The sequence below is a fragment of the Grampus griseus genome (assembly GCF_964374135.1).
Source record: "Grampus griseus genome assembly, chromosome: 9".
Taxonomy (NCBI): domain Eukaryota; kingdom Metazoa; phylum Chordata; class Mammalia; order Artiodactyla; family Delphinidae; genus Grampus; species Grampus griseus.
In genome coordinates this window covers 7,135,998-7,207,233 of record NC_139003.1, presented here as the reverse complement: position 1 = coordinate 7,207,233, position 71,236 = coordinate 7,135,998, and the positions used below count along the sequence as shown (strand labels likewise).

Genomic DNA, 71,236 nt, shown 5'->3' with positions numbered 1-71,236 from the left:
ACCCTTTCTATTATATTTGCTTTAGTTCAAAATAGTAATGATCATTTTTTTAAAATAATAAAACCAGCATAATCTGTCCTTTCTAGAGAATGAGACTGGGCATCAGAGCAAAGCGAAGAAAATAAGGGTGATATCATTCCCCAAAGCTCCTGATTATGGAGGAAACAGTACATATATCTTTTCCTTTTTTCTGCAGTGGGGACGAAGGGCAATGGTTGGCGGTTGAGTCACTGAAACAGAAATAGCCTGAGTCTCCAGGAACACCCCCTTAGATGATCTCTAGTCCAAATCCCATCATGATTTCAACTGACAGACAAAGTTACAGGGAACAAAGAATTAAAGCAAATACGGATAATGGAGGCAGCTTTCCCATTGCTCCCCCAACCCTTTGCCCCTTGTATCCGACTAGTGTTTTCTCAGTTGCCTGGATCATGGCCTCTGCTCCTGGGTGTGTGGGTGTGGGTGTGGGATGAGCATCCCAGAGACCAGCGCAGCAAGAGCAGTGTGCATGCCTCAGGGACCTGGGGTGAAGTGTGACTGTAGCAGCCATGCTACTTCTCCTCTGCCTGGTCCATTGAGGACTAATAATTGTGTTGAACTGGATATCAAATGCCTTGCTCTCCAGGGGCAGAATGGAAATTGATCCCTTGGAGAGACTATGCCTCTAGGGCCCACCTCTCTGATTCCCCTGCCCCATCTCTAAGCCCCTACCCACTGCCTTTGGCAAAAAACACCCTACCTTCCCCTCCAGGCATAGTTCCCCATGCTGCCTTCATGCAGCTACCTATTGCCTCCTATTCTCATTTTCCATCCCCTTTTCTGGCTCCCCAACTAGAGAGGGAGAGTGTCCTGGGTTCTTTCATCCGTGCCTTCCTTCTGCCTAGCACACAAACCCCCTCTTCACAGGTACACAATGAGTGTTTTGGGAATGCCTGAAAAATTGAGCGACTAAGCATTTATTTAAAGTTACTGACTGTAATATAAAAAATTTTCCAGGCCTTGGTCTAGAAGTCGATTTATTCCTAATGGGTGGGCGAAGTAAGTGGAAGGGCCCCTCTGGGAGCTGGAGCAGGTGGTAGAAGGTGTTGGTGAATAATGAGATTTAGGGGCCGCCAAGGAAAGGACAGAATGGAAACCGACGCTGCTGAAGACAACGCACTGGGGATGCCTGGCGCTCTGTCCCCAGGCTTTGGGGCTGTAGCGGTCAGAGGTGTGTTCACAAAGCCCTCCTCCTGACCCCACGCTAATCAGCAGCAGTGCAGAAGCACCTTCACCGGTTCTTCCCACCTTCTGGAAGCGGGGGGCAGGCCCCGACACTGTTTCCTATCAGCCCAGAGCCTCAGTCCGGGGCCATTTCCAGAAAGACGCCCCTGTTCACGTTGTGGGCTGCACCTGTCCACAGAGGGGTTCATTCAACAGCCCTGTGTCCGCCGCTCTCACATCTACTCATTATATGCATTGCACTTTATCTTCAGAATAAAAGTCACTCAGAAAGTTTGTGTGTGCTTTAATTTTCAGCTCTGCTGTTCCATGGCGGCTCTGCAGGACACTTCTCAGTTAAGTTCTCAACAGCCTTCTTTCAGAATCAGTTCTTTTCCGTTTCCTTCTTTGCTTCTGTCTCTACAGACAGAATCGTTTGCTTCCCAGCGCACCAAGGAGTTAACAACAGAGGTTGCACTGGAGAGAGATAACGGTGGCTCCAGAAAGCTGGATTCTTCCACCCCGGCCCCAGGGGACAGAGGACACCTCCCCAGGAGCCGGGAGCAGGCCCAATCATGGTCACCACTAAAAAAGATCCTGAGACAGTAGCCTGGAGAACATTTGATTGACTCTGTGTAGCAGCGACCAGCCCCTAGCCCCGCCCCACAGCAGACCAATCCTGTTCCATCCGTTCATCCGTCCCAGGATTTCATCCATTCCTGTTTCATCCATTCCCTCCTCAGATCATTTTGAAGCAAATCCCAGACATCATATTTTCTTCAACTGCAAATATTTCAACATAAAATTACAAAGGAAAATAACTCCTTTGAAAACTCTTTTTAAAAACATAACCACCGGGCTTCCCTGGTGGCGCAGTGGTTGAGAGTCCTCCTGCCGATGCAGGGGATACGGGTTCGTGCCCCGGTCCGGGAAGATCCCACATGCCGCGAAGCGGCTGGGCCCGTGAGCCATGGCCGCTGAGCTTGCGCGTTCGGAGCCTGTGTTCCGCAACGGGACAGGCCACAGCAGTGAGAGGCCCGCCTACCGCAAAAACAAAACAAAACAAAACACCATAACCACAATACTATCACTTACCTAAAAATTTAACAATAATTCCTTAATGTCATCAAATATGCAGCCTTGGTATTTTCCTGTCTCATAATTTTTTCCAGCTTGTATTTTGAATTTGGATCCAAATAAGATCCATACACCATAATGGGTTTGCATGTCTCTTAATTCTCTGTAAAAAAAATTTTTAATTAAGATATAATTCACATAAGATTCAACTTTCTAAAGTACACAATTGAGTCCTTTTCAGCATATTCACAAGGTTATGCAACCATCGCTGCTATCAAATACCAGAACATTTTCTTCACCCCATATCCATCAACAAACACTCCCATTTTTCCCCTCCCACCTCGGTCCCCGGCAACCACTAATCTACCTTCTGTCTCTTAATTCTCCTTCTTTTTTTAAAAAAATAAATTTATTTATTTATTTATGTCTGCGTTTGGTCTTCGTTGCTGCGCGCAGGCTTTCTCTAGTTGCGGCGAGCGGGGGCTACTCTTCGTTGTGGTGCGTGGGCTTCTCGTTGTAGTGGCTTCTCTTGTTGTGGGGTACGGGCTCTAGGCATGCGAGCTTCAGTAGTTGTGGCACATGGGCTCAGTAGTTGTGGCACGTGGGCTCAGTAGTTGTGGCTCGCGGGCTCTAGAGCGCAGGCTCAGTAGTTGCAGCACACGAGCTTAGTTGCTCCGCAGCATGTGGGATCTTCCCGGACCAGGGCTCAAACCCGTGTGCCCTGCATTGACAGGCGGATTCTTAACCACTGCGCCACCAGGGAAGTCCCTCTTAATTCTCTTTTAATCTGTAGGCTTCTCCTCTTTCCGTCTTATGCAATTTACTTGTCGAGGAAACTGGGTCATTCGACTTCAGAGTTTGCACAGGTTGGATTTCCCAGATTGCCTCCCTGGGATGTAGTTTACAGAGTTCCTTTGTTCTGTATCTCCTGTAAATGGATAGGGAAGTCTGGAGTCTTGATCAGATTCAAGTTGGATTGGGGAGGCATTCCTGGTGTCGTGAACATCTGTAAAGAAGCACATGATGTAGGATTCTCTCTTTTCGCGGCGTTAACAGCTGTTGGTAACTGTTGCCCGGATCTATTGATTCATCCAAGGTCGCACAACGGTGCGGTTTTAACTCAATCTTCCCTTCTCTTCTGTGAGTTGGCATGACTCTACGAAGAGAAACTTTCCTTCAGCAACTATGAGTTACTCTGAGGTGCAGCGTATTGTGTAAGAGCAGGATAAATGTTTGAGTCTTTTCCTCTGTCTACAGTTTTGAAAATAATGAGTTTGTTCGCAAGCATTCTCCAAAGCTGATCAGTGAGAGTTGGTTGGTTGGGTTGTTGGTTTGTTGGTTTTGGGGTTTTTTTTGTAGCATAATTATAAACCATGCATTTAAAAATCTACTATAAATGTGGGAAAGGTAGAATGGGTCCAGATTCTGGAGGACCTTAAAATGTGGCAGAAGGGCATAAATTATGGCATTCAGAGAGCATTGTTAATTTCTGATTGAGGTGTTATTTGGTGAAATGGTGTTGAAGGAATAATATTAGAAACGGCAACAGAGGAGAGGATGTGGAGAAAACCGAACCCTCCTACACTGTGGGTGGGAATGTAAGCTGGTGCAGCCACTATGGAGAACAGTATGGAAGTTCCTCAGAAAACTAAAAATAGAATTATCATATGATCCAGTAATCCCACTCCTGGGCAAATAGCCAGACAAAACTCTAATCTAAAAAGATACACGCACCCCTGCGTTCATAGCAGCACTATTCACAATAGTGAAGTCATGGAAACAACCTAAAAGTCCATCAACAGATGAATGGATAAAGAAGATGTGATACATATATACAGTGGAATACTACTCGGCCCTAAAAAAGAACAAACTAATGCCATTTGCAGCAACATGGATGCAACTAGAGATTATCATACTAAGTGAAGTAAGTCAGAAAGAGGACAAATACCATATGATATCACTTATATGTGGAATCTAAAATATGACACAAATAAACCTATCTACGAAACAGAAACAGACTCACAGGCATAGAGAACAGACTTGTGGCTGCCAAGGGGGAGGGGGTCAGGGGAGGGATGGAGTGGGAGGTCAGGGTTAGCAGATGTCAGCTTTTGTATATAGGATGGATAAACAACAAGGTGCTACTGTACAGCACAGTGAACTATATTCAATACCTATGATAAACCACAATGGAAAAGAGTATGAAAAAGAATATATATATGTATAACTGAATCACTTTGCTGTACGACAGAAGGCAACACAACATGGTAAGTCAACCATACTTCAACTAAAAAAAAAATATTGAAAAGGCAGATGTCAGGACAGACTCAAGGTGAGGGCAGGGGATAAATAAACAAGAGTCACAAAGATCAGAAAGGATCTGTTGCTACAATTTAATGAGAGAGAGAGAATCAGCTGAACATGATTAGAAATGAGGAATAAAGGACACACGTTTTGAAGAACAATTCAGACACTGCAAGTGACTGGCAGGGTGTGGGAAACATGAACTCTACAGGTTCAAACCAGGGGCAGAGAGAATGGTCATTCCTTGGCTAAAAACAGGGCAGCTGGATGAGGGAGACAGTCCTGAAGAGAGAAGATCAGGATGATGGGGTGGGTGCCCGGAAGGTTGTTTGAGGTCAGAGTGAGACGTCTGTGTGTGAATATCCAGGCATCGCAGGCGGGCATAGCTGAAGCCGGGAATATGAAGAGAAGGACGTGAAGAGATTTGTCAAGGGAGAGACAGATACTCAAAGGGCTGGAGGAGGGAATAGGAAAGGATAGAGGGGGAGTTAAGGCAGGCAGCCCAGAGCCAGGGAGAGTGAGGAGGGAGTCCCGGCTAAAGGTGCCACACAATTGGGTTGGGTTACGGAGAGTAAGAATTGAGACAGCCATTGGATTTGTCAAGACAAGGAACTGGAGACCCTGGAGAGAGGAGAGAGGAGGGAGGTTTGGAGGAAGTTAAGGAGGGAATCTGTCCTGGATTTTATCTAGTGATGGACAGTGAGTGCACATTTCCATCCCTCTTCTATCTCACTCCAGTACCACCGAGGCTGGACACCTGGAAAACGCACTTCCCAGCCTCCTGTGCCAGCAGTGGTCCACGTATAGTTTGTTTTCTGCCTGAGATGGACTGGAATGGGATCTGGAAATTATACAGGAGGTAGAAGCTCTTTTCCTCCTGCAATGGGGGGAGCAAACACCAAGTTGGACAGCTGTGCTTTGAGCAGCCATGCCCTGACCTCTAGGCAGCTTGGCATCCCTGGCTTTCTGGATCACGACTATGGCCGTGAACCTGAGGGCAGCAGTGGTCCCACTCCCTTCCTGTGCTGTCCAGACCTTCCCAGCTCCCTCGGCTAAAGTCCTTCTGCTTGAAATTCCTAGTGTGGCTTGTCTCCAAGTGTCAGAGGTTAGGCAGTGAGTGGAGGGATTTAGGAATCAGCCTGCGGAGTTGGGAGGACCCAAGGCGATCGTCATTTTTCGAGGTGGGGAAGACCATGCGTGTCTGCCGGTGGCAGGGGTGGGGGGAGGTTGAGGACGCACACAGGTGGAGGGTAAGTGGGGGACCCGTGGAGTCAGGGACCACCTCACTACAAATGCAAGGGAAATACACTTGAAACATACCTCCCACCAAGAAATAAGAGATTTGTGGGAGTTTTCTGATTACAAAAACAATACACATACACTATAGAAAAAAAAAAAAACCTGGAAAGGTGTTTGTTTGTTTTGAGTAAAAACAAACAAAACAATCATGCCCAGCCAAGCTCAAAGCCTTTGGCATCTTTCTTGCTGGTGTCTTTTCTTGGCACGTTACTCCTGGTTGGGGCTGAGTGAAAGCACTGGTGAGGTCGCCGTGTTGGCAGAAAAGCTCAGGTTTCCCTCTGGACTTAACCACAGCCCGGTACTCTATTTCATCCTCATAGGTTCAGGAACATTTTTGTCAGTCCCCGGAGAGGAAAGCAATAACGGTGCTCCCTGAGACGGGCATGTGAGCCAGAGTGCCAAGAGTTCCATCAACCATGGGAGCTCCAGAGGTCACTCGGACCAGAACGCCATTAACTATCACAGCAACAGCAAAATGATGCACTCATGGTGAGTGTGCTAGTCTCCTAGGGCTGCCATCAAAGTGCCACACACGGGGTGGACTGAAACAACAGAAATTTACTGTCTCAAAGTTCTGGAGACTGGAAGTCCAGCAGATGTCAGCAGGGCTGGGCTCTCGATAAGTCCCATAGAGGAGGGTCCTTCCTCGCCTCTTCCTGGCTTCTGGTGCTGGTTGGTCAGTTGACACTGGCCTTCCCTGCCTGCAGCTGCCCCTCTCCATTCTCTGCCTGTCATTGCATGGTGGTTGCCCCGTGTGTGTCTGGTCTTCATATGGTGTTGTCCCCACTTCTTATCAGGACACCAGTCATATTGGATTAGGGGGCAACCCAACTCCAGTTCGACCTCATCTTAACTAGACTAATTACATCTGCAATGACCCTGTTTGCAAATAAGGTCACATTCACAGGTACTGGAGTTAGGACTTCAACATATTATTTGGGGTTGGGGGACACATTTCAACCCATAACGGGGAGCCAGGAGCCCCAAGCAAGGTGAAGTTGCTGAATGACAAGTACAGAGGTCTGGTGGCCAGGCATCCTCTGCTGGTCAGCTCTTGGAGATTCACTGCCCACTCTGGGCTCCTCTGTTAGGCTCCAATCCAATCACAGTCTTTCCCCAAACAAGGAAGAGGACAGAGGCACACAAGATTCCACTCAGCTCATAACAACAGCCTGGTTCTGCTGCCCTAAGTTGACACTCGAATTTTTCCATCATACTATAAGATAGTTCCTTAGTTTATGCTAATTGATGGGTTAATTTCTAATTGGGTGATTTTCTCTGACTTCCCTCCTTCCAAGAGTTTAGAAGACACCTCACTGTTACCCCTAGGTACCACTGACATCCATAACTCTAGAATACAGTTGACAGACGGAAGATCAGTGTCAATGTCACATGCATGGCGAACGGCTGGCTTTTTCAAGGAAACCAGCTTTGCAGCCAAGACCCCGCGGACAGCGAGCTTTATCGTCTTTGCTCCGGTTGAAACTCTGAGCAAATCCGTTACTCAGAATGCCTTGGTTTCTTAACTGCAAGAGGATAACTTGTGTGATATGCACTCACAAGTCATTTTATACCGAAAGTGGTCAACTTTGAGTGGACCTGTTTTTTTGTTTGTTTGTTTGTTTTAAATAAAGAGACGAACTTTTTAGAACAGTTTGAGATTTACAGACCTATTGTGAATATAGTACAGAGAGTTTCCAGATACCCTGCACCCAGGGTCCCCTATTATTAACATCTTACATTGGTAGGGTACAGGTGTCACAATTAGTGAACCAATATTGATACAGTCTTATTGACTAAAGCTCTTACATTACTCAGTTTTCCCCTAACACCCTTCTTCTGGTCCGGGGTTCCATCCAGGACACCCCATTACATGTAGTCGTCATGTCTCCTTAGGCTCCCCTTGTCTGTAACAGTTTCTCAGTATCCCTGTTTTTGATGATCTCAACAGATTGGAGGATTGCTGAGCAGGTGTTTTGTAGAATGTCCCTTCATTGGGATTTGTCTGATGTTTTCCTCATAATTAGATCAGGGTTACGAGTTTTTGGAGAAAGACCTCCGAAGTGGCGTGCCATCATTATATTGTATCACGGTCACGTACTGTCACTATGACTTATCACTGTTGATTTAACCTTGATCACCTGACGGAGGTCGGGTTTGCCAGGTTTCTCCATGGAAAAGTTACTCTTTCTTCCTCTCCCTTTCCATACTGTCCTCTCCGGTGGAAAATCGAGTGGGCACATTTCTGAATGCTGTTTATATTTCAAACCTTGCATCGCTCTGGCGGCCTGACTTCCCTTGGTGATAACAACCCACGTCTGCGCACACACAGCACCTCCCACCCACACCCTCTCTGTTCGATGCTGCAGACACCTCTTCCATGCTCTTTCTCCTTTCCTGTGCACAGCTTGCTCTTGCATCTTGCCAGTAAGTCTGTATTGCACTTTGAATAAATACCCTCGTGACGCAAGATCATGGCAAGTTTCCGTGACCTGGGGTGATGAGGCTGTGAGTTGCTGAGGAAGGTTTGCTTGGTTTGTTTAGTGCTATCAGATGTGACACAGGTAGCAGCTAATTAGCACATCAATCGTCTGTAGCGTAATTATCACCTCAGTTAAAACATCAGAGCCTGCTAGCAAGTATCATTAAGTTTAAATTGGATCCCTGGGCAATGTTCTAATTACAATATTTGAATTTTTTAAATGAACTTGTAGAAAGATTAGTTTCATGCTGTACTTAGTGATTTCTTCCTATCGGACAGGAATATGTACAATGTACCCTTGAAGTAAATGATCATTCTTTCCTTGTAGCACTAAGGTGAGCTTATGAGTACGATTAATTAAGGTAATTACATCTTGCTTCTTACTAGAATATATTAGATTCTAATTATTATGTAGTATAGTATATATAATATCTAATATATAATAATATATTCATAAATATATTTAAATATTTATACATTTATAGGTAAGTATAATATATTACATAGAATTATTTTGTTATATGTTTCATATTATATCTTATATTCTATATAATTTATTATAACATTCTATATTATATTATACATTCTTATTGGAAAATATATATACATGTATATACATATATACAATATCGTCTTGGTTGAAAATCTGAAAGTGAGGAATGGAAGATGTCATTTCAGAGCAAGGTTAGATTACACTATGCAAAATAGCAAAGGTACATAGGATATGAAAGAAATCAGCCTACAGGGAAGTCATATTTTAATTAAAATATAAAACGTAATCCTTGGTATTGGCCCTATGCTTTTTAGGTTCTTGCTGTGCAGGCGTGGCAAACAGGGAGAGCCTGTTGAGAATGCGAGCCTTTCCAGGATGACCTTCCCCATGGCCACAGTGTATGGCTGGGCAGGCTGTGCACTGCACAACTCCAGGGGGTGCCATTCATACAGAGACTATAGTATAGACTATACTGAGATGCTCCAGGAGTTATACTATGAGGCTCTGGATCTCCCATAAATTGTGCATGCAACAGGGAGTTTTTCTGAACACTTTCCTCATTCTCTCTTCCTTTTTTCCATTCATGGTACTCATGGGTTATTAAGATTTAATGATTTACCCATCTGGTATGGAATCTATTTGGATCATCCACACCTGAGGAGGGCAGTCTGACCATCTACCATCATTTGATTCTTTTGCACTACATCTTTGTTTTCAATCACTCAACAAATAGGTATCAGTATTTCAGTCTATGCCTCCCCGTGGGCTATCCTTCTCTTATTTTGAAGAGCAGACGTGGAGAATCTTTTATCTCCTGCAATCTACTGACCCACAAAGCATATCAAGGTCTGCCAAAATAAAGAACCACTTAAATTCACACTGGAAACTTCTACATAGGTGTTCACAGCAGTATTAGTATAAGAGTAAAACCCAAATGTCCACCAACTGCTGAATACAGAAACGAAATGCGGTATGTCCATACAGTGGAATATCATTCTGCCATAGAAAGGAATGGATTGCCGATGCCTGACACAGCATGGCAGAACCTTGAAAACAGTGAAAGAAGCCAGACACAAAGCCTATATATTGCATGATTACGTTTATATGAATGTTCAGAATAGGCAAATCTATAGAGACAGTAGATTCATGGTTGCCAAGGAGTAGGGGGAGTGACCACTAGTAAATATGGGGGGTTTGGGGGGAAGGGTGGAAAATGATGATGTTCTAAAATTAGATAGTGGTGATGTTGCGTAACTCCATGAATACACTACAATGGCCTGAATTGTACACGTTAAAAGGATGAATTTTATGGTGTGTGAATATGTCAATAAAGCCATAATGAAGACTTTTAAATCATATCGGAATCACATAACTTTAGAGATGCATTTTAGAGGGCTCTAGACCAATTCCTCCTTTTACATTTGAGGAAAATAAGGTTCTAAAGCAGTTGATTGCCAACAGTCACAATATGTTGATTGCTGCCTTGTGATTAAATTGTTAGGGAGAAGGTGTTTTTGTGAGGGTCCCAATTACATATAAGTGGCTACCGGTGTATCCAGGAGATGGTCCTCACAGCAAATTACATTTCACAATTGAAAGCGCGGGTTTGGACTTCCCTGATGGCGCAGTGGTTGAGAGTCCGCCTGCTGATGCAGGGCATATGGGTTCGTGCCCCGGTCCGGGAAGATCCCACATGCCGCGGAGCGGCTGGGCCCTTGAGCCATGGCCGCGGAGCCTGCACGTCCAGAGCCTGTGCTCCGCAACGGGAGAGGCCACAACAGTGAGAGGCCCGCGTACCGGGGAAAAAAAAAAAAAAAAAGGATCCTAGATGGACCTAGAGATGATCATACTAAGTGAAATAAGACAGAGAAAGACAAATATCATATGATATCACTTATATGTGGAGCCTAAAAATACTGATACAGATGAACTATTTACAAAACAGAAACAGACTCACAAACATAGAAAACAAACTTACGGTTACCAAAGGGGAAAGTGGGGTGAGGGATAAATAAGGAGTTTGGGATTAGCAGATACAGACTACTATATATAAAATAGATAGACGACAAGGTCCTACTGTATAGCACAGGGAACTATATTCAGTACCTTGTAATAAATAATAATGGAAAAGAATCTAACATATATATGAATCACTTTGCTGTATACCAGAAACTAACACAACATTGTAAATCAACTACACTTCAATTTTTTAAAGAAAGGATCATAGACCTAAATGCAAAACTATAAAAGTCCTAGAGGATAACACAGGGAAAAAATCTAGGTGACCTTAAGGATGGTGATGACTTTTTAGACACAACATCAAAGGGCATGATCCATGAAACAAACCATTGATAAGCTGGACTTCATTAAAGTTAATAACTTCTGCTCTGGGAAAGACACTATCAAGAGAATGAGGAGACCAGCCATAGGCTAGGAGAAAATATTTGCAAAAGACATTCATCTGATAAAGGACTCCTATTCAAAGTCCAACTCTTAAAGTCCAGCAATAAGCAAACAATTCAATTTTTAAATGGGCAAAAGACCCAAACAGACACCTCACCAAAGAAGATATACACATGGCAAATAAGCATATATGAAAAGATGCTCAACGTCATACGTCATTAGAGAATTGCAAATTAAAACAGCAAGGCACTACTACACACCTGTTAGAATGGTCCAAATCCAAAACACTGACAACACCAAATGCTGGTGAAGATGTGAAGCAACAGGAATTCTCATTCACTGCTGGTGGGAATGCAAAATGGTACATCAACTTTGGAAGAGTTTGGCAATTACTTTTTTCTTTTTTTGGCAATTTCTTACAAAAATAAACATACTCTAACTATGTGATCCAACATCATGCTCCTTGGTATTTATCCAAAGGAGCTGAAAACTGATGTCCACACAAAAACCTGCACACAGATGTTTATAGCAGCTTTATTCATAATTGTCAAAACTTGGAAAATGTCCCTCTGTAGGTAAATGGATAAACTGTGGCATATTCAAACAATGAAATATTAGTCAGCACTGAAAAGAAATAAGCTATCAAGCCATGAAAAGCCATGGAAGAAACTTAAAGGCATATTACTAAGGGAGAGAAGCCAATGTGAAAGTCTATATGCTGTATAATTCCAACTATACGTCATTCTGGAAAGGCAAGACTATGGAGACAGTAAAAGGATCACTGGTTGCCAGGAGTTAGGCGGGAGGGAGGGATGAATACTGGAGCACAGAGGGTTTTTAGGGCAGTGAAACGACTCTGTATATTATAATGATTGATACATGTCATTAAACATTTATCCCAAACCATGGAACATACAACACCAAGAGTGAACCCTAATGCAAACTATGGACTTTGGGTGATAATGATGTGTAAATTTGTGGGTTGTAACAAATGTACCACTCTGGTTCAGGATGTTGATAGTGTTGGGAGGCTGTACCTATGTGGTCGCAGCCAGTCCATGGGAAATCTCTGTATATACTGCTCAATTTTGCTGTGAACTTAAAACTGCCTTAAAAATAAAGTCTATTTTAAAAAGGGGGAAGAAAACCCAAAACACCAGAGAACAGTGATTCTTCAGGAAAAAGTACGTTACTTGAGTTACTTCATTGTATGTCACCTCTTGGAATTTTCATTTATTTAAAGTTTAATTGAAAATTAAATTAATTTAAATAAAATTTAAAGTTTAATTTCAAATAAATTGATTTAAATTGGTTTTAAATTTGAATTTGTTTAATATAAAATTTTAAACACACTATTTAAAGTAGGGACACAGCGGGAACTGCACCGTATAATATTTGTATTTGGTAAGTGCAAATCTTAATTCATACATGAACTTATCTTACTGAATTTGGCAAAATCTTTAAAATGGACATTTCTTCCTTTTTTCAAATTGTTAATTGCTTGTTTTACAGCTAAAGGACGAATAGAGGAAACAGTGATTATTACATGAGTATTACTGAAAATAATTTTGACGCACAGAGAGAAGTGTTCAATATGACCTGCTCCGGGGGTCCAGTAGTTGGTCCCTGATACTGAACCTGACAGTGGTGACTTGCCCCAAAGCTGCCCTGCGCGCCCAGCTCTCACTGTTCGCTTCTGTACGACAAGACCCCCTCCCGCCCTCCTCAAAGCTACGGGGAAAAGGACTTGCACTTTGAAAAGACCGTGCAGCCAGTGGTGCGGGGCTGGAGGTCCAGGACCCTGGGGCCGCTCTGCGGGAGAAAAGCCAGGCAAGTTCCCAGCCCCGGTCTCCTGCCCCCAGTTACCACGCGCCTTATTTCTCCCAGGCATCATTTTTTAAAACTCACTGCTAATTAAACACATTTTTTGTTTTAGCCGCCAGGGACGAAATTCACTGTTTCCCCTTCTGTGAGGACAGGGACCCCCCCCCCATCTCCCTCCCGGAGAGCAGACGGTCCCCATTTCTCCTAAAAACAAAAGCCCTTGCGGAGAACAGGAGGCAACGACCACGGAGACTGCGGGGCGCAGCGCGCCGGGAGCTCCCCGCCGCCCGGGTAGGAGGTCGGGAGCCCGGGGCGGCTCGGCTTCCTGGCCGAAGACCCCGGCTCGGGAGGGTGAAGCCCCGCAGTGCGTCCCGGGCGATTTCCCTGTATCCCAGCCCGAGACGCGGGGCGTGGGGTCCGGGAAGCGGAACCTACCCGCGCGAGGCCGCCCCACGCAAATGTCCCGGCCCTTTGAGACTTAAGACAAACCAGGGGGCTCCCCACGCTTCACAGACCCGCCAGGACCCACCTTCGCGGTTCGGCGCCTTGGCCGCGGCTCGTTTTGCATGCAAATCACCCACAATGCTCTAGCAGGGCCGCCTGGAGCTGTTTGCATTCCACTGAAGAGGAAAGCCTCCTTTCTTGACGAAGTTCATATGCTTAATGGTTTTATGTTTTAAATATACGGTTGATATATGAGGTGTATGTTTGTGCGTTTAAAAAGAACCCCTCTCCCCCGTGTCTATAGATAATCACCATAACCGTAGAAGGAATAGAATTCTAGAGCTTTATATAAGCAGCGGTGGAAACTCTTGTATCGGCTGGTCCGCGTGCAGTGGTGTTTACAATTAATTGATCACAGCCAGTTACAGATTTCTTTGTTCCTTCTCCACTCCCACTGCTTCACTTGACTAGCCTTTTATACCGCCTGAGGGAAATGGAGAATTAGTCTTAAAAGATTTTCTTTTTCTCTTTGTTTTTTTTTTATCTTACAGGACAGCCAAATACTAAGTCCGTTTCTTAAACACACCATAAAATGCACTGTGCACGCCCGTCTGCCGGCGAGGATGACTAATGGACCGCAACAGATGCCCCGTTCATGAGTCTGCAGGGAGGACGCCGGAAAACAGGTCCCTTGTCTCCGGATTGTTCCTTGAGAAAAAGGAGAGCCAGAGGTTTGGGTGCCTGAGGTGTGAAGGAGAGAGAGCAAGAGGTTCATTGTACTGGCTTAAGCCCGGGGTCCACTAACATTTGCTTTTCTAAGAAAACGTAAAGATTTGGGTATTGGGGTGGGAAATGCGGGCTTTTGCAAAATCAAGGATATTTTGGCTTCAAACTGTGGTGTCTGCAATGATAGCAGGATACCTTGCAATACTGGGGGTATACTTATATACTAAGACTTGTTATCTGAAATTCAAATTCGACTAGGCATCTTGTATTTTATCTGGCAACCCTATCTTAGTCGCACAAGTCTTACAAAAGAACTAACCCCAAACTCTTTCCTTTCTCGAGTTATTGTATGAATCTAGGCTGGCCTCATTGTTTCGTTGGCCATTCATTATTGCTTTGCAGTTACTATCACATGGTTAGGAATCTTCTGGAGACAGGATACATATGTCATCGAGACTGATGGGATTGTGGAGTCCCCTCACCTGTGGAATGAGAGCTTCCTAAGGTCGGAGAAACTGACTCTGCTCTCAAGTTTCTTAGCTTCTTCATGTCCATGTCACACTATTCCATCAAGTACTTACCTCTCTCCCTCTCTCCTTGTCCGTCTGTCTCATTTATTATCTGTCCATGTATCTACCTATCTTTTTTTTTAATTTTTCATTTTTTTGCAGTGCTTCTATTGACCAGGACACCACAGCAATTGGTTTCATGGATTTATTGCCATTGTTTTGTTGTCCATTTTTCATCATGCGGTGGCAGGGAGAACTCTTGAAGAAGAAAGATAGGATTTTTCTGGTCCTGCAAGTCATGAACTATGAACTCTGGCTGACCTTGAGCTGCCCGTGTGACCTCTCAGAAATTCAGTTTCCTCATTTGTAAAATGATAATGTCTGCCATCTCTCCTGACTGGGTTGCAAAGAATATTAAATAAAACAAATAATATTTGAAGATACCTTGCACCTTATAAAATACAAAACAAACGAAAGGGTTTTCTTTGGCACATACAGAACATTGACTGTGGCCATCGGCTGTTATTCTCTTGCAAGATCGCTTATTATCATTATTTCTCAGATACAACAGTCGTGTGTCAACTGCTGGTGTGTGATCATAGCATCATCAATTGGCTTGAACAGTCCACTGTGATTAAGGCGGTTCGCCTTCTAAGGGTATGCCCATTACAGAGGGCTGGGCACAGGATCCAGACTGAGAACCCACACAGGGAACCCTGGCTTCCTGACAGTAGTACTCCTAACACCGCCTTACCTCTCTGTGAGGTCAACTAAACAAGATGGTTCTAGTGGAAGCGCCAGAGAAATCCAACGTGTTCTCAATGCACCTTGGGTCGCCTCCACTTATAAGGACAAACCAAATAGTCTCCTTTATTATACACACATCTGTGACAGTTACACAGTACTATGCCTTGCTTCCGATGCTGTTAGGAAATTACATTTCCATCTAGCAAAGGGCTAGGAAGATCACTGTTATGACCCCCAGTTTCAGATGGAAGAAGAGGGCTGAATGGCTTTCTCAAGGTTACACGAGAGAGTAAAGGCAAAACCAAGATGAGAAACTGGCTCCAAGGCCCCACCCAGGAGTCCCACAATATACTCTGCCCTTCTCCCATTCTCTTCTCTATTTCCAGACTCTTGGACTTGGTTTTTCCTCCTCCAACATGTTTTGAGAATGTTCATATCTCTATCTTCAGAACTTAACAGTATTGTTGACTTTGAAATGTCTCTTAATTTTGTCTATTAAGTGTTGTGACTATTATCAAATATTAATCTCTCATCCTGTTGATATTCAAAACACTTAAAAATCCTTACATATCTTTAAAGATGATTTCCTCTTTTTTGCAAATGATTTAAAGAATGTAAAAATTAAATAAAACCCCACTCCACTAAAAAGTGGGAAAAATAAAATCCTTATTCACCCCCACCCCCACCCCATTACCCCATTTCCTTTCCTTGACCTCTTAGAATATATACTATCTTTACTATATCTATATGTGTGTGTTGGGGCAGAGGAGGATTCTGTGATGGGTTTCCCCAAATTTATTGTTAGCTTCTTCAGAGAAAGGGCTATTCTAAAACTCTTTTCTGTATTTCCACCTCTTATCTCAGTGATAAGATAGTGTTAACTTTCAAATTTTTCACATTAAGATAAAAGCAAGAGCAACATATTTAACACCTAGAAGGGGGGGCAGCTGTACAAAAGACTAGTCAAGTGCAGTAGTGAGAAGGGGGGAAAGAGTAGAACGAGGAGTTCGATCTGTTACTGACTGTGAACAATCAATTGAGATAACTCACTACCTTCGGACCAGCCGATTCTCAAGCTGGCTGCGTACAGAATTTAAAGCCCAGGGAACTGTTCATTTTTACCTTATGGTGATATTCCAGTTGGCGTTTATGAATGACAACATTTACAGTATGTATGACATGCATCCCCTAACGATTTCCCCCAAGCACCTATTTATCAATAAATAGAATAAATGTATTTAACAACAAGAATCAGAAGCACTGCTGAGCACCCTGGGAAAGAGACATGCAAAATTAGCATCTCGTCACTAGGGCGTCTCTCCTCAGTCCGGTTTTTCTGGAGAGACTCCGCAGGTTCCGGGAGAGCTGTCCGTTCAGCGCTGACCTCCTCTGTCTATTTACCACATGTGACCCTCGAGACAGCTCAGTGAGGTCTGGAGAAAACTCTGTGAGTCAGAGCAGATAAAGTCTTGCGCTTCTCCACATCTGTAAACCCCGGCAGAGCCCCGCAACCCCGGAAGCAGCGCTCTCACATGTTGGAGTCGGCTCCCTTCCGAAGGGCGGAGGGGCCTCCTCATTGCTCAAGATCTGCTCCTCTTTAAATCCCAACTGATAAAAAAACAGAAACCACCACAGGAACGGGAAGATGAGTCACCTGAGACACTCAAACATCTTGGATGCTTCTGAGAATTTCAAAATTTAAAGAGACAAAAGACAGAAGCTGAAAGTCAGAAAGGAAGATGACTTTAAGCGAAGGCAAGAGGAACAGATTTCTGTAAAAGCATCAGAGAGACAAAGCTCAGAGAGACCTGAGGTTCACCCCCAATGCAAAGAATAGCAAAAGGACTGCAGGGCTGTGTCTGGGGCAGCCAGGTCAGGAATATTCCCGGGCAGAGGGGCAGCAGAGTTCTCAGCAGGAAGGCCACAGCAGGAGGGCAGGCAGCTGCCCCTTTGGGAGTTCACATCTTCAGGCCCAGACCAAACACACCTGTTACCCCTGATGTGAAAGCAGAATTGCTGGATGCCTGTCTGACTCCCGCTCGTGCCTAGCCCAGTGCCTGGCACATGGCAGGTGCTCAATAAATGTTGAGTGAATGAGTGAGTGAAAGAGATTAAGGAAAATGAACAATGCCAGAAAACCAGACACAAGCAAATGTCCTAATTTTCAAGAGGGGGAAAATGAGAGTAAAATGTTCATACATTACAATCTGTAAATAGATGTTGCTCTCCAGTAAAATTCTAGAATGGATTATTTAGGAGGTGGATGTGTACTGGGAGCCAATTTGAAATTAACAAGAAAAAGTCACACATCAAAATAACTTAATTTCTTTTTGTTTCTAATTGCACGGCTTGACTAAATTGTTTCCATCTCTTCTTATGCCTTTATGTGGGCTGGAAGTCCACTCGACAACAGGCTCAGAGGCTGCTGCTGGGGACTGAGGCCATCCTGGGAGAGGGGTGTCTCTGGTGCTGTCCCATGGGGCTGTTTCTTGGCCAGACCCTGTCTAACCTGTTTTCATCATTCACGTGAATGAAACACCAAAGGCAGCTATTCACCTTTACTGAAGACACATTAGGTGATATGCTGTGAGAATCAGGAAGGCACCAGAGATGGACAGCGTGGACTCATATCACATTATCTGGGCTTGAGTCCTAGTTTTCACCACCTACTAGCCATGTGTCTTTGGGCAAGTTGCTTACCTTGCTTGAGCATCAGTTTCTCCACCTTTAAAATGGGCATAATCAGAGTATCTATCTTGTAGGAGGTTGGGAGAATTAAGTGAGAAGCCGTGGAGAGAGTTCACTCGGGCACATTAAAAAGTCCTGTAAGAAGGTTAGCTCTCAATGTTCAGAAACATTTTCCCAGGCTGAACAGATACAATCTAATGAGAAACTAATAGATACAAACTAACAAGACAACAGATACAAATTAACAGCTGAAGTTTCCCTTCTCAGTTAAAAACAAAAAGAAAATCGGAGCAGGTACCAGATAAGAGAATCTCACAAAGTAAAAATACAAATCCGAGTGTCCCCCTGAGGCATGCTCTGGTCAGGTGGTACCCAGAGCCCAGGGCTCATTTTTTTTAAATTTAATTTTTATTTTTTAAATCGAAGTATATTTGATGTACAATATTATATGTTACAGGTGTACGGTATAGTGATTCACAATTTTTAAAGGTTATACTCCATTGATATTTATTATAAAATATTGGCTATATTCCCCGTGTTGTACAGTATATCCTTGTAGCTTATTTTATACCTAATAATTTGTACCTCTTAATCCCAGGGCTCCGTTTTTAAAAAGACATTGGCAAACTAGAGTGTACCCAGGGGAAAGTGACCGAGGTGGTGACATACATTTCCTCATACTTTCTTGACTTTGCAAAAATGCTTTCAACTAACAGTATCCCATTAGCTTTGGTCTTCGTGACAATCCTGTGAAGGGAGTAGGATTGACAATATTTTTTCTAGTTTTCTAGCTGAGAAAAATGGGGCTGGAAGTGGATGGGGAGTTTGCCCTGTTAGTAAGCTCAGTGGCCCCAGACAAGTCTGGAGGGAGGGAGTCTCCGATTCCAGGTCCAGCTCGATCCCCAATGTCCACCATACTCCCTGCTTCCTGTCACCCCAGTGTCGAGGGGACCCTGGCTCCCCTGGCCCAGCTGGCTCAGAACCCTCCCCTGGGGCTCCCGTAGCCCTGGCGGACAGCCCTGCAGAAGGCGGAGGCGGCTTGGGGGCTGTCTGCCAAGGCTCGTGCCCCCTTAACACTTGGACTTGTGGGCCTGGTCAACCACATGAGGTGCACACAGTGCAGCCTGCAGGCCCTTCCTTCCCAGGAGGCCGTGTCCGCGGGCTGGACCAGGCAGGGCCCATCTGCAGGGGCGCATCTGCGAGGGTGATACAGGGTTGCTTCTTAATGTTAAAGTAGACAATGGAGGTACCTTGTTGAAAACCTTTTTGACTGTGTCTGTCTTGAAGTTCAACTTAATTTAATCAATTAAGTTATGGCAAAGAGAAGACAGTTTGCCCTGATTTTTATCAAAGATGCCTCTCCAGGGCTTCCCTGGTGGCGCAGTGGTTGGGAGTCCGCCTGCTGATGCAGGGGACATGGGTTCGTGCCCTGGTGCGGGAGGATCCCACATGTCGCGGAGTGGCTGGGCCCGTGAGCCATGGCCGCTGGGCCTGCGCGTCCGGAGCCTGTGCTCCGCAACGGGAGAGGCCACAACAGTGAGAGGCCCGCGTACCGCAAAAAAAAAGTAATTAATTAATTTTAAAAAGATGCCTCTCCAAACAGTCCTAAAATGCTTTATGAAAGCAGGATTTTCCCTTTTTCCTGTCTTTTTTTCTTGTCTTTTTTTCCCCATCTATGTGCCCTCCCAGGCCAGGTGAATTCTCTCAACCTTTTCTTCCCTCCCTTCACTCAAAACCTATCTGTGGTGGGTCCCATCTTTGCCACCTCTCTCTCCCTCCCCCCTCACTTTCCAAGATGGGGCCCACCATCCAGCAAGATTATTTGTCCCGACAGGCAAGTAGTCGGGAGCCTGCGGTCACCACCACACACCTTCCCAGGTTCCTGGTTTTTCAAAGCCCCAAACCTGGGGCACTGAGGTCAGGAGACCTCCCTCACCGGGTCTCAGAGTTCAGGGAGGGCACAGCATCGACCCTCGTGTCTGAGCTGCTCTCAGCCTGCTCACATGTTACAGCCCTGGATCATGGGGAAATAGACAGGGAACCAGAACAAACAAACAAAAAAACCTGTGGGAATGACACTGAAAATTGTATGAATACCAGAAACCTGGGTAGAGAGAAATCATGTGTCTCTTGACTCACTGACATTCACCTGGGGAGTTAGCTGAAAATCAAACGTCTCCCTTCTTTAGTCCCTCCTGCCTTTGAATTGTGAAAATAAAACTAAACAACAATTTTTTTTAATGAAATAGAAGACACCCCAGGCAGGATTTCCACAGTCCCATGGGGGGGTCCGTCTGCCTTTGCACCCATCTGATGAGCTCCTGGGGTCTGAGTGGCCCACTGCACGAGGACTGTGCACAGTCAGACCAATAATACTGGTTGTCTTAGTCGGCTCAGGAGCTATAAGAAAACACCACAGACTGGGTGCTTAAACAACAGACAGGTATAACTCACAGTCTGGAGGCTGGAGGTCTAAGATCAAAGTGCTAATCAATTCAGTTCTTGGTGAGGACCCCCTTCCTGGCTTGTAGACGGCCACCTTCTTGCTATGTCCTTACGTGGGCTTTCCTTGGTGAGTGCACATGGAGAGGAGGCTCTGGCCTCTCTCTTCTTATGAGGACACTAATCCCACCATGGCAGCCGCACCCTCAGGACCACATCTAAACCTAATTACCTCCCAAAGGCCCCACTCCCAAATGCCATCACATTGGGAGGTAGCGTTTCAACATAGAGAGGTCGGGGGGAAACATTCAATCCATAACACTGGTATCCAGTTGGATTTGCTTTTTCTGTCCAGATAGCTGTAAAGGCTGGCGTGGTCCCAGGAGCGGGAATGGGCCCATCCAGGCGCTCCCTGCTCAGGCCCCTGAGATTGCAGCCCTCAGCCACTCAGAGCACGTAACTGACACTCCCAGGCCACAGCTGGAACACTGGGTCCCAACCAGGAGGCCCTTCCTCCCCGAGAATCTGTGTCCATGGGTTGGCAGCTTCTTGCTTAATCCCTCAAAACATGAAGGGCCTGCTTTCCCCCCAGTCCTACTCAAGGTGCTGCCACCTGCCGACCTGGTGACACCGGTGGGCACGGGGATAGGAATTTTCAGCGACTTCGGTGACTCCCTGGCGCTCCCTAGGACGCTGTACACCCCGCCCCCTCCATCCCGGGCAGCCCTTCCTAACCCACACAGGAGAATTAAAAACCCATAAAAATTGCCCTCCTTAGACTTCTCTGGAATTTGAACGGACTCGGGCTGGCCTTAAACACCTCCTTTTCACAAGCCCGGCTTCTGAGTCTTCTCTCCCTCACACGTTTCATCCTTTTTATAGGAAGGCCCTCTCCTTTGCCCCCGCATATGTCTTCCTTAAAAACAGAGCCTCATAGGGCTGGAGGGAAGGGCCACAGGTGCCAGCTTGGATGAACGGGGCCCCCTTGAGAGGTTCATGGGAGGACACTGCCCTCCCTCCAGCCTGGCCCTGCTCATACCATCGCGCCTCCTTTGGGGAAGTTTTCTCAAAGCCTTTCCGAAGAGCCAGGCCCACCTTTCTCTGACCTCCTATGTGGCAAGTGTGCTTGTAAAAGCCCTTTCTGAAAGCAACAGGCTCCTTCTTCACACCTTTGGTTTTCAGACCCAGAGGAGGGGAGCCAGGAAGGAGGGGCTGAGGGGTAGGCAGAGACCCCAATCTGATCAGCTCCTTCAGTCTGCAGGGCCCCGTGAGGGGGCGGAGCCTGGCAGCCACGAGGTCAGAGGATCAGGAGCCTGAGACTGGGCTAATTCAGCAATGACATCGCAAGGCGCTGAAACAGAATCACTGACGGTAGCTCCGGACCCTTCGCGGTTTTGAATGATTGGAAGTGCCCTAGGCCAGGCCCGCCTCTTCTCTGGGCCTCAGTTTCCTAAAAAGGCAGGAGTTAGAAGTGCCGAGGCTCTGGTGGGAACAGCAGAAGTGGGTGGGCTTGCCTCCAGCTAATCCCGCCCCCAGGGACCTTCCCTGACCTATAAATCAGCCTTGGGGTGACCAAAAGGCAGTTGGGTGTGCTTCCGGGGCAGGTCAGAGAAATAATAGGAAGGACTTTGACAAGTACAGCCGCGCTGGGCATGTGCTGAGGTAATCCATGAAAGGCAGCACTTCTGACCGGCCAGGTGGCCATTGTCATGTTCAAATGCCGTTGAAGCACAGACCATGTTGTGCGGCTGGCAACCCACCCAAACCCTAAGAACTCAGCCCAAATCCCACCACCAGACTCAACTCTTCAGCTTTTCTAAAAGAACTCGAGTTTTAAGCCTTTGTTACACTCAGGGCATCCTCTGTGCTAGTGATTTCTTGTGATTATAAAACCATCAGAGAGGCTTCCCTGGTGGCGTAGTGGTTGAGCGTCCGCCTGCCGATGCACGGGACACGGGTTCGTGCCCCGGTCCGCGAAATATCCCACATGCCGCGGAGCGGCTGGGCCCGTGAGCCATGACCACTAAGCCTGCGCGTCCGGAAGGCTCCGCAACGGGAGAAGCTGCAACAGTGAGAGGCCCGCGTACCGAAAGAAAAAAAAAAAAATTTTTTTTTGTGGGGGGGGGGTAGGATTTATTTAGATCTGCAGTTTCTAACCAAGCCCAGCCCTCAGATGCCTTTTCTTTGGCCCACACAGTATTGATACGATAATCTGAATTAGACTCGACACTTAAAAATTAGGGGATTTCACATTTAAAATGTCTGGCTTTTCTTGAAAAATCAGAATGGCAACAGCAGGCCCAGAGTCCTACAGGCAGCAAGCGCCCCCTTCAGGTGAGACACGGAATCTCAGGTGTGCCCTGGTCACCACCACTCCCTATCGCCCGCATCCAGCCCCTTCATGCACGCAACTTACCACCCAGGTCCCTTGAACACTGGACTTTTCAACCTCTGAGCTCGAAGGCCTTTTAAGTCTCTAGAGGCATCAGTTTTCAATCCAACCTGAGCTGAGCTCACACTTCTTTTTTTGAGAAACGCCAGAAGGAACAGACAGAAGCTCGTTTTCCACATTTCTTCTCCCAGCCACAGCCACTGCTTTCTAAAAGGCCCTCTCTCAGTCTTTGCCAACAAGTGGTCCTTTGTCCTTTCTCTGCCCCAGTATCTCCGTAATCTAAGGTGGGAACACGACGATTTAGAGAACCGTGCTCATTCTGTCTGGGGCTGACTCCGAAGGGGGAGGTAAGGGCAGCGGAGCCCTTCCCTGCCTGGCCCTCAAGCCTCTGAGGTTCTCCACCGGTTCACTCAAATGGTGTTTCATTCTGGGCTCGCCCTGGGTGCTCCCAAATCTCACTTCAGCTTTCCCAAGTCCGGTGCTTAGCACAGCTGGCCAAGGGCCATGTGGGTAACAGGACAGACTTACAGTAGGAGCGATGCTTTACCATAGTACAGGTGCCAGAGAATTCATTTTCAGTACCTCTGATTCGTCATAATAGGAATCAAGGAGACACAGTAATGTGCCTCTCAGGGTTTAATTCCTTTGCTCCAGCTGAAGGCTCTTCTGAAGATGGGGGGAAATACACCTGTAACGTTGCTACTGATGTGCACCGAGATGGGCTCAAGGGTCAGGCTTGTCCTTGGGCTCCTGGAGCACTTCCTGGCCCACATCCCTCACCCTAGGGTGGGTCCACATTGAGGAGGATGGATACAGAAGAGAAGGAAGGCACCAGTACTTCCTCGGGACCTGGGGAACGAGCCAAGGGCTCACGTATTCTCGTAAAATGCACTAACAAGGCTTGGCACTAGGAGAGGGCGTCAAGGTGGAGCCCTGAGGATCCGCGCAGGAGAGAAGCCAGGGCAAGTTCCACCTGCTCCTGGAGTCTCCAGCACGCTGGTGCCTTACAGGCTCCAAGCTTCTTCAACAAGAACCCCATTGAAGCATCTTTTAGTTCCAGTATTTCCCAAGCCAAATTACCAACAGAATCCAACGTTAATGAAGCATGTATTAGTCTCCTTCATGAGTGTTCTGCCAACACACCTTGGGAGATGCTGCTGTAGAAACAACACTGGTTCTGAGTTCTCGTTCTGGCTTCTCAGTTTACTGTGTGACTTCGGGCAAATTATTGTCTCTCTGATCTCCACCTCCTTTATTATGTGATGGAGGTCATAATACCTGACCTGCCTATGTTTCAGGTGAAATGTGATCATATTTGGAAGGTTTTGAAATCAGAAAGTACGCAGCAACCCTGCCGATCTGATTCCCTAGGCCAGAATTAGGGTTCAGGAATCTGTTTTATACACACACAGACCCACACCCTCCCATTTGGGGTCTACCTGTGTCTGATCTATGGTTCCATCCTGGCCCATCAGAACAGGCGGGAGAGACAGAGAGAGAAGCAGTTCCAATAAAAAGGGGAGAGGCCTCAGATTTCGCGTCTCAGGGTGGCTGACGTTCTGTGCGGAAACCCGTGCACACATTACTGCATTGGATCCTTACGAATACCCTGCGAAGGAGGCTGTGTCTCTACCTTACAGACAGGAAAACAAACTCTGAGAGGAGTTAAGTAACTTATAAAGCCACACAGCCTGAGGGCAGTCAGCCTGGGTTGCAGCTTTGATGACTCAGAACGGATGCTGGGTCCCGGGCACCTAGAAGGCACGCGGCCAAGGCACCGATCATCAATCTTATAAGACTTGCTACTGTTTCCTCCGTCCGGACCTCGCCAGTTTCCGTACCTACTAGACACACCACCAAGACAGCGACCATCGAACATTCCTCAAACTCGTGCAAAACACGTGACCCAAGAGATCTCTCGTCGTTTTTTTTTCCTGAAACTGGGACAGTTGTGGGGAAAAAAGAGGTGACAGAAGTGCTCTAGTTGACATTTAAGAGACAAAACTACAAGGCAGGCAGTGCTGATGATTCAAACGGACCAACTGCAAAAAGATGTTTGAGAAAATTGGGGGATCTGGACTGGGTACTGAGGAATTACGGCTTATTTTGGTGGCTGTGAAAAGGCGCCGAGGCCCTGTAGGACAATGCGTTCTCCAGTGCAGGGGTGAAACGACGTCTTGGCTGTCATAGGGGTGGGGGGTGCGGGGTGGGGGGACATGAGGGACTTCCCTGGTGGCCCAGTGGTTAAGACTCTGTGCTTCCAATGCAGGGGACACAGGTTCGATCCCTGGTCGGGGAACTAAGACCCCACATGCACTGGGTGTGGCCAAAAAACGGGGGGATATGAAAATGTAGCAAAATTTTGGTAATTGTTTTAGGTGAATGATGAGTAAAGGGCACCGAGTAGCCAATTCTCTCCGTTTTTGTGGATGCTTGAGATGTTTCATAATTAAATAACAAAAAGTTGATTCAGACACTGGATGTGATACCAGTCTTCTTGCGTCCACTCACCCACCCTCAACCTCCCATCAGCGCCGGCTCCTGCAGACCCCTTAACCGCTAAAGCCCACTCAGTACTCAAAATGCAGCCCACCCTCCTTTGCAGCCGGCCCTGGCTCCCCTGCTACTAGACTGCGCTGTCTACAAGGGAGATGCAATGGCACAACTGGGGTGGGGGAGCAGCACACCCCAGGTTCGCATTTGCAGACACATGCCCCCTTCCTTTCTTCAGCTGTAAAGTGAGCACAAGAGCACCTACCTTGCAGATCACTTGCACTGGGATAATCCAGCAAACTGCTGGACACAGGGTCTGGCTTTTGCTAAATGCCCAATAAATGTTACCTGTCACTCCCATGATTAATCAATCTGATCGCAGCACTTCCCTGCTTAAAACCATCAGGGGTTCCCTGCAAAGTTCTAGGACAAGGTCAAACTCCTGACTTAGGGCACCCGCCTCTTCCAGGTCCAGCTCCACCTCCTTTCGCATCACTGCTTCCCTCCCTCGCCTCTGTCCCTCTGCACCTGCTTTGCCTCAACCTGGAAAGTTCACCTCTTCCTTGTGGCTCCCGGGTCAGCCTCTCTGAAGGGCTGCTCAGGCTCCCAGGCTGGGCCAGTGCCTGCCATCTGGGCTCCCGTTGCCTGCACATCTTTACCCTGGCACTGATCGCACTGGACTGTCATCGGCGGACTCACCTGTCTCCTTTAGCAACCTATCAGCTCCCTAACCAGCCTGGGGTAGATTCTCTCCCAGGGGTCTACTCTCTACAGTCGATATAGGGTGAGTTTACCTGACACTCCATTGGGCAACTTGGTTTCCAGATTCTATTTCAGAAGAGGATACATTTTGACTTCCGCCTTTGCATTCACTAGGCATGAGTCTCCTGGGATCTTCTTAAAATGCATTCTGACTCAGCAGGTCTGGGGCCAAGCCCGAGATTGTGCATTTCTGACAAACATCCAAGTAGTGTCAACGCTGCAGGTCCCGGGACACACTGAGAAATGACTCACTCCCAACCTCTGCCGGGCTCCAGCCAACTCATCCTTGGGTCTCAGCTCAAACATCACTTCAAAAAGGGCTTTCCCGACACCTCACTTCAAATGAGACCACACTTATTCCCTCCTAGAGCCCAGGCCTCACGTGTGCTGTGCGAGGTCTCCCAGACCAGCACGGAAGCCCGAGGCGGTGCTGGAGGAGTGTGCCTCTCGGTTGGAAAAAAAAAGCCTTCAAGCCCCACACCCACATTTACTCCTGTGAGCTTCTGGCACAAAGTCTCTGAAGGGGGCCTGCTTGTCCTCCTGAGGGAAGAGGGCATCCAGGAGGGTGCAGAGGACTTCCTGCCACACTGGGGATTCTGAGGACTTACCAGACACCCCCGCCCACCCTGGCCAGACTCAACTTGAAAGCAGATCATCTAGAAAGGCCCACCACGGCTGTCCCTTCCCCTGGGGCTGCTTCTTGCCCCACCCAACCCCTGCAGCAAACCCACCAGCCACTGCTCGAAGAGACGCCCCCAGCTCACGATTTCTGTTTCAGCAAAATTAGGAACAGGTGAGCGGGGATGGCACATCTCGGTGAATGAACTCCCAGAATGAAGCTCACATCACACAAATCGCCCAGAACCCTGCAGGCCGGTCCAGCTTCCCGTGCTGTCCTGTCCTGTCCCCTCCCTCCAGCCTCCAGAAGTGCTCAGGGCCTTGCCCTCCACCCCTGCCCCCTCCCGACAGAGTGCACCACTGCCCACCCACAAACAACCAAGAGCAGAGCCCATCGATGCCCCTACCCGGGTCGGGATGCCACCCCACCCCTGGATGTTCAGGCAGGCCGGGCAGGGAGCCTCCCCTCCAGGCCCGGCCTCTCCATCTCCAGCACGCTGAGGCTCCAGGGCGGGACCATGTTCTCTAGGACGGTGATGGAGGTTCATTTTGAATCCTTTCTTTATTCCATCACAACAGCCTACCCTATCGTCCTATCACCCTGAAGTCTCCACCTGTGCCCCAGCTCATCTCTCCTTGGCCACAGCGGTTCTGAAGAGGCAGGCGGCCTCTCGGAGGCTGAGCCTCGGATCAGGGTCTGGGAGCACCTGGGAAACGCTCCTGCCTGCGGTCCTCGATTTGGGAGGAGAAGGCACGGTGACGCCCAGGCCCGCAGAGATGCTGTTTCTCCCTGGACCAGGTGGCAGATCAGTCGGGCTGGAATGACGTCCTCGGCAGGGTGCTCGGCGACAGTTCTCACTTTGTGCCACAACAGAAAGAAAAAAAACCAAACACCAACAGTCCCATCTTCAGCTAAGCTTTCCTCAGGTGACAATCAAACAAAAAGGAAAAGTCGACGTGATTTGGCAAAGGCTTCTTAAATTTTAAATTAAAAACAGAGAAAAACATTCACACAGAAGAGATTCAACTGTCTGCTTTGAAGAAATATATTAAAGAAGATGAAAAAGTTAAAAAAAAAATCAAACCCCAAATAATGGTAAAAATAGATGTATCCTCTGTAAAATTCTGGACTAACCTACTGAGTCATTCGTATCTATTCAGTATCAGAGCATAAGGTGAAATACCAAAGTATAAAAAATTAAAACACAAGACAAACCAAAACACCTTGACAGACTGCCTTTGAGCAAGCCCACCGGGCTCGCAGCTGGCTCAGGCTCCAATGCCGAGTGCTGGAAGCTTCGCTGTCTGGTCCCTGCCGCGCTTGCCCTGAGCAGACCCTCAAGGCCTTCAAAGTTCTTCCCTGGCCCTGCTCAGTTCTGTGGCATGTTCTTCTATAAACTTGCTCAAATGCTCCAGATCTCTGTTTCCGTCCTCAAATTTAATTGGGTTCTTTTTGTCCCCGCTGGGCGAGAAGTAGATGGTGGGGAAGCCCTCGACTTTGTAGCGGTCGTTGGTGACATCGTTGGCCGTGGCATCCATCTTGGCGATGACCAGATTCTTGTGTCCCTTGTACTTCTTGCCCAGGGCTGCGTACACGGGCTCCAGCTGCTTGCAGTGCCCGCACCAGGGGGCGTAGAACTCGATGAGGACGTCCTTCTTAGGGTCCATCACGATGGAGTCGAAGGTCTTCCCCACCACGACCTTGACCGGCCCCTTGTTGTTCTTGGGCACCGGCTGGGATTTGACAACTGGCTTCAGTTTTCCTGCCGAGGAAAGCAAGCAGAGGAGGAGTGTGAGAGCCGAAAAGCCCCGACCCTGGTGGCTCTGACTGGACCAGGCAGTGAGGCTGGCCTGACGTGCAGGACATGGCAAGTCAGACGCTGCCAGGGCCAGCCAGGGCCTTGTCTCCAGAAGCCCACTGCCAGTTCTCTGGTTTCCTCACGTCTTCTACTTTCCCAGTCCCTGCAAAGGCCAGAGAGGGTGCAGGTGGTTCCCCACAAGGCCTAGCAGACGCTGGGTCCTGTTCAGTGAGGCTGTCACAAGAGATGCTCCCGATGCAGAGGGGTTACTAGGAGGGTGGGCGCTGCAGGCTGGAAGCCACGGTGGGGAGTAGACTGAGCAGTGACGGACAAGGAGGTCTGCCCGTCAGCCGCCAGCGCTGGGGACCTGGGGCCATGTGCGCAACCAGGTGAGAAAGACGCTCGCTTTGATGCCAAAGCAAGTTTTCCTCATACATGAAACTTACGTCTAAGTCCAAAAGCCTGTTGTACTTTACATATTTTAAAAATAAGGCTTCTTGGGCTTCCCTGGTGGCGCAGTGGTTGAGAGTCTACCTGCCGATGCAGGGGACACGGGTTTGTGCCCCGGTCCGGGAAGATCCCACATGCCGCGGAGCGGCTGGGCCCGTGAGCCATGGCCGCTGAGCCTGCGCGTCCGGAGCCTGTGCTCCGCAACGGGAGGGGCCACAACAGTGAGAGGCCCGCGTAACCGCAAAAAAAAAAAAAGGCTTCTTGAAATTTCTAAGACGCCTGCCTTTTATTCTATTATGAAAAAAAAAAAAAAGAGAGAGAGAAAGCAAAAGAACAGGGATTCTCCATCCCCATCTTCCCATCCCTCAGGTCCAGGAGGAAGCCTGGGCCAGGCCCCCGACAACCAGCCGGTGGGGCCGCGGAGGTGGAGGATGGTGGGGGGATGGGATGGGGGGGCTCACCTTTCTTGAAGGCGCTGACAAAGGCGCGGAGGGCGTCGGCATCGAAGTCGTCGGGCTCCATGGCGAACCTGCGGCCGCCCTCGTCCAGGATGGCCGCGTTCACCTCCTCCCCACTCTCACTCAGCCCCAGGTCCTTCACCTCCGTGGCGAAGTCGTCCTCGTCGGCCACGGCAAAGGTGTACTCGGGGAAGTCCTTGGCCACCTCCAGGACCTTGTTCCGCCAGAACTGAGTGGCTGAAAGGGCACCGAGGGCTGTGAGCCAGGCCGCAGCGGCTGAGGCTCCAGATGCCGGGCGCAGACCCCGGACCAGCCTCGGGCCACAGCCCAGGGCCCCTGCCCGCAGGCGGGTCGGGGTTGGGAGCTGGCCTCGCCCGATTGCCCCCGCATCTCTAATCTAAGAGGGCCCAACTCGACTCGAAGCTCCCCTCGTGCTCAAGCAGAGAGGGAAGGGGGTAGGGACACAGCCCGGGAGGAAAAAGCCCCTGAAGCCGTAAGTAACCACACACCCCAGCCGCCAACCCGGGCCTCACCGACGCGGTAGTCGAAGCTGAAGTCCACGCCGTAGTACACGACCACCAGGGGGCGCCGCGAGTAGCGCTTGGCCTCGTTGGAAGACTTGCGGTGGCCGACAAGGGGCAGCGTGTGCCTCAACACGTGCTCCTTGATGGCCGAGCTCTCCGTGGAGTCCTGCAAAAGGGGGCAGGTGAGGTGCAGCTGTCCGTTGCTGTCGATGGGAAAAGCCATTTGCTCCAAGAGACGGGCACAGGGGCCCCACTCAAGTCCACCCAGTGATGCTGGGGCCCCTCCTCCAGGGAACCCGAAGTGAGCCTCTCCGGCAACTGCAGAGGCCACGTGCCCTTCCCTCTGGGTGGGGGCCTGCGGTCCAGGTCAATCAGGTTCTGCTGGGGGAAGGCCCGGCTCCCAGATGACAGCGGTGCTAACACGGGCTACACTGGGCACAGGGTCCCACCTTCCCCTGGTCTGATCCTCACAGCAGCCTCTCTGGGCCACTGCACGGACAAGGAACACGGTGCCGTGATGCGAAGCGCTGCTGGGGCTCCGAGCTCCGCCTGGAGAAAGCCTGCCCCTGACTAGCCGCGACACTGAAGCCGGGGGCAGGGGTGCGGGCAGTGTCTCTCAGGAAGAGCATGGGGCCACACAGCTGCACGTGAGGGCGGCACGGCCACCTCGTTCTACAGGTGAGGAAACCGAGGCCCAACAAGGTGCGGCTGCCTGCCCAGCAGGAAGTGATGGATGACCACTGCTCTCTCCCCCTAGGGCCCATGTCCCATCTGCAGCGATGGTCAGGAGGTGGTCCCAGGTGGCGCTGAGAAATGGCAGGCCGGGCCAGGTGGAAGGAGGCAGCAGGGACGAGGCAGAGGGCAGCTGGGCTGTGGGGTGTCTTTCATCAGGACGGCCCCTGGACCAACCATCACTCAGGAGGTGAGCTCAAAGCCGAGGGACCCAGGACAAATGTGCTCCCGCGCTGAGCACCTGGCCCCCGCGGGCCCGAATCTGAACTCAAGGCCAGAGCCCTCCTCGCTTACGTCTGCAGCCAACAGGCTCCCCTCACAGCAGTGCTGCCTGTGCTGACTTTACACCTGGCTTCATCTTACCTGTCCTGCCCTTGTCTTCCCTTTGTCCTAATTTTTAAATCCATTTTTTAAAGTCACATTTTATCTGTTGTGTGCATTTTTTACAAAGCAGCCTGAAATAATTTTTGCAACCAAGACGGTATATAAATACCAAAAGAGCAAAGTAGCAGTGATGTGCACAACAGACTGTGGATCTCAACCTTTGCAGGTCAAGGACCCCTTCAAGAATCTACTGAAAGCTGCAGACAGCCCCCTTTCCCAGGAGCACACACACCATACAGAACTGTACCATCAGGGCCCCTCTGCGGACCCAGAGCCAGTATCTCTGGATGCTAAAAAGAGAAGCTGGAGGGCAGGGGGAGAGATGAGACCACCCCCACACGTCCTGGCTGGGGACGGAGCACACCTGCATTCTCTCCTTAGTCTGCTCCTAACTGGTTGTAGGACCTCCAGCCTGTTGGCTCACTTCTCTGCATCGTTCTATCAAATAAAATATTTGGATTCAAGGTGTAAGGTTTTTTCCAAACCTGAAGATCTGTTCAGTGGAGTGCGGAGCCCCTGTGAAGCACTCGGAACACCGAGCTGGACCCAGGCTCACCCTGGGCTGGGAGCTCCCTCCGCCCCTCTAGAGATGAGTGTGTCACCCCCTTAGGAAGACCGAGAGTGGGGGGACATAGAGGAAAGAAAGGCCAAGTCCACGTGCCACGTCCCACAGCTTCACCCAGTGAACAGAGAGGCCCGTCATCGCTTCCTAGGCCTCAGCGCCCAAGCCACCCGGCGGCAAGTGAGGCTTGGCTCAGACCCAGCAGCCAGCACATCCTGGCCAGGAGCCACACCAGCCACGCAGGCCGCTGCTGGCCTGCCAGGAGCTATAAAGACCGCGGGAACCCTTCTGGCAAAAGCAGGTGGAGCTCTGCCAGGGGCCAAGGCCCCACGACCCACGAGGTATGTGTGACCCCAACCCCCGACCGCCGTCCCTCCCGCGAACCCTGACCAAGAGACCATGCCGATGAGATGCCCCGGGGCTGGCATCCCTCCCCCACCTGGATGTCCATCACGTGGCTCTTGGGCTCATATTTGGACTGGAATTTCTCAGGCTGCATGATGACCAACTTCCCCGGGGAGACTTTCAAGAACTTGGCTATTTCAGTGTGGAAAGTGTGGTGGAATTTGTAATCCTCTCTCAGGTGGTTAGCTGAAAAATTAACAGAACAACAAATACACGACTTACTAAATTGCTTAAATGATCTAGATTCAACTCACTACCCACCATCAGTCAAAGCAAACGCCCAGAAAATGTGTTCTTAACCACGAACGCCGTATGGACTACATCCAGAGCTGAAACACTTGAAAGGAGTCTGGAGTTTACAACCTGGTATAGATGTAATCCCTTAAAATCTATATATCTTGGAATTTATTTTAAAAATAAACAATCTTCACAGAAAAACTCAGAGCTAATTTGTCAGGCGCTACGGTCGTCTGTGGCCTCTGATGCTGAGAAGCACATAACCCTGGACAGACAGCCCAAATCCTCCTGCGTCCGTCACAAGAGCCCTCCATCCCCACAGGGAGTTTTCACACCCAGCACCCTTTGCAGGGCTTTGACTGCTCCTCCCCGAGTTGTTGGGTGGCCTGTCTGTGGGCTGCGGTTCTTTTGCTGTACATACTTTAAATCTCGGGAAACTGCCCAATGCACCCCCACTGACTGAGGATACTCTAGAACAGGGGCTGGCAATCTTTTATGGGAAGGACCAGACAGGAACTATCTTGGCTTTGTGGACCCCACGGTCATGACGACCCAGCTCTGTGCTGATCAGCGTGCAAACCGTCCGGTGTGCTGTGTTCTAAGGGAACTTACAAAAACAGATGAGGACCGGATTTGGCCCGTGGGCCGGCCTGTCAACCCCTGCCCCGGACCCCCCAGGGGAATCACCTCAGTCCCTCTGCTCTGCCCTCGCTGAGGCATCCACACGCACCTTGAGCGAAGTGTGGTCCCAGCACTGGGTGAGGCGTCGCCCCACCCGAGGGCAGCCTCCGACTGGCTATATATAGGGACAGGTGGCTGAGGGCACAGTACGTGTCTTGCAGGAGGCAGGGGCGACCTGGACAAGCTCACAGCTTCTGGAAGCTGAGACAGACTTCGACTGAAATCGTAATTTTCGACCTGCCGACTGTGTGACTTCAGGCCTGCCAGTGACTCACCTCCCCGAGCCCCAGTCCCTCCTCTGTAGAAACAGGACAGGGCACCTCTCAGACCACTGTAAGAATGAAACAAGGTGGCCCACCCAGAAGGCACACCCGTTCTAAGCCGCCAGGCGCCCCGGGTATTTGTTATCAGGTGGCCCTGGGTGCAGAGACAGAATCGACTCAAGAACTTCCTGCCCGCCCTCCACGCTCACAGACCCCTTCCTCCCGCCAGCCTCCCCTCTGCTCCTGCCCCATCAGCTTCCCTGTCGTCCACGCTGCATCTCCAGGACTGTCTCTGGCTCCTTCCCCACAGTCTACACCCCAGGCCCAGTGACCGTCACCCCTGCCTGAGCCTAACCTGACCGGCCACGCGGGGTCACACGTATGTCAGGCTGGAAGTGAGGCAGCTGGACGGGCAGCACCGGGCCCACCCAGATGTATAGCACCAGAACCCACATTTTTTTTTTTTTTGCAGTACGCAGGCCTCTAACTGTTGTGGCCTCTCCCGTTGCGGAGCACAGGCTCTGGACGCGCAGGCTCAGCGGCCATGGCTCACGGGCCCAGCCGCTCCGCGGCATGTGGGATCCTCCCGGACCGGGGAACGAACCCGTGTCCCCTGCATCGGCAGGCGGACTCTCAACCACTGCGCCACCAGGGAAGCCCCAGAACCCACATTTTGCCAAGATCCCCAGGGATCTGCATGCACATAAATGTGTAGGTCTGGGGACTCCGTGGCTGCCTGTGGCCCTGGGTGGGCTAGGGGACCCTCTGCAAGTTTCTAGCACAACTGGGTGACAAGGTTACTGACTGAACCAGTGAAGACCGAGGAAGCACAGAGTTTAGCTCTACTGTATGTTTTACAACGTTAATCTGCATTTGACAAACGCACAACCGTGACTGCGCAGCAGAGATTAGCACTAAGTGGCAAGCAGATCATAACTGCTCCTTCGAAGTAGAAAAGCAAACTGTTCTGGTGTGTGTGACGTGGGGTGAGGGGTGGAGGGCACTCAGGAGCTGATGAGGACCAAGAGGATCCTGACCGTCCCTGAAAAGCCGTCTTTTGTTCATGGCCTAGGGACCATCCGGGGAGCGAGGACGCCAGCCCCCACGGGACACCGACAGCTGCTGGTGATAAACTTTGCCTCCCGGCCCGGCAAGACCAGCATTCAGTGTGCAGTCAGCATCCCCAGGCACTTTGCTAAGCACTTCCTCCAATTTATCTCAACTAATGTAACAACCTTCCAAGTAGGACAGGTGACCGTGTTGGACGTGAGATCTCTGAGCTGATCAAGTCACTGACTGTGGTCACGGTATTCGAACACTGGCAGAGCCAGGACTCGAACCCAGGTCTGATGCAGAAACCCTCACTTTCCGGTCAAGACCCTACCCCTGGCAGAGGGACTGGATCTGGGAAGGGGCCCCTGGAAGGGGCGGGAGGTAGACAATGACCTTGGATGAACTTGACTGTGCCCCTCCCCTCCTCTCAGAGGCCAGGAGGGGGACTGTGCAGCCCTCTCATCTATTTAGTAAGAGGTCATATCACCCACGTGCAATTAAAGCAACAGAGAACCAAGCCCCAAGCCGAGAAAGGAAATCCTGTTCCCACGTACGCAATCTCAATTCTTCCGTCAAGCCATCCCTTAAGTCGATGCCCAGGAGTTTTATACAGAAGCAGCAGACTCCCCAGCAACCTCAGAGGGCCCGGGCCTGGGCACTCTGCCCTGCCCAGAGGGCCACTCCTTACCAGCGTCCTGGTACCGCTGGTAGGCTGGGTCGCTCTCCGCCTTAAAGACCCCAACGATGATGACATCGTCTCCATCCTTCAGGAACTCCTGGACCTGCTTCAGGGCCAGGATCTGCTTGGAGGGTGGCCCGGACTGCTCGATCATGTAGTCGACGATCCCTGGGAGCAGAGCACACACCTGAGGGGCCGCTTGGGGCTGTAGGGCGCTGTCCCCACAGCTCTGCCGGCGCCCACACGCACCAGGAGCTTCCCTCCCCACTGAGGCCAGAGGAGGTGGCAGTACCGTATTTTTCCCGTGGGCCGTTGTAATCAAAGGGCTTTCCCTTGCGGAAGATTTTCAGGGTGGGATAGCCGGAGACGTCGAACCTCTTGGCCAGGTCTGTCTCTGCGGTGGCGTCGACCTTCGCCAGGGGGATTGGGGGAGAGCGCTTGCTCAGCTCCTTGGCGGCCTTCTCATACTCGGGGGCCAGTTTCTTGCAGTGTCCACACCTGTGAGAGGAAGCAGTTCTGTCAGGGGCCTGTTCTGGTGTGGATGCCACCTGCCAGGTAAGTGAAGCGCAGAAACCCAGCCTGCGCTCCCGGGTGACTGGAGAGATCCGGCCAACCTCGGGATGCCCCCGGGTGAGGGCGGGGCCCGGGCCTTCCCCAGGGGCCAGCAGGATGTGGCCTCCTCCTTCATGGGGGTGGGGGGACGCACACAACACACACACACCCGAGACATGGGTGGACAGGGGCATAACCGTGACATGGGGTAAGACGTGGGAAAGGCCAAGACAATTTTCTTGGTTGGAGAGCTGGGACAGGTAAGGATACCAATCAGTGGTGACTTCACACAGGACGTGAGGGTGAGCTGGGACACAAGGGATGGGCAGGAAGTGGACGCAAGCCTGTGAAGGGGGCGGTGAGGGGAAGGGACAAAAGGCAGGAAGCTCTAGGGGCCCTGGGGCTCCGGCACAAGAAGGGAACACGTCTTGAGTGTAAAGCAAGAGTCAGGGTCAACTTCCAAGATTCACTCCAGAACAGTCGAGAGCAGAGACGAAGACAGAGAAAACCAAGGTTCAAACATCTCAGGAGGGAGGCAGCAAGGCCCGGGGGGGAAGCGGGCACTGCCTGGCGCATGGCCGTGTCCTCCAGCTCCGAGGGGCCGCAGATTGTTGGGTGGCCCCCCCTATGTGGCCCACGTGGCTTACTCTCCCTGCAGGCTTCACGCTTCAGGCCTATATTTTAGCCTCATCCTACCCCCCAGGAAAGACTCTGTGAAACCGCCTCTTTCGGAACACGCAGCGCCCCACTCTGCCCACTTGTGCACGGCGGGGACTTTGCACCCGCCTGCTCTTCGGCTAGCCCTGCCTCACGTGCGGGGGTCTGTCTCTGCCACCCCCGGCCCGTGCCTGTACCGAACACAGGACGGGCCTGACCAGTATCCGATAACAGGTGATAGACACCATCTTACCACGGGGCATAAAACTCCACCAGAATGATGCCTGAGTCATTCACCACCTCATCGAAGTTATCTTTGGTCAGCACGAGTGTGACTTCTGGTGGAGGTGTCCAGTTGGGCTGGGAGATCTCTTTGACCTTGGCCACAATTTCTGGAAGAAACAACACAAGACTAAGCACATGCAGGCCCCCGCTCCAGGGGTGGCAGGTGGTGAGGGGCGAAGAGAGAGAGCGGGGCCACAGAACAGGACCCATGTGATTTCCTGAAATCCAATCACATCTACAGCCAGGGCCACTCTGCACAGTTAAGAGCCAGAGGCCCACTGTTTCCAGCAGCTGTCCGTCATGGGTCCACTGCCACACGCACCCGCTGCGGACTGCTCGAGACAGTCCAAGCCCAACCCGACGAATGAGACCTCCGTTCCTAACACGCCAGGGTTCTAACTGCACTTGAACCCCGAGAGGTCATCTCCCAGTGTTTGACCACACATGCCTATTAATAGTTTTGGGGGCATCCTCTTAACTCGTACAAATACATATGTATTTAGACACGCACATCTAGCACTGGCATGTTACACGCATCATAAAACGTAACCAAACTGGAGAAAAATGAAAAGAGAAGCAGCAGCTCCCACGCTGCTCAGGCTGCGGACTGCGAACGGCCCTTCTGTGGCCTGCTTCCCCGGAGATGGATTCAACGCCAGGCCTGGGACACTGAATATATTCTCGCAAAGCACTTTCCAAGGGGTTCTTAGGAGCAGTGGCTGCAAACTTTTTCTCTCCTTTTTTTGCCATAGAATCTACCAAGGAGCCAGGTCTGAGACCCACTGCCGCAAAGCACGGGCTTTCAGACTGGAGCGCGCACAGCAGCACCTGCCGGTGTAGGCAGAGCCGAGGCCCTGGGGCCCTCAGCGCAGGCGAGCCCCATTATTAAGACGCACTGGGAGGGCTGGCGCCTGGGGAGGCCACTTAGGCAAACTCTGCTCTCAAGACTCCAAACTGGGCCACGTCCCTAGCTGGCAGGTGTCAAGCGCAGACCTCCAAATATACAAGTCTGTCACAGGACAGACTCTCGTACCAATTCAAAGGGAACCTTGAGATCAAGTCCACGTGACCTCACACTCCGCGATGAGGAGCCCAAGGCCCAGCAAGGGAGGCCCTTGTGGGGGACACAGGGCTACGTGATGGCAATGAAGACCCCAAACCTATTCAGTGCTATTTCTACTACGCTATACTGGGAATGGAAAATGCAGCACAAAGCAATCTTTTTTCTTAAGTGATTAAGAGCTACGCTAAAGGCTACCACAATGTCATTTTCTCATTCATTTAATGAAACTTATTTAGTGTCTGATGTGAGCCAGGCAGGGACCCATCGGGCCTGGTTTTAGAAACACTGTCTGGCTCCGCACACCAGTGGTTCCAATGGGGGCTCTGGACCTGCACGTTCGGCAAGCCCTTAGAGCTCGCAAGAAACGCAGGTTATTGGGCCAGACCTGAAACTTAGTGAATCAGAAGCTCTGGGCTGGGGCTCGACAGTCTGTCTAAACGAGCCCCCTCAACCCCACCCCACCCCACCCCACCCCCCATGAGTCGGATACAAGCTAGACATTCAGAAGCACCGCTGCAGCGCACTACCAAGACCCATGACCTGTAACACACCAGCTCCAGACCTTGAGTTTCATGGTCGCCAATGGAAGAAGATACCCCCTCCCATGCAAGGACAAGTTTACATTGATCCAAGTTTCCGCGAACATTCCATCAGGGATCACTCCCCGTCCACTCAGCTCGGCTTCCTTTCTAATATCCAAATTCCCCTCCCATCACCCCCTCCACTTTCCCTTCCAGGGGGAGGGAGCCCTATCCCCGACTTCCACCAGCAGCTCAGAAGCCGCTCACCTTCCTGGGTCCTGGAGCCCTCGTAGTCGACAGCCTGCCCCTTCTTAAGGATCTTGATGGTGGGATAGCCACTCACGTCAAACCTGCTGGCCAGCGCCGATTCTGAGGTCGCATCGATCTTGGCGACAGCAATGGGAGGGTCATTCTCCCTCAAGGTAGTGGCGATTTTTTCATATTCTGGAGCAAACTGCTTGCAATGCCCGCACCTGAGAATTAGATTTCGGGAAGAAGAAGCAGGTTAACTGTATCCATGGAGACTTAAATCCAGCAACACGCACACAAACGGGGACACTGGGACCAGAAATGTTTGCAGTTGACAAGAAACACAAAACAGGGGAGGCCAAGGCAGCTGAAAGTCAAACAGATCCAGGTTCGAAACTCAGCTCTGCTGAGGGAACATGCTTTCAACATCTCTACACCCCAGTGTGAGGAGAAAACTCTTCCTGAAAGATGCCGTCTTTTCCACTCCTCTCAGAAGCATACGGCAGGGTTTTCCAGAGGCTACGTGATCGACGATGATGTCAGCATCCTGACGTGAACATGTAAGAGCGCTACTGTTATTTAAAGATGGCCTTTTCTATTTCTCAGTTTTAATTCCCGATACGGTAACTACTGATAAACGTGACCCACATAACAAGCTATTTGAGGTCCTCAATTATTAAGTGTTAAGGGGTCCTGAGAGAACAAAATGTTTGAGAACGGCTGATCTATAAACTAGGAACAATGTAACCTCATAGGCCTGTCCTAAGGTCTGTTTAGATACTTTTACAAAGCATCTCACACTGTGCTAGACAAACAACGTAAGAATATCTTGACTATTTTGTCTCCGAAGTGAACCAAGGAGGGCAGGAGAAAGGGGAAAAAGAAGACGGGATTATGAGATGGAAAAAACAGCAGAAGAGAGGTGGGGGGAAGGAGCCCAAGAGTCATGACTGGCTGCCCCGTGAGGGTGAAAGATGGGAAAAGAGGGGCTGCTCCCCCAGGGCCCATGCACCTTTCCTATGGGAGGCCCCAGGGGCTGCACTGGGCAGCCACCAGACTCCAGGCAGGAGGAGGGGGTGGAGGGCGGAATCTGTAATGAGGGATGCGCCTGTCACCCACGCAGGTCTCTGTGTCATCACAGCTCGTTAGCCGCCCCCAGCTGTAACTAGCAGAGGACGTGTTCACATTTTTAAGCACTGGATCTGAAACGAGCGGGGCCCGCGGTCTGCGAGGGCTGGCTCGTCAGACGCTCAATGCAAATTGGCAGAATGCTGAGCCCCTGGCACTCCCGAACCAGGAGTCTGGGTTCCTGCACCCGGACACTCCCACCCTGCGGGGTCCGGATGACTCTGAGGGGTCCAGCCTGGGACACAGAGGAACCCCTGGTCCATCTGGCTGAGGGGGGCGGAGCGTGGGTCCTCACCATGGAGCGTAGAACTCCAGCAGCACCGTGTCTTTGTCAGCCACAAAGTTATCAAAGTTCGCGTCATTTAGGACTGAGACACCATTTTCTTCCTTAACTTCCAAGTCATCGCCATCGTCCTCGTCCTCGTCATCTTCCTCCTCCTCGTCTTCCTCCTCAATGGCATCCTCTTTCTTAGAAGAATCTGTGCAGAAAATACCCAGACTGGTTAGGAAAATGGTGACCCTCCTCCTTAAAAATCTTCCTAGAGGGACTTCCCTGGTGGCAAAGTGGTTAAGAATCCGCCTGCCAATGCATGGGACACGGGTTTGAGCCCTGGTCCGGGAAGATCCCACAGGCCGCGGAGCAACTAAGCCCGTGCGCCCAACTACTGAGCCTGCGCTCTAGAGCCTGCATGCCGCAACTACTGAAGACCGCGTGCCTAGAGCCCGTGCTCCGCAACAAGAGAAGCCACTGCAATGAGAAGCTTGCGCACCGCAACAAAGAGGAGCCCCCACTCGCCACAACTAGAGGAAAGCCCACGCGCAGCAACGAAGACCCAACGCAGCCAAAAATAAATAAATACGTAACTTTACTTAAAAAGAAAAAAAAAAAATCTCCCTAGAACCCAAAACCTTCAAAATGGTCACGAGTCCTGCGTGGTCCGTGGGGGCCTCCCCAACCCCAGGAATTTGCATATCGGGTGGCCACTTAAGATTTCACTTAAAGGGAGGTCATGCCTAAAAGATGGCTGAAAACTGACTACAGGTCTAGAATTTAAAGTCTAAAAACTGCAGCAGGACTCGGAGGGCAGAATCAGCCCCCTCTCCAGACAGAGCACTCCCTCCCTGGCCCTGCTCTGCAGGCCTCCAGCCCAGGTACAGAGAACCCGCCGTCCTGCTCCCCAGGCACAGACCTGATGCACCCCTCGGGCCGCCCCGCGCAAGCCTCCTGACCCATATGCATGCTGTGCGCCTCAGGCTCCTCACTTCGTGGGCCCCCCACGTCTGTGCTCAAGGGCCAGGCTAACTTTCACACACGTATTCCTCTTCCTCACCCTCTCTGCTTCCACAGGCAGGAAGGACTGCATCTAATCCCCCCCGACCCCTGCCCAATGAATGACTGACTGCCTGGTCCCCAGATCAGTACAAACAGGAAACAAGTACTGGTCTCAACTTTTCCACCCCGGAGGTTACTCGGGCTGACTTCGTAAGTAAAATATGATGCCCCACACTCCTCCCTTCACATTTCAACCTTTGCTGAAGGACTGTAACACCCGTGGGGCTGTTTTTTATGTGTATGAGGTAAAAATGCCACCCCTTTCAGAAATGGATTAGGATTCCATCCTCCAGAATGAAAAGCTGAGAACCAGCACTTGTTTCCTGTTCGTACCTTTGTAGGACGCCCTGCCTGGAAGCAAAGTACTCTTTCCAGAACGCAAGCATATGAGCACATCTTATTATCAAGGTTCAACTGAATTTGTTGCTGAACTACAGGTACCAGAAATCCTGAACGGCAGTTCTCGTTACCCAGGTTCCCCAGCTGCTACCACGCCAGCAAACAGAACTGCAGCCAGCACGATTTCATCAACTCCAAAGGCAGAATGTTTCAGAGCCAATTATTTATTTTTGGAGATGCTTCCCAGGAGAGAAACCAACACCGACAGCGGGACTGAGGTCAGGGCTCGAAAACCTGCCCTCGGGATCCGGGAACCCCTGGGACTTGACCAATCTTAGCCGCCCCTGAATTGATCCAGTGCTGGCTCTGCAGGTGCTCAGAAAAGCCAGGAACTGGTCTGGGCAGGGTGGCAGCTTTGCTCGGTATCATGAAAATCTACCAATCTGCACACTAATTGTCAAAAGTAAACCAAAAACCCACCCCACCCCGCTGAGCCCCACTTTCCTCCACATTGTCCCTTCAAACACCCTCTGCTTTTTCCTTTCACACCCCCGACCCCCAACTTAAGGCAGAAGTTCCTCCATTGCGCGGGCAGGAGAAACGGCTCTAAAATCCAAAAAGAACACCCACCAATTTGAGGAGTACATACCCAGCAGACTCCCATGTTTCTTGGGGCAGGTTACCAGCCCTGCCTGCAGTCTTCCTCCCGCCCTCCCCGAGCTCCCCAGCCACCTCGCCACTTCCCTGCTCCTCATCAGGGACCCTGCAGGGTGGTCAGGCCTGCAGAAGCCCCAGGCCCCCAGCACTGTCAGCAGGAGGCTTGGGGAGAGCAATGAGAACCAGGCTCCCTGGACGTGGAGGGGGCAGGACCCAGAGGAAGACAACCTGGGCTCAACCCCAACGCCACCTCTCAGGGCTGTGGCCTCAGCTCGCTTCTTTACACTCACGTCACACTGAATCCCCTTCCACTGGTGACTGGCAGCCAACACGATACACCCAGGTCCTCGGGAATCCTAGCACGTAACGCTTGAGGACCTCCGGGTTTACGCCAGCTGGCTAGGGGCTCCCGGTACAGGAACACTGCCTACAACAAACTTGCAGGATAAGTACTAGCTGACCCATGTCGGCCTGCAGAACCTTGTCACAGTGGCTTTCAAAAGGCTAGTCTGACCGCCCCTCACCTGAAAGTCCCACCCAAAATGACCCACATCGGGGCTGCAAACCCGGGGGCTTAATGTGGGGATGTCATGCAGGTTCTCTGCTCCTGTCGCGGACCTAGGAAGCACCACACGCCTTGCCCCAGATCTGGGTGCTCCCACGGCCCGGAAGGCCTGCTGTGGGCAGTTAGGTAGATGCCCCAGGCAGTGCATCTCCACTCTCACCGCCTGGCTGCTCAGCTCAGTCCGAGAATCAAGTTTACTTGCGGGCAGACGGAAAGACTGGAGGAAGGGTGGAAAGAAGGCTCGGGAGAACTTAATCCCCTCTTCAAGCTAGGAAACACAGCTCAGGGAGGAAGAGGGACTCGGCTATCTGCTCAATGCACAAGGATAAGGTGAATTTTACAAAATGGAAAAGCAAAGATGCTTTCCTACCTACACCCAGCCCGAAGTGGTCTGAGAGCACTATTGGTAATGGGGCTCTCACGATTAAATGGGGGTCCATGAGTTATCCTGGGACAGAGCTCCAAACAGTGAATTCATTTCTTGACACTTTTTAAAAAATTGACTTTGAGTTTATATTTTTAAGGATAAACAAAATGGCAGAACATTCCCTACATAATTAAGGATCCTTAATAGCATTAAGGCGTGGCCCCCCCTTTCCATTCCTCCCCAAGTTGCAGACAATCCCCAGGGTTGACTCCTCTGCAACTGGAGAAGGTGCTGGCTCTATATTCCCATGGACTAAAACCCCACACATCCGGACAAGGAAAATATCTCAGTTTAATGGGGAGACCACTCTTCACTGGGCTTCACTTTTAAAGTTGGACATTCTAGGATAGAAATATATCCAAAGCCTTCCAGCACCTTCTGGAAGGGTGCCATCCTCCCCTGCGTGTAGTCAGTGAAGCCTCTTGCATCATCTCCACAGCCTGCTTAGCCCACCCAGTAAGGCCACTCCTGAAATGTAGGCCCCTCCTCTAACCAGGTCACTGCAACCCCTGCCCACTCCCACCAGTACATCTGACAACACTGGATCCTGCCCAGGCTGGACACCAGCCGCTCCTTACAGCATGTCCTCATCTGCCTCCTCAGCTGGCCGGTCTTCCAGTCCCCACCAGGGAGATGCCCATAAAAGTTGGGTAAATCTTACCATTAGGTCAATACTGAATAGAAAAAGAGAAATTTGTTATCAGATATAACATCATTTAACTGATATGTTTTATGCGCCAGGCACCGTGCTGGGCACTTAAGCACACTCTCTCATCCCCCGAGGGAAACACATTACATGCACTTTACAGAGGAAGAAACAGAGAGCTTTAGTCACCTGCCCAAAGGCACAAGGCTACTGAGTGGAGGGTCCTGACCGCTCAGCTGCTATGCCATGGTGACACATAGGATTTTCTTCCCAGGATGCCCCAAGTTTTACACGGACTCGTTTGATAATTACTTCCCAGAAAGGAAAAGAGAGGGGCAACTGGACAGTTCCCCAGCACTGTACCCAAGTGAATTTCCACTTACTTTAAAATCTAAACCAATCCCAAATGAAAGCAAGCAAGGGACTTCCCTGGTGGTCCAGCGGTTAAGACTCTGCACTCCCAATGCAGGGGGCCCCGGGCTCCATCCCGCATGCCGCAACTAAGAGTCCACATGCCGCAACTACAAGAGCTCACAGGCCACAACGAAGATCCTGCATGCTGCAACTAAGACCCGGTGCAGCCAAATAAATAAATAAGTAATAAAATAACTAAGAACCTGCATGCCCAGCAGTGAGGCAAAAAAAAAAAGGTTTTCCTTAGGGAAAACCCCCTAAGGACAGTGACCATCTGGGGTAGAGGCAAGTGTGGCCCTAAAATAAATCCACGGGATGGGTTATCTGTGATAGAAGCTGAACGTGAAGATCCAGGGATGGGAAAGAGTCAAGGTAACTACTAGAAGCCCCACCCTACCCAACTGCAGAGATTCCCGGGCTCACCCCAGAGGCGGCTACTTCCCAGGGTCTCCAGTGCATTAGCGACCTGTGACCAAAATGACAGATTCACTCCTCCTAATAGCCCTTGGTGTCCACCCATGTTTGCCACCCTTCCAGGCCTCTTAAGAATCCCCGCAAAATAGAATCACTGGATCAGAACCAAGACAAAGCTAGTTTGCTCTTTGGCTACGTTCCAAAAACTACCCTCCATCTCCACTGGTCCTCAAACTTTAAGGTACCTCCCAAAGTTTACCTTGCCCATGAATCAATGAAATGTTTAACATGCAGATTCGAGGGCCCACTGCTGCAGTCCGCTTGGGTGTATTTTGGGACTCTGTATTTAAATAAGCACCAGGTGATTTGGATAAAGGTCCTAAGACACTTGTAGGTGACACTACTCTCTAGTTCCTGTTGGCAGGTAGGTGTTCTTCTCACCAAGCGTTGGTTTTTAACCTCCCTTTCTATGTGGGTAAAGACTCTTGAATCATTGACTTGCATAAAAGTTACTCAAGCTGTTTAAAAGAGTATAAAGTTCACAGTTCATTTACACACTAACGTTAGAAAAAGGGGTTTATTTATATTGGAACAAACTCAACAGGAAAAAACTCTAGTCACCTAGAGAAAGGCCAGAGAGGAATAAGTTTAAGACCAGTAATGCGATGCCCTGTTCTCTAGGAATTAGCACTCTTTTCTTGACTAAAACTTTCTAATTTTCCAAGTTCTCTTACACCATTTTTTAGCTAGCCGACTTCAAAGAAAAATGCAGGAGTGATGACTAGTAGCTGCGAACCTTCCTCCCAGAGCGGGCGCTTTATGGGCAGGGGCCACACTCATCCTTAACTCCCACAACCCAGCGCAGTGACCGGCACACACAGTAGGTGCTGAATAAATGCTCGCAAAAGGAATGCTATCTCCGGTTTCCAAAAGATGCAAACCAAGCCATTCCTTTCTCCCTCAAACCAGAACCCTTGAGTTACTTATATCCAAACCTACAAACCACAGTTTTGAGACGAAAAATGCTTGCTGCCCACGGTTGTCCCGAGAGCTCCCACTTGGGGCTTCGTGCCCTCGCCCCTTCTCTAAAATCTGTTTTGAAACCAGAGGCCCCTCTCCCTTCACACTCCCTGGACGCGTTAGCCTCAAATGCTGAACCAGGTCCCAAGCTCCCGTTCCCAGGAGCGGGAAGTCAGCCTGGACTCGAGAAAAACCTGAGCAGAATCACGGCGAAGGAGCCAGCATGCAAAGAAGGCACTTTACATCCTGTCCGCGTTCAAGCCTCAGTGGCAGCCCCGGCCGCTTCGCCGCCCTCCTCTCCCGGATCTCCCAAGCGATGCTGTCCCCCGCTACCGCCCTCAAACTGCAGCACGTCGGCGGTCCGCGCGGCGACCCCGCCCACAGGCCCGGCCCGCCGCCGCTCACCTTCATCCGGGCCCTCTGCGCTCGCCGCTGCCAGCAGCTGCGCCAGGGCTAAGAGCAGAACGAGCAGCCAGGCTTCCCGGGGCCTCATCGCGGCGGTGCGGAGCTCGGCCTCCTCGCGCCGACGGCCACTGGGCGATCCCAAACCTCTGGCTCCGGTCTCGCGAAAAGAAACGAGAGGTAAGGAAAGAAACTCCCCCCCCGCCGGAAGACCTAGCCGGCAATTGACTGGGGGCGGGGAAGCCGCGGACCGGCCAATCCCAGCCCGACCTGGGGCGGGGGCCGCGTGCGTCGAAGTGCGCGTCCGAGCGCCAAAGTGCGCGTCCTAGCTCCCCAGCACAGTCCCCAGCACAGTCCCCAGCACAGTCCCCAGCACAGTCCTCAGCGCAGATCCTCCTCCCTGGCCTCCTCCGCAGCCCGCGGCTCCGGCGTTTAAAGATCAGAGCGCTACCGTGAGGTGCCCCCTTCTGATTGGCTGCGCCGCGGCCTCCAATCAGCGGCTGCCACTCGGTTTGCCTGGAGCGCACAGGCTGAGAGAGGGAGCGGGGGAGAACAAAAGCGACGGGCAGGGGCCGGAGGGGCGGGGTCGGGCTACGCCTCGGGAGCAATTGGCCGGTGGAGCGGTAGGCGGGGCCTTGGAAATGCGAGGCGGGCGGGGCTCCAGGCTGCTGATCTGGGCAGGAAGAACACGTGTCCTTAGCAGAACGTTGGTGAGAGGGTACGTGTGCGCAACTCTGGGGGACGGCGGGGTGGGGGTGGGGGGGCTCAAGAGCGAAGCGGCGGAGAGGCCCGAACTAGTCTGTTGGTGGGAAAGAGAGAGAACGGGACTCCGGAGTCGGCTTCATGTTCGTGGTCTTTTTGGTTTATGCCTGCGCGAATGAAAGTTGGCATTTCTTTCCTGGATTAAAACACAAATTGGCCTAGGGACGGAGGTCGCATGCAGTAAAAGTGAATCTAGAACTAGGATTTGGGGAAGCTTCTCTCTAGGGTTTCATCTATGAGCAGGCCATCAGGTGCGTGTCTAAACTTTGCTTCATGTTATCAGTTTCTCCTGATTTTACGCCAAATCTATAGGTTTACACAAGTCTAAATATAGGCTTGAGGTCTTCCCTCTTGACAATTTAGGAGGAAAAAAACTAGATTAAGATAGATAATGATTTTTGTACGTCAAGCCGTGATGTGTTTTAGGGTTTGAGATTTCTTTAACACCTGTGGATTCGTATGCCTGAAGAGTTACGGAAGACAAATAGGTCAAATTAACAAAACTCGAGGGTCCAGAAGTATTTTTCTGTGTATACAGATTGTCAGGAAGAAAGAAAGCTAACTACTCACAGGCTTTAGTAATTAGAAAGTTTTTTATTTGATTTATTAAATTTAATAAATTTCTATTGAACTACTGAATCTGATGGTACTCCCCTCAATTTTGTAGGGCAGGAAGACATTATTCAATTAACTGTAACGACAGGATGAGTATGCACTAAGTGATTTATCAGAATGCTCTGAATGTAGAATATCAAACAGTTGAATATCATTTTAAGAAACTTTTCAGGAGGCTTCCCTGGTGGCGCAGTGGTTGAGAGTGTGCCTGCCGATGTAGGGGACACAGGTTCGTGCCCCGGTCCGGGAAGATCCCACATGCTGCGGAGCGGCTGCGCCCGTGAGCCATGACCGCTGAGCCTGCGCGTCCGGAGCCTGTGCTCCACAATGGAAGTAGGCCATAACAGTGAGAGGCCCGCGTACCACAGAAAAAAAAAAAGAAACTCTTCAAAAAGATAGTGTGCCCAGCCAAAATTTTTATCTTTCTTGGTAGTTTCCTCTGAATCCTTATTAAACTGAGGATTGAGAATACCATTTGCCCAGAAGTGGGACAAATACAATCAATTTCACTAAGACCCTTTGTTGATCCAAGGTATGAGAGGAAACCTCTCAAAATGCAGTATATATGTATGTATACAAACACATATATATGAAATCAGTAACATATTACTTGTGAAATTAAAGTAATATTTTCTTTTTAAAAAACATTTAGAGCAATGAACAATGAATGAACAGTTCATTCAACAGCAAAACATTAGTTTATCAAGTTGAAAAGCTCCTCACTTTTTCTTTATCCCCAAATATCACCAGGTTTGGTTATATGGGTACAAGTAGGCTGCAGACCACTGTGTTCAGTGTCAGAATGGAGAGACAGATTTTTGTGATTATCTCCAAGATCTTTATAACTAGTTGTGAACATAGGAGGCTGCCTTTAAGACACAGAACTGGCCCCTGGCTTGTCCTCAGGCCTGCCATTTAACACTGTTAGGTTATGTTTATAGATCAATTTGAGCATGTGCTTCCCTCTTCTCCCAAATAGCACTCTCTAGAGAAGAGGCCTACGGGGAAATAATCTTCCCCATTATATAGTCTCCAGGTGGATCTGTGACAATATTATTACCAATCTTGGCACTTATGTCAGTTTTCACAAGCCAACAATATATGGTCAGAAAACTGTAAACTGAAACCAGGCAGCTGCACATCTGCATGCCCTGAATGCATGAGGCTTATGATCAATCTTTTGGGGGAATTAAACCCTGTGGGATGAAACCATTTCTTTTATGTGCTGGAGAACTCAGGAATGGTCCTGACTATCTTTCCCATGGTTCTGATATAGTCCCCTTTCAGTAGAAAGGGGAAAGAAAAGCTGAAGTTTTCGGAAATAAAGGGATTCGTTTTCAGAAATCTCTGCCTCTTCAGGCAAACGCTACTGTAGCCAGAGATACAATCTGCATGTACTTTTCTAGCTTACATTTTTAACTTAAAATCACATCATACTCATTTTCTCACGCTCTTACGTTGTCTTCTGAAGGAATTGAGCTCTCCCTTGAAGGGTCCACCTTGACTCATGAAGATGAGAGACTGAAATGAGGTCCCATGCACACACTCAGACCTCCTTTAGCTGCTCAGGCAGCTGCCTGAGAATGCCTACCATATTCGTTAACTCCATCCTGTTCGTAGCTGAGACATGGTACTCAGACTCTATCCTTACCTTTTAGGATGTAATGATATTCAGCTACTGCAACTTTTATTGAATCTTCCAATAGCTTGGAGTATTTACTGCCTTTGATGTGATTCAAAACAGCAAAATGTTCACACTACAAGTGTGGCCAAACATTGAGAGTAAGACTAAGCCAGCATTTTTGCAGGAGATTGTCTGTGATAAGACATTCTTTCCAAGTTTGCAAATATAGGTAACCTGCACAGCCATTTTGTTTGTTTGTTAAGCCAGTGGTCTTGGCCACCATTTCTCATTGTTCTATGGTGAACGAATTCTTAAGAAGATGTTTTAAGACTCAAACTGATGTTATTTTAGTAGTGTTGTCACCAAATGCTAGGTTCCAGACATTTGGTAGCTGTTACTAAAGAGACCAATGCCCTTGTGGAAATTAAATAGTAAAACTTAAAGACAGAATACCTTTATATTAGAAACAAAAAAATATTTACTGTGTTTGCTGTGAAAGGTTAAGAGTAGAGGCTCTGGAGTCAGACCTCACAGCCTTGAGTTTAGACCCTACCAACTTTTTACTCATTCAGTATTTATTGTGTACCTACTATGTGACTAGTGATTTTCAGTGTGCAATCTTGCATATATTTTTGCTATTTTTTTAAAGATTTATTTATTATATATTTATTTAATTTATTTTTGGCTGCGTTGGGTCTTAGCTGTGGCACACAGGATCTTCACTGAGGCACACGGGATTTTTCATTGTGGTGCGTGGGCTCTTCATTGTAGTGGGCGGGCTTCTCTCCAGTTGGGGTTTGCAGGTTTTCTCTTCTCTTGTTGAGGCACACGAACTCAGTAGTTGTGGCTTGTGCGGGCTTAGTTGCCCCGTGGCATGTGGGATCTTAGTTCCCCCAGCCAGGGGTCAAACGTGTGTCCCCTGAATTGTAAGGTGGATTCTTTACCACTGGACCACCAAGGAAGTCCCTATTTTATGCTATTTTAAGTGAATCTTTAAATTTCACTTGAAATTAGAAATTTCAAATTCCTATTGTTCATTGAAAGTATGTAGAATACAATTGATTTTTGTATATTGACCTTGTCTCCTGCAACCTTACTAAACTCACAGCAGTTTTCGTAGCTTTGTTTAGATTCCATTGGATCTCCTACATAAATCATGTCATCTGCAAATAAAGACAGTCTACTTCCTTTTTGTTACGGATGCCTTTCATTTCTTTTACTTTCCTTATTTCACTGGCCAGAATCTCCAGTACAATGCTGAAGAGAAGTAGTGAGAGAAGATATCCTTGCTTTGTTCTAGATATCAGGGGAAGAATTCAGTCTTTCCCATTATTTGATGTTAGCTATAGGTTTGTAGCAGATGCACTTTTGAGGTTGAGGAGGTTCCCTTCTAATTCATAGTTTTCTGAGAGATTTTTTTTTTAAATCATGACTACATCATATTGTTTTTCTTTTTTAGTTTGTTCATATAGATTAATATATTGATTGGTTTTCAAAAGTTAAACCAACCTTGCATTCCTGAGACAACCTGCACTTGGTCATGATGTATTATCATTTTTATATATTGTTGGATTTGATTTACCAAAATTTTATTAAGAGTTTATATATCTATGTATAAAAATATTGGTCTTTAATTTTCTTGTTATATTTTTATCTGGCTTTGATAAATCAGTAATGCTGGCCTCACAGAATGAGTTGGGAAGTATTCTCTCTTTCTCAGTTTTCTGGAATAGTTTACCAATTCACTAGAGAATTGGTAAAGTTCTCTAGTGAAATTTTCTTTGTGGGAAAGATCTTAACTATAAATTCAATTTCTTTAATAAATACTAAGGCTATTCAGTTTATTTCTTCTCAAGGGAGCTTTGGTAATTAGTGGGTATTTGTCCATTTCACATAAGTTGTCAAATTTATTGTCATAAAGTTGTTAATAATATTCTTTTTTATGTTTTAAATAACTGTAGAATCTGTAGTGAGGTCACTTCTCTTACTGCTGATATTGATAAATTTTTAAAAATAAATTTTATTTATTTATTTATTTAGGCTGCATTGGGTCTTCGTTGCTGCATGCAGGCTTTCTCTAGTTGCTGCGAGTGGGGGCTACTCTTTTTTTTTTTTTTTTTTTTCTTTTGGTACGTGGGCCTCTCACTGTTGTGGCCCCTCCCGTTGCGGAGCACAGGCTCCGGACGCGCAGGCCCAGCGGCCATGGCTCACGGGCCCAGTCGCTCCACGGCATGTGGGATCCTCCCGGACTGGGCACGAACCCACGTCCCCTGCATCGGCAGGCAGACCCTCAACCACTGCGCCACCAGGGAAGCCCCGGGGGCTACTCTTCCTTGCGGTGCATGGGCTTCTCATTGCGGTGGTTTCTCCTGTTGCAGAGCACAGGCTCTAGGCACGCAGGCTTCAGTAGTTGCAGCACACAGGCTCAGTAGATGTGGCTCGCAGGCTCTAGAGCACAGGCTCAGTGGTTGTGGCACACGGGCTCAGTTGCTCTGCAGCATGTGGATCTTCCCGGATCAGGGCTCGAACACGTGTCCCCTGCATTGGCAAGTGGATTCTTAACCACTGTGCCACCAGGGATGTCCCTTCTGATTACTTTAGGTTTCACTTACTCTTTTTTCCCCTAGTTTCTTAAAATGGAAGCTGAGGTAATTGATTTGTGACCTTTCTTATCTTCTAATGTAAGTATAAACTTCCCCCTAAGTGTGGCTTTATATCTTGAATTAGACAGGTGGAGACGGTGGATATAGGGAAGTCCATGCAAAGAATTGGAACATGAAGGATGGAAAACATAATATAGCTTGAATCTATAGTGAGAGATATTCTATGTAAGCGAGGCCCATGCAAATAACCAAAACATGGAGAATGTGGAGAAAGGCAGGTTATTTAGTAAACCTGAGATATAGTGGGAGAGGTGCAACAGGGATGAAGCTGGAGGCAGGGGTCCAGAAAATAAAAGCCTTTAGCCTGAGGGCAATAAGAAGTCAGTGAAAAATCTTAAGTGGGGGAGTGGCATGGAATTATTTGCATTTTATAAAGATCACTCTGGTGGGCATGTGGCAGTGGAAGTTGACTGGAGTCAGGAACACTGGATAGGAGATGGTCTATCCATGAGGAGATGGTCTTGTGCTAATCCAGGTGAGAGGTGGTGGTGGTAGCGGGGATGAAGCAACGTAGGAATATTAAAGTAATAATAAGGAACTGGAATCAGTGTAAAAATTGGTGATTGACCAAGACATATGGGGAAGAGGAATGAAGGGTCAGCAGGGCAGCTAGTGGTGCCTTTCAATGAGATGGGGAACAGATAAGGAGGAACACGTTACTGTCAGGCAGGGACGAGAGGAGGAGTGAAGCCGGGAATGATTTCAGTTTGGGGTGTGTTGAGTTTATGATGCCTGTGAAGCATCCAAGAAGAGAGCTACAGTAGGCAGGTGTAAACGTGGGTTTTGAGCTTAGGAGAAATGCCAGTATGTGATGGGTAAGTGAGGTGTGAGTGGATGAAATCACCCATGGAGAGGATGTTGAGTGAGAAGAAAGTAGAGGATGAAAGTTTGGAAAGCAACATTTTAGGGATTGTCAGAGGATACAAGAGAAGTAAGAGTGATCACCTTGCTGCAATGAGAAGAATTTCATGGAAGAGAGAACAAGAAGACAAGGAACAACAACAATATATATTAGATTTATCAACAGAGAATAATATGCACTTTCCATGAGGTACTTAAAAAGGTTTTTTTAATTGTCAAAAAGAGTTTAGGGCTTCCCTGGTGGTGCAGTGGTTGAGAGTCCGCCTGCCGATGCAGGGGACACGGATTCGTGCTCCGGTCCGGGAGGATCCCACATGCCGCGGAGCGGCTGGGCCCGTGAGCCATGGCCGCTGAGCCTGCGTGTCCGGAGCCTGTGCTCCGCAATGGGAGAGGCCACAACAGTGAGAGGCCCGCGTCACAAAAAACAAAACAAAACAAAAAAAAGAAAGGCCTCATCTTACAGGCTGGAATCACAGAATTCTACATGCTGCCACTATGACAAGAAGACTTAAGAAAAGCAATTCATGTAATCTCAATGCACACACTCAAATGTCGGCGCTCCAACTCTTTCTTACCCTAAAACAGCCACACTTTGATGCTCTGCAAATCCAAGCCTCCCAGCACGGGGGTAACTGCCCTTTCTGTCTTCTCCCTTTCCCCTCTGTCCTGGAAGAGTGAGCAGCTCTTGTCCCATTTCAATCTGGGATATTGAGCCTGGTTTGGGAATAGTGTGTTTTCTCACCTCGAAAGGTCACAATGCGGTGGACTGGTTGCCTTCAGCTTTGTGTCTGAAAGCACGTCCAGGGGCGCCAAAGTTCCCATATTTCACTAAAGGCACAAGACACTGGGAGAGAGAAAATCAAAACAAAACCCAAAAAACCTGAGGACCCTTCAATGCCAGGAAGGGGAAATAAAACCATCCACACTCCAGCACTGTAAACTTTATTTGGAACTGGGGTACCCATCTTACCACACTTCTCACATGACTAAAAAGCCCAGTGAGGTGTCTGTTTTCTGATAGTAGTAGAAACAGTACTCCAGGAGAAACGACGTCAGGAATATTGCAGGGAAGAGTTCTCATCGGCATCTAACCCAAACGATAGGGCTGGGCTGCTCAGAACCAAAAGGCTGTTCCAACTGCTCTCTAAGGGCCTGGACAACATGGTCCAAGAAAACAGCGGAGCAGGTGACTGGTTGTAGTTTAGGAAGCAGATGCCCGAAGACAGTGGGGAACCTGGCACATGGTCCGGGAGGGGGGCGGCTGGAGGGCTAGAGCTGTCCCACGTGTTAGTGTTCTTTTTTCTATTCTGTTATAAATTCATGGATTTAATCCAGTATAAATTAAGAGTATTTGTTTTCTTTTTTTAAAGGAATGATAGAGGGAAGTGGTAAATGTTACCACTTGTTACCAAATGTTACCAAATGTTTTTCTGCTTACAAAAAGTAATGCCCTTATAAAATCTTCTCAGCTGCAGTAAACCTTTTATTTCTTCAAAATGCTGCTTCCGCCAACAGAATTTGAGTTTCTCTTCTTCACAGGCAGGAGCTCCTTCACGGTCCAATTGTAGTTCCATCTGCCCTAGAGTAGGCACAAAAGTCAGTGCAACTAGTGCCTAGTGTTCTGGCCAGTTCCTGCATCTCCATTTCAGGATGACCTTTTTATTTGTTAACAATTCTATATATTTACCGGTGATGTTCCCATCAAACATTTGGAGTTTCCCTCCCTTTTCAGCTTCTAATACAGCAGGAGATTTAGAAAATTTTTGTACCAAATCTTTCACAGTAAAGATTCTGTACAGCTGCTCGATAGCTGTGTCAAACAGTCCCGTCATGTGCAGTGCCATAGTGGGAATCCTTACACCCAGTGCCACTGGAGAGGAGGCCTGAATCTGCAAGGTATTCTCACTCAGTTTCCTTTTAACAGTCAATTCCTGGGTTGCCATAGCTTTGGTTTGTAAAATCATTCCCATTGTGAGTTCCGACTTAAGTGCCTTCAGGTAATCTCCAAGGGCTTCCCTGACCTTGGCGGTGTCTGCAGTTTTCATAAGATCTTTCAAGTATATCCCCATCTCCTTTCTTTTTACTCACGTTCACTTCAGTGTCATCTACTTCATTTTCTTAAGACAGGTTGGGTATTTCAATCAACCCCTTGTGCTTCGCACCAGCTTCTTTAATTACACCTTTCCAGCCCAATGTGATGTTCCACTCATAGAGGAAAATCAGCTTTCCTTTGCCGCGGCTGCAGGAAGCCTCACCTTCCACCTGCCTCAGCTCACTGATCTCACAACCGGCAGCCTCATTCTCCACAGCGGTGCCCGCCAGGAGCTCACAGAGCTTCCCCTTGGACCAGCTGGTGGTATCCCGCTCTGTCAAGCCCTGGCTCACTGCCACGTCCCTGAACCTGCTTCTCCTCTTGTTCCCCTCCTGGCTTCCCTCTGTAGGACTGTGGGCAACATCTCCTATCATCCAAGGGCTGGATGTTCTCAACATGTGTTAATCTTAATTACCTCCTTCCAATGACTGGAATCTGCCTTCTATCATAAACCACACATGAAGCCCTTTCATCGAAAACATGCATTGCTTTCCTCCTTGGTTCTCATTAGACTGTCTAACCTGCACTTTAATCAACTTCAAGTTTACCTCTTGGGCAGGTGCAACCTGCTTCTCATTGGTCAAGACTGAGTTGAGGTGCCGTTTCTCTGGGACAACTTCCCTGACCCCTTGAATGTGGGTTAAGTGCCCTTCCTGGGTGCTGTCCTCACGCGTCTGCTTTCCCTCTCGCCTGGCGTTTATTCCACTTTCCTATATCTGCCCATTATTCGTCTTTCTCTCCATTTGACTGTGAGCTTCTCGAGGGCAGGGACAATACCCGGCCACATCGACGTTTGCTGAATGACTGGGACTGCCCTTCCTCCTGGTGCTGCCCTTGGGTTGGGTGTGCTTTCCAAACCCCAGCCCATGGCCATCTGCAATTGGCTGTTGATGTTTATGATCTTAGTAAATTACTCCTAATTTTATAGCATTAGAATCACTTTTATTTAAATGACTTTCAGATCTGTACTAGATTCAGTTTGGGGGTTGATTTCAGTCCTATATCCGCTCACATATTAAATTTATCACCTCTGTTGATCTTTTTCACTTCTACACTGATTCATTTTGTCAACTAAACCATTTCCATTAATAGTGTCACCACCTTTTGCTTCCCTTCTCCTCTTTCTTTTCCTTCCTCTTTCTCCTCCCTTCCTTTCCTGAACAATTCAGTTCCAAAATCATTAAGTAGAGCTGAGTAAGGTAAGCATCTACAGCAGGTGGGGATGGGAGGGGGTGGGGTGGCCCAGAGCAGGATGTCAGAGCCCCACTGGGGCTCTGCTCGGGGGAAAGGGTGGCAGTGGCCCCATGAGGTGGCTTACTCACAGGAGGACTGATCAGATAAATAAATATATTACAGATAATGGGAGCAAAGCTCACTCTTGGAGATGAGAATTACCGATATGGGAAGGGACAAAACTAGAACGGACACTGGTGTGGTAGTGGTATTGGTGTGGAATCATTCATAAAAATAGATGTGGAAATAAGTGTAAATGTAAACATGTGTACGTGTTATATGTATGTATGTCCTAGCTCTGTCCACTGAGAGGGTCTGGGAGTAGCAATCCTCAAATAGCAATGGGCACAACTAGTGCCGGATCTTGGCTTCTAACCCACTCTCCGTTACAAGGAACCAGGGGTCCTGGGAGAAATGATCAACTGCAGCGCTGGAACAGGGTAAATAGAAGACATACCTGGAACAACCTGTGACAGAGATAGCAAGGAAGTTGCTCAAGAATGATGAGAACAAGTCAAAAGGACACAGAAGCCTGTGTAAGGGGGCTTCCACTGGCCAAATTTAGGACAATGAGAGCCTCAAAATAAATACGGATAGAATTATAACCCACTGGACAAAATAGGAATAAAAATAGGAAACTATTATGAGTCCATACAGATATAAAATATGTGGCTAAATGAATGGAAAATTTGCTGAGGAATGGGATATTTACATGACTTCAAAGTACCTTCCCACAAAATCATGAACTACTTGTTAATTACAGAGGGGGGAAAGCAACTTCATAGGGAAGTCTGGCAGACACTACCTTAAGTGATCACCATGAACATCCTCAGTAATGGAACGAATTGAAATCATGCGCCACCCGATAAGATGCAGTGAGATAAACACAGCATCACATCTTGGCTAACCCTCTGAAGGCAAATAAACTGAGCCTACTCATGAAGACACATCAGGTACAGCCGGATTGAGGGACATTCTACAAAATAACTGCCCTGTAACCTTGAAAAGTATCAAGGTCTTGACAGCCTAAGACTGTCTCTTTTCTTTTTAGAAACTTATTGAGGGCTGAAAACAAGCGGCAACATCTGAATTTTTTTCTCCCTACCAAGTCCCTAATGCTTCATATTAGTATGTACACGGTCTGAGTCCCAAGACAGAAGAGGTGACAGTTACTACCTAACAAAGACTGTCACCTTCTCAGCCCGGACAGTCATCACTCCTCCCATTCTTTTTCTGTGCAGCCAATTTCATGCCTTAGGATCTGTTACTCACAAACCCTCATTCTGTTAACAATTTCTGTGTCTCTTAGGACTCTGTTTTGTAAGAGGAAATGCAATTCCAAAACATTTTAAACAGTAAGAAAATGTTACTGGTTCACATACGTGAAGAGTCGGGTAGGATAAGTTCAGGGACCACTTAATGTGGGGTTCAAACAATGTTACCAGGACAAGGTTTCGCTTCCATGTGCTGGTTCAGCATTTCTTAGGGCTGCATCCTTCCTCATTCATATCCATCAGGAAGGAGGGTGTTTTTTTCCCCTGTGTAAGTCATTCTCATAGAATAAGGAAGTTATGACATAATTTTCAAATGGCAAAAGTACAGGTAGTTTTCTTCTCTCATAGGTGGCATTTTCTACTACCTTTCAACATCAGCACTGTCAGCATGAAAACTCTAAGGGCATGATTTTCTATCCAGTTACGCTTTCACCACTGAGTGGACGACTCACTGAATGCTGAATCTCCAACTGCAAAAGTGACTTAAATATAAGTATCTGTGACTTTAAAAGACGCTGGATGGGTACGTCAAGTTTGCTGTCTCGTTAAAGGCTGACCAAGTAGCAAACAGAAAGTATGGATGACCTGCTGAGACTTGCTTAGCCTTTGATTTCATGAATTACTCTCAAATTTTCAACAAAAACGTCTCATGCCTAGAGAGAGCAGCCTCATGCATACGCCTCATCCCATGCATGTAAAGCATGCACCACGAGCATTCGTTCTGACGCTTATCCGGATTCTCCTACTCCTGGGCTCAGAAACAGATGACCACGTCATCAAAGGGCACTGCCATCTGGACCCCCAAACGCGTTTCCTTCTGTCTCAGGATGGCTTCACACTTCTCATCAGTAATGTTTAAAAGCCTTCTCTACCTTTGTTCGTATCACGCGAGAAGTTACGACACGGATCTTGAAAAGCCAGACTTTTCAATATGTAAAATGGGCAAGGTTTGGATGATACAATTCCAAGAAGAGCTTGTGATGGTTTTGCTGGTCCTCCTTCCAAAACAACAGTTGCTGCAAACAAAGCAAATTTATACCCTGACAAAGGTGGAATACTGAATGTACAGGCCCTTGTTTTACAGGAACAGTGGGGGGATGGGGGGAACTCATAAAGAAGTCAGTCATTGGAACTGCCACAGACACTCATTTCTAACTGGAGAAACTTGACCTGAAACAAAGAGTTTGATTCAATTAAAAGGACATTTGAGGGAATTCCCTGGCAGTCCGGTGGTTAGGACTCAGCTCTCTCACTGCCAGGGGCCCAGGTTCTATCCATGGGTGGGGAATTAAGATCCTACAAGCCACGTGACGCAGTCAAAAATAAAAATAAAATAAAAAGCCATTTGAGCACATAGCATAAGACACAGTCACGTAACTACCTACCATAGGACACAGTCATTTAAATGTGTTAAAATACTGTGTGATAAAGTATGCATAGAACTGTCTTCAGCATTTCCTGTGAGATATCTTTAAACCCATTCATGTGTTTTTAAGAAATACAGAAAGTTGCATTTACAGAGACTTCTACAATTGGTAGTTCGACTCCACTGAAATGAAATTTAAACTGAAAACTATTTGCCCCAAGATCATGTTACAAATGTCAGAAAGAAATGATAAATCATCAGTGATCTTTTTCAAGACCATTTGCACCAGAAAAACAAACCACTTTCTGTAGAAGATGACAAAGGGGAATAAGGAAAATGCCCTATAGCTTCCTGATAACTTGGAAAATGTAAAACAGAAGCTTGATTAAGCAGCCACAACCCAAGAGAAACAATACTGTATTAATATGTTTTGAAGAAGTTCCAATAAATATGTTGAAAGAAAGGAGGGAGAGCATAGAACTGGAACTCAAGAAACCTAGGCTGTATTCTCAGTCACTAGCTATATGACCTGGAGCAAGTCACTTCAACCTCTCTGTAACTCACTTTACTCATCTATAAAGTGAGGGAGTTGGATTATGATCCCTAAAGATTTTATTCTGAATACCATTTTGTGTGTGTGTGTTAGGGAAAAGGCAGTAAGAAATTAATTGTCATATTTCTTGGGAAACATTGTTTCAATTTAAGCCAAGTATCAGGAAACTGAGTTACTGTCACCCCTGAGAATCTCTGAAAGACTTGAAACTAAAATAAGAGTTGCAACCGTCATCATCATTTTCTAAAGAACTACATGTTGAAGTGACAGTCCCTATCATTGCAATTTAGTATTATACTCTATGTTCCCCTATGGGACTCCTTTCCTTTTCTCAGCCGTAATTCCCTGTTCTTTCTTCCACTCTGTACCTTACTAACAGTACTCCCAGCACACAAGCTGAGCTTCAGAGAAACAGCAACACTCAGAAAGCCCTGGGCTGACTGTAAAATCAGTGGCTATGTGTACATCTCTTTCATTCGTTAATTCATTGATTCAACAAGTGTTTGTAGAGCGCCCACTGTGGAAACACACTGCACGGGTAACAAAGATTAAAAAAAAAAAAAAAATCAGTCCCTGCTTCGAGGAACTTAGTAACCACGGCTGAAAGCACGGATTTCCCTGCACGGCCCCCTCTGGACTCCAACGCGCGAGCTCGGGTTAGACTGCTGGGCTAGGGCTGCAGATTTCACAGTCAGTCCGAGGATCCCGGACCGCGCCTCCTCCAGGCCCGGCTCCCGCCCGAGCAGGCTTTTCTTCCTGCCACCGCGGACCGCCCCTTCTGCCGGGCCGAGAGGTCACCGCTGACACTTGCAGAGTCTGCGTAGCCCGAGACCCGGGGGCGCGGCCGCTGAACCCGGCCCCGGGATGGTCCCCGGCCGGATTCCAGGCCTCGGTTGGGCGCGGGGTACCCTTTTCAAACGCCGCGCTGGTGCCGCAGCGAACGACCAAACGATCTTACCGACCACTCGGGGGTGGGGCCTGCGCTTGTCAGCCCCGCTCCGCGGGGGCCGTTGCCATGGGGACACGCAAGGCACCCTGGGAACGCTGCCTTTCTGGCGCGGGGACTGGGCTCCTACCGCGCCGCCTGCAGGCAAGAGGAGCCAAGAGTCTCCAGAGGCAGGTCATAGCGCTGCGCGTCCGGTCCATATCTCCCAGGCTCTGGGAGGACTGCAATTTAAACTCTGCTCCCCCCCACCCCTTGGTTTTTTTTAATGGCTACGTCACATCTTAGGTGTGGCACACGGGATCTTTGTTGGGGCATGTGGCCTCTCGTTGAGGCATGTGGGCTCTTCGTTATGGTGCGCGGTCTCCTCTCTAGTTGTGGCCTGTGGGTTTTCTCTTCTCTAGTTGTGGCACGCTGGCTCCAGGGCGTGTGGGCTCTGTAGTTGTGGCACGCGGGCTCTCTAGTTGAGGCACGCGAGCTCAGTAGTTATGGTGCGGAGGATTCGTTGCCCCGTGGCATGTGGGATTCCAGTTCCCCGACCAGGGATCGAACCCGAGTCCCCTGCATTGGAAGGCGGATTCCTTACTACTGGACCACTAGGGAAGTCCCGCCCCTTCCTCTTTTGGGGGTTACACAAGGTTGGACCTAAAATTGATGGGCATATAAATCAGGGAATTGGATCATATGTAAGGTTGCCTTTTTCTGCCTGAATTTTTGGTACACCAAACTTCTCGACAGTGAAAAAACTTGATAGTCAATCTCATAAAGATGTGGAAATTGTTATTTGAGCCAAACTGAGGATTATTACAGGGGAGACAGTCTTGCAGAAAGTTCTGAAGGCTGTTCCACCTACCAGAAGGCAAAGCACAGTTATATAGATTTTTGAGACAAAGGGTTATATATCAAAGTACCGTATTGACAGTTTACATAGTCCAACGAGGCAAGTAGTGGGTTATTGTGACCTCTGACAGGATTGAGAAAGGAACATTAACTCCTAAGGGGTTAACTTGCTGGTGCCAGGAGGAAATTGGGTGAGGTTTTTTTGGCGAGTAGGCATTCCTGTGTCTTCTAAGGGGATATAGTTAATGTCTACGTAATGCAGATGCACAGTGCACACTAAAAGGGAGACGGTAGTGGTTCAAAGGGACAGAGTCCCTCTCCTCCTCGTTTCCTATCCTCCAGTTACTGTGGGAAAAATGTCCCTCCCTCATCAAAAGCCAATTCCTCCACTTCCTCTATTATCTTTCCTCTCGACATCAATTTCCTCCTCTTTCAGAATCCTCCTCCATTAGCATGCAAACATGCTCCATTATCAATAACTTTTCCCGCTACTGCCAAATTCTCTTTTCCCCTTCATGACCAAACTTCTTTCAAACTTGAGTTTTCTGTGTAGCCTGTCTCCAATTCCTTATTCACACTCCTGCACCAATCAACCAAGTTTTGCCTTTCTGCCCCAACGGCTCCCAATGAAACTGTTCTTGATTAGGTTAACATTTATCTCAATGTTGCCAATTCTACTGGCCACTTCCCTGTTCTCATTGTACTCCTTAGCAGCAGACCTGCTTCTTGGAATACTCTCCTTGCTTGGCTAGTGAGACACCATGTTCTCATGGGATCCCTCTCACCTCACTGTTCTCTCCTTTTTGGTCTCTTCTGCTTCTTCAAATCTGTTGACCCTCAAATTATTGGGGGTTTTGACCAGGAAAATGACATGACCTGACTTTTATTTTTAAAGGATCACTCTGGCTGCTCTCTGGAGAACAGACTGTGGGCAGGCAATGGTGGAAACAGGAAGATCAGTGAGGAGGCTATTGAAATAATCAGGCACCAGGTGATGGCAGCTTGAGCCAGGTTGTCTTAGAGGAGGTGGTAAGAAGACTTAAGAGTCTAGATTTATTTTGAAGATGGAATTCTCAGGACATGTTGATGGATTAGGTGAGATTTTTGAGAGAGAGAGAAGTCAAAGTATCAAGATTTTTTACCTAAGAAACTAGAAGGTGGAGTTTCCATTTGCTGAGATGGAAAGGACTACAGAAGGAACAGGATAAGGGAGGAAAATTATAAGTTTGGTTTTGGAAATGTTGAATTTGAGAAGTCTATTAGACATCCAAGTGGATGTGGTGAGAAGCTATCCTTTTATTCCCTTGATACACCACACAGGCATAATAGAAACTGTTGCCTCTCCATCAACAACTTATTTTAAGTGTTTGGTGAGTACATCCTTTTCTGTACTTTTTACCAGGTGACTCTCATCAGGATATAATCACACTGGTTTCCGGGGGGGGGTGTTATTCTCATAGAGTGGGGTCACAGATAAAAAGCCCTCTAGTTTCCATGAGAGTGATTGGTTTGTTCCTAACTTATTTTAAAACTTCTGGTGATAAACTCCCCTTTGTCAATTATAACTAAAAGTTTCTGGATTTTTAGTTAATAACTCCAAGCTTCACATTTTAGGGTGATGGAAACCTCCCCCCAGAAGCTATCTTGGTCAAGAGTGAAGTAGTGAATTACGTTCAGTCAGAAAGAAGATTCTATTTTATTCCTAAATAATCTCTTTGTCCCTAAAATCATAAAGGGTTTCCATTCATTCCGATGGCTTTTCTTCCCTATTTAAAAAAAGAACCCTTTCATTAATCTTTTGGTTTTTTCCAAGATGCTGCTAATAATCTCCCTTTGCCTATGTGATTTTTTACACTGAATACTTGTGGTTTTCTCTGTTCTCTTTCTCTGTAATCTTCCTTCCCTGGTTTAGGTAACTGTGCTGGTTTTGTTTGTTTAAGCAGTTAGTATTTCCTATCCACAGAACATGCATTTCCTGGATTTCCAATTAAGTGTGATGGAAGGATCCCTGCTCAGAAGACCCACACGGTCTCAGCCCTGCCACTAACTAGGTATGAGATTGTGGATGAGACACTTACTGTGGCTTTGGTTTCCTTCTCTGTAATATTAGAGACTGGAATTTTAAAACTCTAAAATTCTAAAAAGAATTAAAAGGAGTGTCCAGCCCTCCTTTAGGACTGAGTTTTGTATTTTATTTTTATATTACTACTTTTTAAAATTTCAAAGTTTCCTTGTAATCACATACATTTTTATATAGATGCATAATCACACATGAGGGGCTTTTTGGTGTACTTTCTCCCCTTTATTTGCTTCTTTCTCCCACTCTCTTCCCCTCCTACCTTTATGTCATATATGTATATATGATTAAGATAATATGTATAGATATGCATTTCTTTCCTATAGAAAAATGGGCAGAGGCTAGTATTTGCACAATTCATTTTCTCCCATTTACTCTTATTTTCTATCTGTTGAAACTTGGTTCTGTTTTCTCTGAGATTTCTTTAATACTACTATGAGATTTTGTTTTGTTTTATTTTGGGTTTTTTTTTTTGGGCTGTGCTGCACAGCTTGCGGGATCTTAATTCCCTGACCAGGGCTTGAACCCTGGGGCCCTGGCAGTGAAAGTGCCGAGTCCTAGCCACAGGACTGTGAGGGAATTCCTGAGACGTTTTTATTTTAAAAGTCACTTTTTTTTAACTTCCTAGAATTTGCTTTTCAGATGCTTCCTTTTTCATAACATTATGTCTTGTTTTATAATAAGTGTTCTCCAATTTTTCTGAATATTTTTATTAGAGATTTAAAAATACAGCTTTTATTTCCTGAATTAGCTATGGTTTGTCTGACGTACTTTTTTTCTTGCTTGTCTTGGTCTTTCTCTTTCATGTAAAAGTTTTTTCCAAATGTTTGATAATCTTGCCTGTCCATATTTGAGAATGCAACAGTAGACAAGTCAATTAGGATCTTTGTGTCCATGGGTGGGTCTTGTATGACAGTTTACTCCAAGGTGACTGATTGCTTAGGAGTCATGCTAGAATGAGGAGGGCTTTTATCTCAGACAACATCCATATTGTTCTAGTTATCCCCAGATGCTTTGTTCCTTTCCTTTTTTCCCTTACAAGGTAAATACCTAGCTGCCAGACACACTTCCTGCTTCTGGTGTTGGTAGTGGTAGGGATGGAGTGGGGCTGGACTATTCACTGTAATAGACTTTCAGTTAATGCCCTGGTTTCCAGACTCCATCCTGCCTGGCTCCCCAGGCTGAGCTTCTTCTGAGCAAATCAATAGTCCCCTCAGCTCAGTCCTGTGATCCTCTTCATTAGATACCATTCTTTAATAACTTTCTGAAATCTATTGAAATTTCTCATCTGGTGATGGTCTCCTCGGAATTGTTCTTTATTGTGGATTTACAGCCTTTGAAGAAAAATCCCTTTACTATAATTTCAATGGGATACTGAGAGGCAGAAGACAAACATAAGCGTGTGCTTAATTCCTATCTTGAATCAAGAGAGTAACTGGACTCTTGTGAATAGGGTCATTTTTCTTACTTGTAGTAGTTACCTAGCTGATTCTCTTGGATGTTCCAGGTACACAGTAATATGATGTATTCTATAATGTTAAATAATGGCTCAGCAGAGACCTTGTCTTCTTGACTTAAATGGATTTTTTTTTTAAACCATTCTGTCCCTTTAATATGATCTTCACTGTTGCGCCAATCAGAGTTCTTATTCCTTTGTAGGTGACAGGATACTTTTTTTTTTCCCTTCTTCTTATTTTTGGAAGTTCAGGGATTTCACCAGGATATCTCAGCAGTGATATTTTTTTTTTAGGAATTTTGGGCAGGAAAGGAAGAGAAGTTTTAGGAACCTGTGCTTATAATACCTTCCTTCCCAGAAATCCCTCTACTTGTTAAACACCACTCTGGTATCTTTTTCATTTGTAGCGTGGGCAGCCTAGGGTACTGGGGTTTAGTTGGGTTGTGCCCTTTTTCTCAACTTCCTCCAAAACCCTTCCAGTTTCTAACAAAATTCAAACACTTTGGATCTTTTACTATCTCTGAGATCCTCCAATTATAACAGGAAATATGTGAGAACACCGAACTGGAGGCCCTAGCCTTCAGTCTCCCTCAAAGCCTCTACATGATTCATTGCCACATCCTCCTCCTCCCCTCCCCCAGCACAGGCCCCCTTCTTCTCCCCCTCCCCCACTACGGACCCTGCTCCTCCTCGCCCTCTTGCTCCCTCACCATAGGCCCTCGTCTGCAGCAGGGGCCACGGCTCCTTCTTTCCTCACGCACTGTAAGGTCAACTGCCTCGTGAACACAGCAGACATAGCCATGTGTGTCTAATGATTATAAACCTGCCTAAATCATATCACCTCTTAATATCATCAGTCACCTCTGTTAGCGTCCTATCACATGAGAGAAAGGGTGCTCTAAAACCAATTAAAGATTTATTCTGACTTAAAGTTGTTTTGTCACCTAAAACTGAGGGCGTTCATCCCGATATTCTGTCTTAGACTAAGGGCTACTTGGCTGGAGCCAGGGCTATTCTTCAGTAATATTTTCCAGAATGAGTCCTGTAGAACTCTACTGATGTCCACAAGATCATAGTGGGGTTTTTTGGGGGAAAAAAAAAAGACAGAAAGGAATCCCAAGGTCAAATATATTCAGAATATACTATACATTATGTCTTCCTCTTGAGAGTCATAGACTCTGTGTGTGTGTAGGGGGAAACTGTTTAACTTATTTACTTGGAACTAGTGTTCCAGAGAAAATCATCTTGAACTATTGCTTTATAGTAATGTCTATTACAGTTTACTGACATCTCATTTTCTATCATCCCTAGAATTTCAGGTCAGCCATTCTTTTAAATGAAACATAAACCCTCTGAAAGTCAGGAATTCTCTGGATGGAGTACAACTCTGTCCCTGGGGTATAAACATTGTGTGCTCACACAGCCTTCACCTAGTGTAACAAATGGGGTATTTTCCTCGACTTCTATTTGTATTATGTTTACTTTGAACGTTTCCTTGAAAACTCTCTACATGAAACTGTTGTTGCCTGTCAGGCTCCCTAATAAAGCTGTTTAGCTTTGTTATTTTGTCTTAACTCAGACTTTAGTCATCTGCCTAGAAAGTCACTCTTGGGAATCTCACTCACTCTCTCAGCTGCAAACAGCACCTGTGTTCTGGAACTCCCAAATCTACCTCCTGTCCCAATCTCTTATCTAAACTCTAGCTACCCCCTCTCCATGGGGTGGGATAAATCAGGAGTTTGGGATACTATATATAAAATAGATAATCAACAAGGACCTACTGTATAGCACAAGGAACTATACTCAGTATTTTATAATAACCTGTATGGGAAAAGAATCTGAAAATAAAATAGGTATATATGTATGTATAACTGAATCACTTTGCTGTACACCTGAAACTAACGCATTGTAAATCAACTATACTTCAATTTAAAAAAACAAAACTCTAGTCCCATACAACTTAGCACCTTTGGTTTTATTTTCTTCAACCCACATTAATCAAATTTTGCTTGAATTATCAGCTTTTCCTTAAGGGTAACCATGCATAATCACTATGAAACCTGCTGTGAAACTTCAGCATTCACATAGACAAACCATCAGTCGGAGAACTCATTTTGTTGCTATTAGCTTCAAATAAGTCAAAACCAAATCCTATCATATCAGGCCTGCAACAAAAGTCGCTGGGTTAAACCCCCTGCTTATCATCATACTATGAAAAAAAGAAGAGTTGACATTTAACAGTCACCCCATCCTTTTAGCTTTGAGAACAGTACTGGAGGGATTTCCTGCTGTCTAAATTCAAGCTGGGATTTCAGAGTTAGCTTATTAGCACATTGGGGAAAATGACCCATTAAGATGGTGGGAAGAACAAACCTATCTACTGTTTCTATCCACTGTTTTCTATCAATGGATAGAAAACACAGCTGGTGATGTTTTAAATGAGAATCTTTGTGGTTTCTCACATGCCTAACCTGTATTACATTCTTGCTCAGAAAAGGGCCCCTGTTCCTTCCATCTGTCTTACCAGATTTTGGGTTTGGCTGCGCTGGCTGTGGACTCCCTGGCAATACCGACTCTGCTGACCGCTTTGGGCGCCCTCCTCGGCCTCAACTCCAGTCGGCCTCAATCATCGCAAACAGTTGGCTGAGCCTCTGCTTAACGTCAGGCTCACTGGGGGCACGACAGGACTTCGTGTGCACTCTGATGTGTTCGGCGAGTTTCGACTTATAAATGAAACCCTTGCCGCAGTCTGCACAGGCGAACGGCCTGTCGGGACTGTGGATGCGCTGGTGCCGAAGCATGTGGCCCCTTTCCCGGAAGTTTTTATTGCACTCGGGGCAGCGGAAAGGCCTCTCACCGGTGTGCAGGCCCTGGTGGCTGAGCAGCTGCGCCTTCAAGCGGAAGCTCTTGTCGCACTGGGGACACTGAAAGGGCTTCTCGCCTGTGTGCGTCCTGATGTGCTCCACGAGCTTGGACTGCTTGGCGAAGCCTTTGCCACACTCGCAGGAGAAGGGCATCCGGCCGCCGTGCAGCAGCCAGTGCGCCTTCATGTCGGCCTTCACGCGGTAGCTCTTGCCGCAGTCGGGGCACGGGAAGGGCCTCTCGCCCGTGTGCAGGCGCTGGTGGCTCCGCAGCTGCCCCTTGAGACGGAAACGGCGGCTGCAGTCGGGGCAGCCGAAGGGCCGCTCGCCGCTGTGCACGCGGAAGTGCTCGGCCAGCTTGGATGGCCGCGTGAAGCCCTTGCCGCACTCCGCGCACTGGAAGGGCCGCTCGCGGCTGTGCGTGCGCTCGTGCGCCTTCAGGATGCCCTTCAGGCGGAAGCTCTTGCCGCACTCAGGGCACCCGAAGGGCCGCTCTCCGCTGTGAACCCGCAGGTGCTCGCGCAGCTTGCACGGGTGGGCGAAGTCGCGGCCGCACTCGCCGCAGGAGAGCGGCCTCTCGCCGCCGTGCCTCCTCAGCCGGAAGCCCAGGCCGCACTCCGGGCACGCGAAAGGCTGCTCCTCTGACTGCAGCCGCCGGTGGAGCCGCAGCCGCCCGTGCTGGCGGGAGGCCCGGCCGCACTCGGCGCACCGGAAGGGCCGCTCTGCGCTGTGCACGTGGGTGTGGTCTGGAAGCCCGCACTGCGGGGAGGAGCGCCGGCCGCACGGGCCGCAGGAGGCCGGCCTCTCCGCGCCGGGGCCGGGCTCGAGAGCCTCCGGGCGCTCCTCGCCAGCCGGGATCAGGCCCGGCTTTTCTCCCGAGCGCGGGAGCTCAGCCTGCTCGGAGGCGGCCCCGGCACCCTCTCTCCGGGAGCCTGGCCTCTCCGCGCCGGGAGGGCCCCGGGGTCCTCGCTCGTCGCAGCCGGGGCACTGGGAAGGCCTCGGCCCCGCGCGCAGGTAGTGGGCGTACACTTCACACTCGCTGCCCAGCAGCTGGCTCTCATCAGGGTGGATTGACAGGGGTCTAAGCAAACACGACTTCCGGCGGAAGCCCCGCCCACATTCTGGACAGCGGAAATGCCTCTGTCCCCGAGGGATGCTCAGCGGCTGTTGTGCCTCGGTTTGTTTGCGGAATTGATTCCAGGCCCTGTGTGGCAGGTCCTTCGAGTGGCTCCCCTGGTGCTGCTCTGAGAGGTTTTTCCAAAAGCATTCCCCACAGACAGGGCAAGGGTGCTGGAGGCCCTCCCCAGAGGTTTCCTGGAAGCCTGGGGGACCGAGGGTCCTGGGACTTACGATTGTGTCTCTTTGGGTGGGTTCCCTGGAGCTGTGGACTACTGGAACTAGAGCCCGAGTATCATGTCTTTGTGGATTCAGGAGGGCGACGACTTGGTCAGGCCTGAAGGAAACATCTTCACTTTTTCCTAATAAGGGTTCAGAGGAACGCTGGCTCTGAAGAGGATCTACTTGGAAATGGCAGTGGGCTTCTCCTGGTTTCACAGCTTGCTGGCTTCCTGAAATTGAAAAGAAAACTTCAGTCAGTATCCCATCCTGTGACGTGACCAAGGCTTATGTGGCCGTAGCAGTGACCTGAGGTGGCCTGGAAGCCCAGCTTCCACTGAACTAAACCGGCAGCTCCTTTCAGTGGGGTCAGTTTCATGACCAGGAGTTTGGTGAGAGTCTGCTGAAACTAAACTGAACAGATCTATCTTAGAATAATATTGAAAAGGGAACATGTAAGTCACAAATGTAGGACCTAAGCTTTGGAATCAGACTGGGTTCGAATCCCATTTGTCCATTGTGTAAGCTCTGTCAAACTCATCTCTGGCTTCAGTTCCTTCTCCTGTAGAAATGGAAACAATACATAAGATTGTTGTGAGAACTGTATGAGTTAACGTGGGTAAAGGGCTTAGCGTGGGCCTGGCACACTGCATGTTCCCTGTAAATGTTCACCATTATTATGACATCAGGGCCACCAGACTTGTCCCATTTGGATGCGCAGACATTCCTGGAGTCAAAAAATAATGACAGGGACGTCCCTGGCAGTCCAGTGGTTAAGACTTCACCTTCCAGTGCAGGGGGTGCAGGTTCAATCCCTGGTCAGGGAGCTAAGATCTCACATGCCTCCTCGCCAAAAAACCAAAACATAAAACAGAAGCAGTATTGTAACAAATTCAATAAAGACTTAAAAAAAGATAAAATAATGACGGCAGTGTTACTGACAGGCCCTGGCTAACACTATGATTCCATATACTCCAGGAGCTGTCCTAAGACCAGATGTTCCTCCCTCCTCGTCTCTATTCCTACCAACCTTGTAAAAAGGTTTCTTGGAAGAATTGCTAACAGACAGTAAAATAATTTGTGAAGAAAAACTTTTACTCTCCTGAAAGCAGCAGCTAAAAATTAAACTACTGACAACATTTCTTGGAATGATGCTCCCATTTGACTTTCTCTTTCCATACTTTAATACTGACCCTTAAGAATCCAAAAATCTCAGACTCTCCCATCATGACAAGAAACAAAAGAGGAGTCTCTATTCCTCCCCCCACTACTAAGAATACCTCATATTTGCTGAACTCTTACTGTGCTGCCAGGTATCATTGTGACAGTTTACATACATTAACCCATTTAATCCTATAATGTAGGTACTTTTATTATCTTCACTTTATAGGTCAGGAAACTGAAATACTATGAGGTTGAATAACTTGCCCAAGGTCACCTGGAAAAGGCAAGATCCAGACTCAGGATCCAGAACCCACAATCCTAACAACTATGCTTTACTGCCTTTCTCTAGAATATACCAGGTGTTAAGCCTCAGTCCAGTCAAACAGGAAGTCAAGGTCAGAGAATTGGAGCTAAGAAACCTGAATGGGATGTCTTAAGGACAGGGCCCTGATTCCTTAATACTCACCCACAAACAGCTGTCCCTCAATAACTGGATCCAAATGCAAATCAGCAGAGGTGCAAATTATGTTTCCTGATTTCTGTGATTCTCCCCAGATCCTGAAGAGTTCTCTCCCCTGTTCAAGCCAGGATATTAGTTCTGGTTTGGGAAGTCCATCATCTGTACAGAAAAGTCAAACAGGGTAGTTCGGTTTCCTTGAGCACTAAATTTAAAGCACAATGAGCTGTTTTTAAATTCTCAAATTTACTCCTGGGAAAATGTATGAGAAGAGATTTTTAAAAATAGATTATAGGTTTACACAAAGAAAAGCAGAACTGCCCACACATTATAACAGTGGGTTCCTAACCTACCTGGACCTGTTAGATGACTCTGTGTTTGATTTTGTCTTGGTCCCAATATATCTAGCAATGCTGCATTTTGTCACAGGTTTCTTAAAACTCACCAGTATTGTGCTTTGAGAATTGTGGGACAACCCCTGAGACAACCGGAGATATCTTGGGAATGGGGGTATATGAAAATAAGAACTGGAGCTTCAGCTAAAATATTCTGAGAAGTACTTCCAGTGACAGTGCTAATCGCAACCTAAAATACAGTTGAGTTCTGCTAGAATAGAAGGGGGTTGCAATGAATGAAATGAACGAATTAAAATATTACAAGATACCCATTTCCCTGTAAAAACTGTTTACGCTGTGTACTTTCAAGTAAAACTTTCTTTCAGTAATATATATATTTAAAAGAACCAAAAGTATGCTTCATGGATTGCTAAAGGGAGATTAGTAGATGGTCCAAATCAGAGAAAGAGGATAAGCTGGGCAATGCTGAGGGATTTTAGGGATAAAATGTCAGAGTGACATATACATTAGCCCTCTGAAATCTGACTTCAACCCCAAAAGAATTCCAAGGCTGCTCTCATGAAAAAAGGAATCACTGTATTTTATTTAAATCCATACACCTAAAACAAATATCATATAATATCGCTTATATGTGGAATCTAGAAAAAAGGTACAGATGAACTTACTTGCAAAGCAGAAATAGAGACACAGATGTAGAGAACAAACATGTGGATACCAAGGGGGGAAGGGGAGGTGAGATGAACTGGGAGATTTGGATTGACATATATACACTACTATATATAAAATAGATAACTAATGAGAACCTACTGTATAACACAGGGAACTCTACTCAGTGCTCTGTGGTGACCTAAATGGGAAGGAAATCTAAAAAAGAGGGGATATATGTATACGTATAACTGATT

At 48.2% G+C, this 71,236-nt stretch overlaps 2 protein-coding genes and 1 pseudogene across 3 annotated transcripts in view; all 3 read right to left on the bottom strand.

The window, feature by feature from the left end:
- Positions 1-27,446: 27,446 nt before the first annotated feature.
- On the bottom strand, positions 27,447-46,229 carry PDIA4 (protein disulfide isomerase family A member 4). The gene is made up of 10 exons (XM_082662129.1): positions 45,806-46,229; positions 39,881-40,064; positions 38,476-38,681; positions 36,593-36,731; positions 35,423-35,628; positions 35,140-35,298; positions 32,252-32,403; positions 30,144-30,300; positions 29,614-29,847; positions 27,447-28,666 (listed from the first exon to the last, which is right to left on the bottom strand). The coding sequence occupies exons 1-10, from the start codon at positions 45,891-45,893 to the stop codon at positions 28,251-28,253; spliced, it is 1,941 nt and encodes a 646-aa protein (XP_082518255.1). The 5' UTR covers positions 45,894-46,229; the 3' UTR covers positions 27,447-28,250.
- A 7,711-nt stretch (positions 46,230-53,940) lies between these two features.
- LOC309827772 (activator of 90 kDa heat shock protein ATPase homolog 2-like) lies at positions 53,941-54,973 on the bottom strand (annotated as a pseudogene). The gene has a single exon. The product of its transcript is annotated as an activator of 90 kDa heat shock protein ATPase homolog 2-like (transcript).
- An 11,155-nt stretch (positions 54,974-66,128) lies between these two features.
- Positions 66,129-71,236, bottom strand: part of ZNF786 (zinc finger protein 786) — a 17,215-nt gene continuing 12,107 nt past the window's right edge. The window contains exons 3-4 of the mRNA XM_082661974.1: positions 69,988-70,140; positions 66,129-68,590 (exon numbers count right to left, since the gene is read on the bottom strand). Of these exons, the coding sequence (XP_082518100.1) occupies positions 66,768-68,590; positions 69,988-70,140 (1,976 nt within the window). The 3' untranslated portion in view covers positions 66,129-66,767. The remainder of the gene's footprint in view (positions 68,591-69,987; positions 70,141-71,236) is intronic.

Bases quoted from the DNA above. Each gene is read 5' to 3' on its own strand.
- PDIA4 (XM_082662129.1), bottom strand. From the start codon at position 45,893: ATGAGGCCCCGGGAAGCCTGGCTGCTCGTTCTGCTCTTAGCCCTGGCG. The intron at 40,065-45,805 runs GTGAGCGGCGGC...TTTTCTGCACAG, and splicing joins CGCAGAGGGCCCGGATGAAG to ATTCTTCTAAGAAAGAGGAT. The intron at 35,629-36,592 runs GTAAGATGGTGT...TTCCTCTCACAG, and splicing joins GTGGAGTTTTATGCCCCGTG to GTGTGGACACTGCAAGAAAC.